The 71940-nt window shown below is 39.5% G+C and overlaps 4 protein-coding genes across 6 annotated transcripts; 1 reads left to right on the forward strand and 3 right to left on the reverse strand.

The window, feature by feature from the left end:
- Positions 1 to 15278: 15278 nt before the first annotated feature.
- LOC307170966 (uncharacterized protein) lies at positions 15279 to 21492 on the reverse strand. The gene is made up of 9 exons (XM_079892300.1): positions 21376 to 21492; positions 20841 to 20954; positions 18340 to 20016; positions 17366 to 17465; positions 17136 to 17284; positions 16939 to 17051; positions 16773 to 16862; positions 16567 to 16689; positions 15279 to 16468 (listed from the first exon to the last, which is right to left on the reverse strand). Exons 1-9 carry the CDS (start codon positions 21428 to 21430, stop codon positions 16226 to 16228), a joined length of 2664 nt encoding a protein of 887 aa, XP_079748426.1. The 5' UTR covers positions 21431 to 21492; the 3' UTR covers positions 15279 to 16225.
- A 13-nt stretch (positions 21493 to 21505) lies between these two features.
- Positions 21506 to 26707, forward strand: LOC307170986 (glutamine amidotransferase-like class 1 domain-containing protein 3, mitochondrial). 2 transcript variants are annotated; one of them, XM_079892327.1, is made up of 6 exons: positions 21506 to 21541; positions 22358 to 22512; positions 22960 to 23080; positions 23187 to 23358; positions 25135 to 25336; positions 25950 to 26707. In XM_079892327.1, exons 3-6 carry the CDS (start codon positions 22973 to 22975, stop codon positions 26140 to 26142), a joined length of 675 nt encoding a protein of 224 aa, XP_079748453.1. In that variant the 5' UTR covers positions 21506 to 21541; positions 22358 to 22512; positions 22960 to 22972; the 3' UTR covers positions 26143 to 26707. The 2 variants fall into 2 exon arrangements, with proteins under 2 accessions (XP_079748453.1, XP_079748452.1); XM_079892326.1 differs by lacking the exon at positions 21506 to 21541 and adding an exon at positions 22232 to 22275.
- Positions 26708 to 38684: 11977 nt separating this feature from the next.
- Positions 38685 to 41569, reverse strand: LOC307170574 (L-threonyl-[L-threonyl-carrier protein] 4-chlorinase). The gene is made up of 8 exons (XM_079891717.1): positions 41520 to 41569; positions 41344 to 41389; positions 40775 to 40997; positions 40156 to 40399; positions 39972 to 40063; positions 39755 to 39894; positions 39189 to 39293; positions 38685 to 39104 (listed from the first exon to the last, which is right to left on the reverse strand). Exons 3-8 carry the CDS (start codon positions 40902 to 40904, stop codon positions 39021 to 39023), a joined length of 795 nt encoding a protein of 264 aa, XP_079747843.1. The 5' UTR covers positions 40905 to 40997; positions 41344 to 41389; positions 41520 to 41569; the 3' UTR covers positions 38685 to 39020.
- An 812-nt stretch (positions 41570 to 42381) lies between these two features.
- Positions 42382 to 54166, reverse strand: LOC307171656 (uncharacterized protein). 2 transcript variants are annotated; one of them, XM_079893412.1, is made up of 7 exons: positions 53710 to 54166; positions 49533 to 49683; positions 48127 to 48270; positions 46255 to 46386; positions 45981 to 46175; positions 45241 to 45366; positions 42382 to 43435 (listed from the first exon to the last, which is right to left on the reverse strand). In XM_079893412.1, exons 1-7 carry the CDS (start codon positions 53799 to 53801, stop codon positions 43208 to 43210), a joined length of 1068 nt encoding a protein of 355 aa, XP_079749538.1. In that variant the 5' UTR covers positions 53802 to 54166; the 3' UTR covers positions 42382 to 43207. The 2 variants fall into 2 exon arrangements, with proteins under 2 accessions (XP_079749538.1, XP_079749537.1); XM_079893411.1 differs by having other exon boundaries at positions 45981 to 46178; positions 53710 to 53966.
- Positions 54167 to 71940: the final 17774 nt, after the last annotated feature.

Below are 71940 nucleotides of genomic sequence, written 5' to 3' on the forward strand. Positions count from 1 at the left end.
ACACACATAGAGCCTCAATGTGTGAGCGCGCGCGCTGCCAGTGTGGTGAGTGCAGGTCACGTGTCTGCCTCTCAGTGCACACACTTTGTGAACAGCTCGCAGCGCCGCGCTGTCTCTGTATCTGTATCAAAGAGCAGAGCTGTATCTGAGCTGTATCTCACAGAGCTGTATCTGTATCAAAGCAGCTGCCCGCGCTCACGACCGGGCCGCCAGTTACAGAGATACTGCGCGAAGCACTGTATGCCCCACTCGAAATGAACATGATGAACGAAGTACGTCATCATGGCTGGGTCTCCGGGTCCCCGAATATGAGCGACCACAACCCAGATTTCATTCTACCCCAGATTCATTCTAATATAGTGAAACGGGGATACTCGCTACAGTTCGCTCGCAGACCACCGCGCTTCATAGCCCAGGTCGAAACCTCGGTGAATCAGGAAGTAGCACACCTACTTCGCACCGAAATAGCGAATTTACTGAGAAAAGGGGCTGTGGAAACAGTCCCCTCGGCAGGAAGCGAGTCGGGGTTTTACAGCCGTTACTTCTTAGTACCAAAGAAGGATGGCGGGCTCCGCCCTATACTAGATCTCAGACACCTGAACAAAGCGCTGGTGAAGCGCTCGTTCAAAATGATTACAACCAGACAAATTCTCGCTCGAATTCGACCCGGGGACTGGTTTATATCAGTGGATCTGAAGGATGCTTATTTTCAGATCCAAATAGCAGCCCGTTACGCGCGGCAGTGATACAGCGCCTGGCAGCGACATTCACTGTGGGGAAATATCTCCCCCTCAGAGTGTTCCAGAGGATGATGGGTCTCATGGCCTCAGCCTCGTCAGTACTACAGCTGGGCTTGATGAATATGCGCCCTTTTCAACTATGGTTGAGACGGCGAGTACCAGCGCGAGCATGGACCTCAGGTCTGCTCCGTCTCACGGTGAATCAGACATGCGTTTCCGCCCTGAAACCGTGGACGAGACCCGGCTGGTACCAGTCAGGCGTGAACCTCGGCATCGCTTCACGAATCAAAGTGGTCTCGACAGATGCGTCCAACACGGGTTGGGGCGCCCTATACGAGGGGAGACCTTCTATGGGCCTGTGGTCAAACGCAGAAAAGCGTCTCCACATAAACTGTCTAGAGATGAAAGCGGTCGAGAATGCCCTTCAGTTCTTCCTCCCTGCACTGAGGAACCACCACGTTCTAGTCAGAACAGACAACACGTCAGTGGTGTCCTACATAAATCGCCAGGGCGGCCTCAAATCCCGGAGCCTCTTTGCAATAGCAAAGCGCCTCCTCATATGGAGCCAGCACAATCTGCGCTCGCTGAGAGCGGCGCACGTGCCGGGCGTCCTGAACGTGGGCCCAGATATGCTATCCAGGGCAAAGCTCTCCCCAGGAGAGTGGTCCCTGCACCCCCTCACGGTGCAAAATATCTGGGACGTTTTCGGCAGAGCAGAGGTAGACCTGTTCGCGTCGCAAGCCAACGCTCACTGCCCAATGTACTTCTCGAAAGAGATGGACGCGCTGGCCCAAAACTGGCCCAGACGCCCGCTGTATGCTTTTCCCCCGGTCGCTCTCTTACCACAGGTAATCAAACGACTCAGGGAGAGCAAGTGCTCGATACTTCTCATAGCTCCGCTATGGGAAAATCAAGTCTGGTTCCCAGAACTGGTAGAACTAGAGAGCGCGGCTCCATGGCCGATTCCGCTGAGGAAAGACCTGTTGTCTCAGGCCCAGGGAGCGATTTGGTACCCATACCCCGAGCTGTGTGCTCTGCATGTGTGGGCGATCAACTACCACCACTGCACCTCCCAGAGGGAGTGCTGAACACGATCACAGAGGCAAGAGCTCCGTCTACTAGACGGCTTTACAACTCTAAATGGTCAGTGTTTGCTGAGTGGTGCTCAGCTCATGATTTAAACCCGCTAAAAGGTGAGGTAACGGTGGTTCTTTCTTTCCTACAAGAGCTGGACAGCGGGAGAACCCCTTCCACGCTCAAAGTGTACGTGGCGGCTATAGCAGCGTTCACAAACCCTGCAAATGGCCAGTCGCTAGGGAAGAACGACCTCATAATTCGTTTCCTAAGGGGTGCTAGGAGGATGAATCCTCCTCGGCCACCCTCGGTTCCGGTTTGGGACCTTTCCACGGTCCTCGAGGCCATGAAGGGCAAACCGTTTGAACCACTGCACACGGTAGAGTTAAAATACCTATCATTTAAAACCGCTTTTCTGCTGGCGCTAGCCTCAGTAAAACGGGTGGGCGACCTGCATGCGCTTTCAGTAAGCGCTACGTGCTTGGAATTTGGGCCTAATGACTCTAAGGGCATCCTCAAACCAAGACACGGTTATGTCCCTAAAGTGCTTACGACTCCCTTCAGAGCGCAAGTTATCTCCCTCTCGGCCCTCCCTATGTCTGATAGTGAAGCAGGGGTTAACCTTCTCTGCCCGGTGAGGGCATTAAGGATTTATGTGGAGCGCTCCGCCGTTTTCAGGCAATCGGAGCAGCTTTTCGTTTCGTTCGGTGGCCGCATTAAAGGGCTAGCCATCTCGAAACAGATGGATAGTGGACGCTATCGCGTCAGCTTATGCATCCAAAGGTCTAAACTGCCCTTTAGGGGTCAGGGCCCACTCGACTAGAGTCATGGCCTCGTCGTGGGCATGGTCAAGTGGGGTTTCTATCCATGACATTTGTATGGCAGCAGGCTGGGCCTCGCTGTCTACATTTGTAAGGTTTTATAACCTGGAAGTACCCGCATTACAGGCCAGACTGCTCTCAGTCTGATAATGCTATATTAACGTTGTCTACCCAACTCGGTTTGACTAGACTGTTGATATACTGCAAGTCCTGTGGCCTACGCAGTTTAAGGTGGTCATACTGCCTTAACTGTATGGATACACGCTAATGCACCTATCTCATAACACCGAGTCGTCCCGCCCTGTTATGCCGCTGTGATTGCTTCACTTTACATGAGCCCCGGGCACTGCCCTTGGGACATAAGTGTTTGAAATTCAGCACGCAAGGCGTTTTACATAGGGTTCCCGTAGCGTAAGCTAAACTTACGCAACACGAGAGTACTCTCGTAAGAGAACGACACTCGGTTACTAACGTAACCTCGGTTCTCTCTAGAGAGGGAACGAGTGTTGCGTAGCCTGCCGTGCTTGTGCTGCACTTTGGTTTCGCTTCTAGTCGACTGAAATCACTTGTGCAACCCTGGGTGCAGGGGGGTTTAAGACGCACTGATAGGTTGCAGCAGTTGCCGCAGAGCAGCCAATAGGCGCGCAAGCTGTCTCGCCTATGTCTGCCTGCTGCAGCAAATGCGTTTTACATTCTAAAAATTAAAGGATAATTTTTTGCTTCAGTATTCTCGAGAAAAGGAGTTTTCCCGTAGCGTAAGCTAAACTTACGCAACACTCGTTCCCTCTCTAGAGAGAACCGAGGTTACGTTAGTAACCGAGTGTCGTTTTGTGGGAAGACTAGTTTCAGAGGATGGTGTCCGCATCGAGTTGTAACGATTGTTGATGTTCCTCAGCAACTACCGCACCTTCATTCAGGACTTTTTGTGGATTGCTGAGTCACTCTACGAGCTCCACCAGTCTCTGGGATCAGAAGCCACTAGGGAGCAGAATAAGTCTGGTAAAGCTGAAAAAACAGGGACCCAGTTACCATCCTGTGCGAAAGTAGAGTGGACTAGTGTGCACAAGGTGTGTTGGAGAGACTCATTGGGGTTCTAACCACCCCCCGGTACTAGCTAACATGAACTTTGAAGGACTCAGAATGACATTAACAACATCAAGGACTGTCTAAAGGTGCTTAATGAGTGCAGTATAAACATTCCCAGGTTTGTATTGCACTACCTGGATGAACTTCCACCTGCTGCTTTTGGCAACATGGACTACTCAGCAGTGGAACAGCTGACCTGGAAAGTTTCTTCAACATTTTTAGTTTGTTTCATGTCACTGCTGAGTGAAATGAAGTAGCAGCCATTTATGACCCACAACTTTGACCAGCAGGGATCTATGTCCACCGTTATTTTGAGGCTCACAAGACCTAGAGTTAACAGTGACAGCGCGGCAGTTAATAGTGACAGTGATTTATCGAAGCTGCTAAATGGCTGTGTAACAGTTTGTATGGTTGGTAACACTGTCGTCCACTTCATGTACGTGACAATTTGGTGATTTTTTTGTCCATATAGTGCTGGCCTTCAAGAGTTACTGAGGATTTGCTCACAATATGGCTCAGACTTTGACCTTAAATACAATGCAAAGAAGAGTAATATTATGATTTTTAGTTGTAGGGAGGACAGGAAACTTTCACTTCCTGACTTCTCTCTGTGTGGTATTGTGTGGTATAGTATGTGATGAGGCTAAATAATTAGAACATTATATAACTGATGACCTGTCTGATGATAGGGACATTTACAGACAGTGTTGGATGATGTATGCACAAGATAATATGTTGATTTTCAAATTTAGTATGCGCTCAGGATCTGTGAAGACTACACTTTTTAGAATGTAAATATGCGATATTATGGACTCTTCTGTTCTTAAAAAAAAAAAAAAAAACATGGTCTGTTCTATTGCATGTGTTTTTGGATTGTGTGTGTCCGTAATAAAGCTTTAATTGATTGACAGGTGCTTGGGAGAATTGGCAGACTTCAGAGAACATTCTAGGCCGCGCTCTCATTGACAAATTCCATCGGCATCATGGTGAGTCCTCAGAGGACGCCAGGAGGGTTCTGTCACGGGTCAGGGTGTGTCACCGGTTCTTCTCTGTTGTTTTTTATGGTCCTGTCATTTTCTGCAGCTCATGATTTGAGCAATCAGAGCTGCCTTGTAGCAATATGTGCACAATCACAAGCTGATCTCCTCCATCTGTTGCTTGTTTCCCTTACCCTTTGTATTCTCAGCTATGTCTACCTCTTGTTGTCAGTTGATCACTATTCATGTCGCTTGGATGTTTCATGTTCTGTACCCTCATTCATGTGTGTTTGTGTCTGTTAGTTACCTGCTTCTGATTATGCTAAGGAACCAAAGGCAAGAAGTTTGTAGCAAGACTGTTCTCACTTGCTGGACTCGGGCTCATCTTGTGTTTGTTTCCTTTCGGTGGTCTCTTCTACTTGTGTTCGCTGATGAGTGTGCAGAGCACACGGGAACTACCACACAGAGAGTCAACTACTTTCACTGTGTCACATGAACTGTTTCCATTGTTTCCACAGTTTTCTAATAAATCTTACTTACGTTTGTCACCAAATTGAGTCCTACATTTATCCGAGTTTATATAAATATAATAATAAACTGTATATAAACTCGGATAAATGGAGGACTCAATTTCGGTGACAAACGTGAGTCACGTGAGTATATATTAATATATAAAACTTGGAATTACAAACTGCATAAGTGTACACACTCTTGAACTAATACTCTGTTTTTTTTTTTTTTTTTTTATCACCCTTTGATTTTTTGTTTTACAGCACTCAGCCTGTTTTGGAAAGGAGTGTATCTGCTTGGCACATCTTGACTTGTTTTCTCACTCTTCTTTGCAAAAAAGTTCCAGTCAGAAAAGGCTTGCGTCTCAAAGCCCAGACCGATGAATAACACAGGAGATAGTTGTCACATGTAGGGAGCAACCAATACTTGCTGGAAGGAGATGCTAATGTTTATTAATGTTGCTGTAGGCCTCTTGACAGCCTCCGAATCGCGAATAATTAGAATAAACTAATCGCGAAACTCATGTGAAATGTTACACACTTGTCTTGACCTGAAGTGACTCTGATTAACTCCAAATAAATCTCAGCTGATTTTGTACGATTTTTCATACATCTTTTTGGTTGGATGCTACCAGTGGTTAAATTGGGCCGGGGCTCTCCGGGGCTCAGCCCCGGCACATAAGCCTGCTCGTTTGCAGTCAGTTGCCTACTGGAAATTATGTCACATAAAATTTGATGAAAGTGATGCTTTTGAAAACATATTTCTGATTATAAATGAAAGATTTTGAAATGGCATGTCTATTTTGTCTCGGCGGAGCTGAGATGAGAACAATCGGGACACGGCCGTATTCTGGTTCAGCTGCTTAATCTCGTTGTCAGTCGACCATGATCGCGCACTGCTCGTGCTGCCATGCGCATCTAGGCTATTACTCAGAACTCCGACACGGATAAATGTACGCAGCAATAATGAATGTTCCTGGGAGATCCGTAGTTGCGCGGGATGTGGAAGCGTGCAAAAGTTCCAGAACCTTCGATCTACTGCCTTGAAAAAAAAAAAAAAAACCCGAGCTGCTGGCCGCCGCTGCAGCAACAGATCAATTTAGTCAAGTTTGTTGGTTGTACAAAAAGTGCCCTGGCCTTGAATGACATTTAAGGTAAGGAAAAAATGCTTGGCACATTGTATGGGTCACTATCATAACAAGGTAATACAATGTGTAATCAAGCGTTTTATATTTAATATGAGGGAAATAGGCTACACATGCCGTGGACGTGACACAAAAAAATCTTTAACTTTTAGGTGGCAAAATATTTTTTTGTAATTCTATGAATTACACTGCAAACCAAAGTAATACTACCCACCGGATGAAGAAGGGTTGGCTCTCCACAGAACATAACATATTCATTTTATTTTATTTTTCATGTTCGCATTTATGAGGAAAAAACAATGTTACGGACGGGACCGCTCTGAAAGCGGCACTAAACGACTGTTTAAAACTTTCACTGAGACCTCAAACAGAAAGCACAAAGCCTTTCTTTAAAATGAATTTCGTTTTGTATTAATTGTATCTTAATTTTAATCAATGTTTCATCAACCAATTGCCTGGATGATTTAATAAATAAGAAGTAAATATAGTAGGCCTATATAGACAATAGATAATCACGACACGGACGCGCCGGCGAGTGAACTGGACTCTCGTCTCATAAATGAACCGAAACTCAGCGTATAAGGAAGCCTACTTGCCTGACAGACCTGATAAATATATCTATAAGCTTGGAAGGTCTTCTTTTAAACAGAACAATTCAAAACGATAGAAAACAGACCGCTGCTTGAGTAGCCTAATCCGTATGAAATGTGCATTTCTCTCTGGCGCGTTCACTACTGCGAAAATTGCGAGGATAGCATCGTCAACTTCATCTATGCAGGGCACTGACACAGAAAACACTTGTTTATTAATAAACAATTAAATTGTCTCCTTGCTATATTTTACATATTCATAATCATTACTTTTGCCGGTTCTTTGTGACAGCTTTTAGGTGCTTTATTGGCAGCGCCACCCTTACATGAACGCGTCACCACCGCATCAGCACCGAAAACAGGACATTTTTTTCAATCCCTGTTTTGGCAGGGGAAAAACTGATCAGAAAATGTAACGAAACGTTGTAGAAATGTAGTGGAGTAGAAAGTATAATAATTGCTGCAAAATGTAACGAAGTAAAAGTCAAAAGTATGCACTATTGATTCTACTTAAGTAAAGTAGGCCTACAGAAACGAAGTATTTGTACTTCGTTACATTCCACCACTGCTGATTAACAGTAGGCTAATGTCCTAATACCTGTTGATACTACAACAATGCAAATATGCTCTTAACCTTGCAGTTTTTCACATATCATGTAAGACTCAATTTCTCCATTTCTTTGCACAAAACTCTCCAGAAAATGTCATTTGATAGTTTATTTTTCAAAAAAAATTCACGGGGGGGCATACCCCCGGACCCCCCTAGGGAGAGCACCCCCACAAAATAAATCACAATTTAACCCCTGGATGCTACTACAAGAGCCATGGGCCACAAATAACTTAGGAAGTATCAACTGGATCATTGTTAAAAGGTTTCACACAGATAAGCACTACAAAACCATTTCCAAGGTATTAGATGTTCACGGAACACAGTCAAGATAGTCATCAACAAGTAGAGAAAGTATCGCACGTACTGATATTATCAAGAACACAATGAAATCTTGACCTTAAATACACAAGGGCACAATCAAGCAAAAACAGAACAGATGTGGTACTAATTGACAACCAGGGGAACAAACAAGAACCTTGAACACAGACTACAGCTGACATTATGCCAACCCCTACCTTTGTACGTGGTTTTGGGAAACTATATATATATGTATATATATAGTTTCCCAAAACCATGTAAAAAAAACAAAAAACGTGTTATGGTCTGGGCTGGGTTTCCCGAAACCTTCTTAACGCTACGTTGTTATTAAGTTACACCTTAAGCTGTACCTTATCGTTAATACGTGTTTCCCGAAACGTTCTTAGTTAAGTATATCTTCTGTAAGTCATACTTTCGGAAGGTTGGTCTGGACCACTCTTAGCGTTACCTTATCACTGTTGCAGGTCTATATGAATATAATTCTGAAGTTTTAATACACCCAGACAGTGTTCAGTTAGGCTAATTCAAGTGTTTTCATGCAAAGAATAAAATTGTCATTACACTGATTGTTAATAGAATTTTAATTATATTATTATATATAATAAAATTTTATACATTTATTTTAATTAAAGAGCGCTTTCAAAGGCCAGTGAAAGCATACATGTAGGCTACTGTCAGTTAAGTCCTATTCGGACGCTAATATTGTTTCTCATGGGCTCGTACAGTAAGTCGGTTATTTTATTGCCGTCCGAATCCATAATATCAGTGTTTTTTCTCACCCAACCCGCGTAAAAATCCCTGGCCAAATTAGTACCTACTGTTTTTTGACAAACAGGTTGTACGTTAATTTAATTGCCGTCTGAATCCACATCTCTGAGTTTACAAGAAGAGATTCAAAATCCACTGTTTAAATCCTTTTTGATCACTGCCGAGCACCGTACATGATGTACACTTTTATTACTGAAATGCTGGAAAGTATTTACAAGAACAATATTTCATCACAGCTCCACCTCAGTGAACAAAAATGGGAAAGAGAAGAAAGCACATAAATAATTGAAATGGTTATTATGGCAGCAATATGATACAATTTTAAAATATGTAGGCAAGGCTATTATAGGCTATTATAGTTTGGGTTATTTTTTATAATATCCCATGAGTCCTAATAAATGCAATTTCAACTATTTCTGAAGTGCTTCTTTTATAAAGAACACCGCTTTCTCACATAAACAGCCCCTGCACGAGAGAATAATTGATTCTTGAGCCATCGATATCAACCAATTCAGCAGCATCGCCACGGACAGCGCCGGGTAACGTCGCACGTAAGAAGGTTTATCTTAAGCAGCTTCCTAAGGTATAGTTCGGGGAACACGCCTAGAAATGGTATGGTATGGAAATGGTAAGTTATACCTTAAGAGTCTTCGTAGCGCGCTAAGAGACAACGTTATCGGGAAACTCAGCCCAGATCAATTGAATTTTCTGACCAAATCTGTATATATATATATATATATATATATATATATATATATATATATATATATATATATATATATATATATACAGTATATATATATGAAGAGTTCAGATGCAAAAGCCTCTAAGTGCCATCTGAAATTTTCTTCTAATGATCATTTTTATCAAGCCTGTATATTTAAGTTCAGTAATTTCACTTAAATGACAATTCATAGGTAATTTTCATTGTCATTTAAGTGAAATTCATGAAATTAAATATATGAGCTTGATAAAAATGATCATTCTATAAGAAAATTTCAGATGGCACTTAGAGGCTTTTGCATCTGAACTCTTCATATATATTTGCTAAGATTAGTCAGGCCTGGTTTTTTTTTTTAGTCAGGAAAGGCTTTTGTCTCAAAGCCCAGACAGATGACAGCCTAGACAACCTCCCTGACCAGTTTTCTCTTTGTCTTCTCATCAATTTCAGAAGGACACACTGTTCTTGATAATGTTTCCAAATTTCCTCCTCTTGTTGATTACTATCTTTACTGGGTTCCATGTACATCTAATGCCTGGGAAATATTTTTGTAGCACTTCTCTGAGTGAAACATTTGAACAATGAGATCCCATTGATAAGTCATAAGCTCTTAGTGGCCATGGCTCTTATAGTATCATCCAACCAAAAAGATGTCAGAAAAATCTATTTTCTTTTTCCTCACTAAATCACTCCAAAACTCACAGTATAAAACAGAACAATCCTGCTATTGTGTTGTGAAATGTGAAATATGCCCCATATACATCATTCATCCTCACTGTTTAAAAAACAACAACAACAAAACATTACACTTTCATGGTAGTCTTATTTGAAAATGAGTCAGAATTTAGCAATGTCATGATATGTAGGGTTACTATAATTGCTAGTTTAGAACTGTATTGTTGTGCAACATAATTGATTGTCATAGCTTTTGAGCTTTTTCCTGTAACTTCCGTCATTGTGGTGCAGTTTGCAGATGTTTAATTGTGAATAATTTATAGGGCTGGAAAAAAATTATTTCTGTGATTAATATATGTTGTTTAATGTGTTTTTTTTTTTTTTTTAAATTAACACACATAAAACAACATAGCTTTTTTCACTTCCTGCAGTAGCTTTGGTGATCCTTTAGTTGATATGGTCACGCTATCTGTGTGCGGTGCGACACTGTATTGAGAGAATCAATGCTGCCATAAAAAAAAAAAAATATTGCATTACACTTGATTTTAAGGTATCCCTGTTACACAGTGTAATTAAAAGTTGTTAGAATATTTGGTTTCACTTTATTTTAAGGTGTCACTGTTACAGATTAATTATATATTTAAGTACTGAGTAATATTAATTGACTACATGTAATTACTATAGGGTTTGGGAAGGATTAGGATTTGGTTGAGGGTTAGTTGCATGTAATTATGCATAATTTACTGCTATTACTATGGTAAGTGCATGTAACAAATGTAACAAGGACACTGTAAAATAAAGTGTTACTGAATATTTTTAATGTTCAGTAATTGTTAAAGAAAGATAAAAACAAATACAAAATTATACCCTGGCTTTTGATCATAATGTAATGTGGAATGGCTATAATTACTAATTGTATCCCCAGAAAAAAAGAAAAATAAATAATTTAATCAGATGCCACTAAACATATATTTCAACATTTTTTTTTTACATTTGGAGAGTCGATGTGAAAATAATTTTAAGATTACAAATTGTAATGTTATGTGCTATTAATCACAATCAGTTACAGAAATTGATTAGATTAATTGATTAGCTTTATTATTATTATTATTATTATTTATCAACAGCCCTAATCATTTATGCTAGTTTATGTTGACTGTTTGTCATTTTTAGGATTATATTAATGCTGTAGAACACAGCTTTCAAAAGCTAATACTCAAATAGACTGATTAGGGAGGACTGGTACAATTCACAAACAAATACCAATGAGATCATATTGAAGTTTCCCATTTAGATTTTTCCATTTCATTTGACCTTACTAACAATGAAGTCACTCCTAAACTCTCAGTCATCAGACAAGACAGTATCTCCTATAATTTGAAAGAATGATGCATCAGGCTACGTGAAGTGTTAGGTATTTTCCACAGAGGAGTGTGTGAGTGTTTTATCTTTATACTCAAAGAAAACCATGATACTAAGGTACAATGTCCAAAACCTGTCTTGCTGAAACTTTGCATGGCTTTTTGTACCATTTCCTCCTCCCAGAAAGTATTCTTCATTCAGTAATTTTAATAGAAACTTTACTTATTGTTAAAAATATAAAGGATTTCCCTCAATCCATTCAGACTGAATAAAAGCAAAGTTTCAATTTACATGCCGCTTTTGATGCCTCCTGGTACTATAAACACACACTGTGCTTGTGTGGTGCTGGTTCACTCAGAACGCGTTTTTGCTGTGAAAAACACAAGATCCAGAGATGCTTTTTTAAAAAGTTGAACTTAATTTTAACTTGAGCGCCCCCATTTTAGAATGCGGTTCAAGACGTCCGTCTAGCGTGTGTTTACATAGAAAACCATTGGAAAAGTGGCGCATTGGAATGGAAGTGTTCTGTGTGAACACACCGGCCTCAGCGACTGTCAGACAGTGAAGCTTGGGTTATGTGTGCCTGCTTCTCTCAACCTTTACAACAAAAGTCATGAAGGAAATTTGTCAACTGAGAAAATGGCCATACTGTACAGCACACAATACTGAACTACAAGAATGTACCATCCGAACTGCACTACGAAAACACTCTCAGATTCATGCGACTTTAAACATGATGCTCTGGGATGTTTTTCCAGCTGCATCAGACATCATGACATGGTCTGAGAATTCAAGGAGCCATTATAGAATGGAGGCCATTCATAGGCAGGCAGGCTGGCAAATAAACTGACAGGGCAGGGTCATTGGCTCAGCTATCCACCCAAAAACAAACTCATCTGGCTCTGATATGCATCAGCGTCTTATTTTCGTTTCGATTTCCTGGAAAGAAACCTCTTCTTGTAAGAGATGCTGTTGGAGGTCATGCCCATGATGACTAGTTCATGTATTAGTCCATTAGGAAACAATAAGTCTTTTAGTGGTCTTTTTAAATCCTTTTAATGTTTTACTTGAAAAAAATCCCCCTTACTGTACTTCCTTTAGGTGAAATCTGACCCAGGTTAATTTGTTCTTCCTGACAGAAAACCTTTAAATCAGAGATAAACAAATCCAAAACTAAAAGTCGACGAGGAAACTATTTGTTGTTACCGTTGTCTATAATTAAATTCAATGTTACTTCCTCGTCTTTACTAAGCTGTTTGAGAATTATAAAAAAAGAACTTAAAAAAAAAAAACCTCATAATAGTAAGTAAAAAAATAAAATAAAAAATAAAAAACTTTACATTTTTATGTAGTTTTTCTCTGATTGCCCATTGCGTGAGCTTAGAATTATAAGGTTCTACTGTATCTCCGTTTAGGGTAGTTCCGAGATATTGAGCATCAAAGTTTTTACATCCCAGCTGGCAAAACTGAGATGGAACCTTTTTATTTTATTAATAACTACTAACAAAATATTTTTTTTACAAAAATAACACCACACAGGCATTAATAAACACCTAACGGATCAGATTATGTCAAAAACTCAATTTCGACCAAAAGTGGAGATAGAACCTTATAATTCTAAGCTCACGATTGGTTCTTTGAAATCTACTTGCTCTTATTTAGTAACAAGGAAGTAATTACTCAGCTCACCCAGGAAGACAATTCATGCATTCTTTCCATTGTGTGGCATGACCACATTCTTCTACAATCAAATTCATTTCTATCATATTTCTAACAGGGAAGAAAAAACAAAAAACAAAAAACAAAAATAAAGGAAGAAATCCCAAGGTGCGGAAATAAACTACCTGCTTTCTATAACTTTAACATTATATAATGTGAAAGTAAGACGTGTCTAATGAAGCAAACCTGATCAAATATTCACTGGATTTACTTCAGTCATTACTGCCAAATTATTTCAGAGCACAGACAGACTCTCATGATGCTCAGATATATTTAAAGTAAAAACAATGTAAACTGACAAACTGCAGATGATGACTGTTTATATATATATATATATATATGTATGTATCTACACTGTAAAAAAAGTATTACTGTGATTATTTATCACAACTTAAAATTTAACATTAGAATAAGAAATAATGTGTTGTTTCATCTTACATCATACAATGGAAAAGTATGTGTTTGTGCTTGACTTAAAATATTAAGTGCAGTTAACTTCAGTCTAGTTGGTAACACTTTACTTGAAGGGGTGCATAAGACTGACATGACACCTTCATAATCATGACATGACACATTTCATGAATATGAAGGAGGTTTTATGCATGTTTATGACAACTGTCATGAAGTGTTGTTCGCTCAATTATGACATTTGTTATGCAAATATGACATTGTTTGAGATATCTTTGTTATGACATATTGACATAAACCAATACATCATAACCTGTCAGTGTCTATCAACTTGACATTACCAAGAAATATGTCATAAACATGACATGCAGATTAGTCATTAAACTTAAGAAACTTGGCTTTATGGGTTAACATTACATTATATTTCTGACCACTTTTTTTTCCAGTGGTACACAGTTAATTTGTCATTAAAATGTCATTAAGTGTTAATACTGTCAAATCATTTTATAACAGTGTCATGGATATTTTTGTTGACATCAACTACAGTGGTATGAATTAAAATGTTATCATTAAAATGGTACTGTCAAATTATTTTATAACTAATACTGGAATACTGAAAAAAAAAGTGGTCAGAAATATATTCATGACACAGTTATAATGGCCTCATGACAGCCAATGTCAAAACCAACCACATGACAGTTTAATGTAATGAACGTTTGATAATTTATCTGCTATGTCATGAAAAAGACACTGACAGTTTATGATGTATTGGTTTATGTCAAGTTGACTTTGTATGTCAACAAAGACATCTCAAACAATGTCATATTTGCATAAAAATGTCACAATTGAGCGAATGACAGTTGTCATAAACATGCATAAAACCTCCTTCATATTCATGACGTGTCATGTCATGATTATGAAGGTGTCATGTTGGTCTTATGCACACCCCTTCAAGTAAAGTGTTACCGTTTAGGGTAATTAAAATGAATATCTCAGTTATCTCAACAAATTTTAAGTTGATATAAGTAATTGCAGCAACATTTTTTTTACAGTATCAATCACTTGTTGGGCAATTCTCAATTATTCTCAGACACACATGGTCACGATATTATTCTTCTGTTTAAGGCACTTATAAAATCCAGAATCATTTCAGATGCTGGAATACATTCATCAGAATAAAAGAATAACATATATGCTCTAACATTCCACTTTATTCCGATAGTCCATTCTACTAACTACAAGTAACTTTGCAACTACATGTCAACTAACTCTCATTAGAGTATTAGTAGACTGTCAGTAGACTGTTAGGTTATGGTTAGGGTTTGGGTTCGGGTTAGTAGAATAAGTTGACTTGTAGTTGTCAAGTTACTTATGGTCTGTTGGGGGAGCATCAAAATAAAATGGTTGACATGTAGTTGCAAAGTTACTTATAGTTAGTAGAATGTCTAAAGTGGACTATCGAAATAAAGTGTTATCGAATTAGATGCACTTTCAGACATCTACACTATTCATTAAAACTTGAGTGCTTAAAACTTAAAACTTGGCTAATTTGAGTGAAATCATAACATTTGAATGCATAGGGTTGCTATTATGAACAAACTTTAACCAAAATATGAGCAATTAAATATGTAAATATTCAAAATATATAAATATAATTTAGAAATATATGTCTGTACTGTATATAAATTTACAGTAAGGAAGTGTTGTATTCGGGCGTAATGTGTGCGAGAAAAGTGATGAGTAAACAAAATGGATGAAGTTCGCTACTTCTGTTTTATGTGCTTCATTGCTTACTAACTCCGGACAGATACCACATTTACCTTTCAGACGAATCTCTTTTTCTGGTACAGTATATGCTTGGTCTGTCATCAGTTATTCAATTATTAAACCAAACTGTCAAAAAAACTTGGTCACACTATATTAGGTGGCCTTACAAGACTGTTACTGTGTAACTACGGTTTTCTGAAAAATTCCCACATTTATTGCTAATGAGTTTGAGGCATGGTTGGGTTTAGGAGTAAGGGTGGGGTTCATTTCATATTTGTGACCTAAATGTTAAACAGATTAGCCAGATTAATCTTTGCCAAATTTCTCCACATTTTACTATGCATTCTGCGGCTGATATTGACTCATTGCCTCCAGTGCTTGACCCTAATGCTGTATTTACAACAAGTTTTCAGAAGAATCCCACCTCATGCCTGCACTGCTCAAACACAGCCTAATACATTTACATGTAGTATATATCAACTGGTCCTCATTAGTCTTTTACTGTTCTCTGCATTATTGTGAATGTTTTTAGTCAGTTAGGACTCCATATTTACTCATGAAAATATGCGGTAAGATTATTTTTTTATACAATATATTGCAGAAATAAAACATCACATTGACAATGAATAAAATATACAATTTTACATTTTGGTATTTAGTTACAAATAATAAATAAGTAGAAAAGGGTTTCAAATTAATACCTCACAGAAATTAACAATACATTCAAGTTATCTACTTACAATAATGAGGCCTATTACTATCTATTTTATTAATTCATATAATTACCATAATTCTAAATATAATCCTAATGTAATGTCCTTGTTTCCTGACCCATTTGTCCGAAGCATCTGATGTCATCACACTAAAAGGTTGTACTGTACAACAATTCACACATTCAGCAATTAAAATGCAGCACATTCAGTGTTTGGCAGTATCTATAGAGACTCGTCCTCTTCCTCCTCCTCCTCCTCCTCCTGATGGTCATGTTGGCTGAGGTCCAGAGAGCTCTGTGAGTTGGCAGGGGTCACATGACCAAACCCAGAGTCTGTTTTAGTCTCTGACAAGTCTGTCTGAGAGACTGTGAGATCTCCGTGGAGGTCTGCGATATCCGTCTCGAAAGCTGCATTCAGTTCACCACGCACATGCTTCTTCTGTATCCCCTCAAAGATCTGAAGAACCTTCAGAAAATCACAACATACAGATTTTCTGTTAACTCCACACAGCTGCATAAGTCTGTGAATAGTAGGACATGCGTGCTGGAATGATCACTAGTTACCTTAGATTTAGGAATAAGACCGACACGGAAAAATCCAATCTGGCCACTCTCGATTTTGGTGCAGTCTACCACTGTGGAGGCGATATTCTCTGGTGACGGCCCATCACACAGCACCCCATCTACCTGCAGGATTTGGGCCAATTACATTTTAGTCTTCTGATGGGTATATTTATGAATCTTAAAAAAAAAGAAAACCACCTTTGTACCTTGTCACCAAGTTTTGCATAAACTTGGTTATGATGTGTAGTATCTGCCTCACCAGTAGGATTAGCAGATGTGACCGCAATGGGACCCACCTAGTCAAATAGGAATGCACGGTTTATACTATGATAAAGTCCAACATTTCCATGAGAAAACAATTACAACACATACCGCATTTATGAGGTGTGTAGCGACAGCACAGTCTGGGTTTCTAATGGCTATGCTCTGTGGTGTGCCAATATATTTTGATGATTCGCCCAATCCAAAGAACTCCATCCATGGAGCTAAGATTAAATAAGGAAGTTTGGATTTAATGTTACATCATTTGGTACACATGTCAGGTCCATTGCTAATATCACATCACCCACCTCTAGCTATAACCAGGCTAATGGAAGATGGCCAAGCAGCTTCCATAAAGTCCCAGAGAAGAGGGCTGATCTGTTGTTTGACTGGCTCCAGCTGCTTTATGGATGAAATCCATAAGGACATGGGACGTTCTTTAGCCTGTTTCTTTACACTATAGAGGTGTGATTGCATGGTTAGAGACACTAATGGAGCAACAGATACCATAAGTGGTTATTCTTACATTTAGGCTTACCTATATGCCTTTTCAACAGCCTGTGGGCGATTGCAAGCTGCCACAAGTACATAGACAGTGTCTGTGGGCATTCCACATATGCCCCCGTTCTTCATGATCTCTGTCATAAAAGAAAGGAAAGTCTATAGACACATACAAACTCATGTAAATGCAAACAGATTGGCCAATAGACTTTAGTCAGGGTAGTGCCATATTTAATTTTTGACAGGAATGAAAACGAGGCTGTGAGGGATAGAAGTAGAGTGTGTTCAATGGAGTGTACTGTTGTCAAACAACATACTGATTGTTAAGCTGATGAAACATCTTTCCCAAATACTTTCTACAAACAAAAACTCCATAAAAGAGTTTTGAAAATTAAATGTGATCTATATATGACGTGAAGAACAAGTATGGTAACCCACACTCATAATTTTTCCTCTGCATTTAGCCCATCCAGGTTAGTGAACACACCTTAGGAGCAGTGAGCAGTGAACATACGTGTAGCAAACCGTGGACACACACACCCGGAGCAGTGGGGCGCCCGGGGAGCGATTGGGGGTTCGGTGCCTTACTCAAGGGCACCTCAGTCATTCCCTGCCGGTATTGAAAATCGAACCCACAACCTTCGGGTTACCAGTCTGACTCTCTAACCCAGGGTTCACCAATCTCGGTCCTGGAGGGCCGCTGTCCTGCAGAGTTTAGCTCCAACCAGCTCCAACACACCTGTTTGAAAGTTTCTAGAATGCCTAATGAGACCTTGATTAGCTGGTTCAGGTATGTTTAATTGGGGTTGGAGCTAAACTCTGCAGGACAGCGGCCCTCCAGGACCGAGATTGGTGAACCCTGCTCTAACCATTAGGCCACAACTGCTTGATTAGAGGGCATGCCATTGTAAAGAGTCTATCCATCACAGCTTTTCATTTGTGTACAATATGACATCTTCCCTGACTAAGGATATACATAGAAATGTTCTCACTTTTTCGATAGTGGCTCACCTGCAATCTGCTGAACAGATGTGGACCTCCTGGCTGTAAGATGAGGGCAACTGTCTTTGCCTCCTCCAAAGCCACTCAACTTGATGAACGGATCACCGAATGGCAGTTGTGGACTTTTAAAGGTGGAGTTGAAAATGCTGGCCAGGAAAATGTAGAAGCTGACCAGCCCAACAATGATGGTCACACCGATATCGTAGCCGTAGGGAAGCACACCAACTGCATCCAATAAGAAGCTAATGAGGATGAGTTGGAAGGTGAAGGTATAGACGAACCAAGCCTTGTTGAGAAACAGAGCCCCAGCAGTCACTAATACATTGAAGATCATGAAACTGATGATTCCCACAGCTAGGTGTAGGCCACGCACATCTCCATAGAGGCCGCCGAAGCGTGTCAGACCCCACACGGTCCACATGATGCCGTAAAGGATGAAAGTCGTACTCTCTAGAGTCTTTCCTCGAGAAAAGGCAACGGAACCACATATTAGGTGTAGCACACCACCTGAAACCACTGCCCAAGGTAGGATGAGAATGGCCAAGGGGTTTCCACTTGAAAGTGAGGCTGTAATTGAAAAGGCAGCCAGGACACTGCAACCATGGCCTAACACCTCAGCGTCTGCATACTTAGAGTAGCCCAGATAGGGAGCATGTAGATCTTTGTCATGGGTTTGTAAAACAAATGTATTACTGCGGCTCAACAGGTTCTTAAGGAACCTGGCACCTGTGGGTATCTTGCTTAAGGAAACCATGTTATAAAGGGTTATAAAGAGCACAAAAGCAGACGTAACAAAGATGGCAGCCTGTACACCTTGTGTTCCTCTCTGAAAGAAGCTCTGGGGTTCGGCTGCAATTGCTATACAGTATGCCACAAAAAACAGTTGGTAGATAGTGTTCACAAATCCTCCCTGCAAGCTAAACAAAGCCAGGATGAAAAACAACACAGAGAATACAGCTGGAAAAGGCACTGGGGAATAGGGCACCTGGTTTGTTAAGTGCACAACTAGTGCAGTGTACCCTTCAGTGAAGCGTAGAATCGATGTGAAGCCATAGAAAGTGGCCGCCAGGGTGTCCATAGATCTATAGCTCTTAACACACACACCCAGCTGAAAGACACCAGCGGTCCACAGCCATGGCACATGGCCAGAGAAAAGCTTAGGCACAACACCAAGCAGAGGACAAGCTAGCACGCTAGCTGACAGCAGGTTCATGATTATACCAATGGTCACGACATCATTAGCTTCTTGATTCTGTAACGGTTTCAAGCTCTCTTTCTTAAATGTTCCGGGTAGCTGAATCTTTCTTTGTGTAATGTAAGACAACAAACGGCCACTGCCAAAGTAAGCGCCCACTACACAGACCATGAGGTAGCAGACAGCGGTGGCTGTCTGTCCGAAAGCTAAATCTGCCAAACCAGCAATCTGGTGGGCACATGCTAAACATATGGTCAGGGCAATGAATGAGAGGACAACCTCATGACATATAACAGCCACAATGCAAATAACAAGCAGTGCCAGAGTGAAAGCTGCAAGACCTGGCACCATAGCATCTCTCAGCTCATTTCTGCCATTTATTATCTTTTCACCTGAAAGTATGTGCACTAAACCTGAACCACTCCATAGGGCGGACACTGTCAAGCACAAACTACCAAAAATTGCATTGTGGGACCGGTTGCGCCGTACACCTATATAAAAGGACAGTGAGATGGAGAATGATAGAGAGAGAGAAAGAGAGAGAGAGAGAGAGAGAGAGAGAGAGAGAGAGAGAGAGAGAGAGAGAGAGAGAGAGAGAGAGAGATTTACATGGGCTGATGAAAAAATTTGATTTCCACAAAATGTATGTACATTCAAGATAAGACTTTAATATTTATGAATTTCAGTTGTATAGTAACATTTCATCAATTTGAACGGAATACTCCTTACTTATTCTTATTACAAATCAACAACTTTAAAATGAGTAAAATAAATAAATAATTAGAGCTCAATAAAACATTTTGTATAAATTTTAATGGAACAAGGGAATGGGCAATTTAGTTTATGTAATTATGTTTAGTTTATATTGTTCTTGATTCTGCTTTGTCACCGGTTATTCAATTATTCAACTAAATTGCCAACCTAAAATGTTAGGTTGACAAGGCATCTAATATGATAAGATGTCATATGGCCATCTTACCCCTCTTGTTATATTTTACATTTTGTATATTTTGTGCTATTACAACTAAATTAGCAAATGTATTAATTTCCTATAATAACACATTGGTTGATACATCATCATCCTGCACATGTTAAACATCCTAATATGTCACACACACACACATATATATATATATATATATATATATATATATATATGTTGCTTATGTTTTAAGTAACAAAAGTTAAGAACTGCATAGCAAATGTCTCCATTTGACAAAATAAAAGACAATAAACTTACTTGTGATTAACTTGTAGCTTGTAAGTAATTAGCTAAAAAAAGTCAATGCGATTTACATTTCTGTGAACAATATACCTGAATAAGCCAGCAGAGCCGCAATAATGAGGAGCAGAACTCCTAAAGCTGTGTCTGTGATCAGAGGTCTCTCTAGAGAGCTCGCATAGTTGTTCACCAGAAGCAACAAAGAACCTGTTAATAAGACACTATTATTATTATTGGCATCACTATCATTTCAAGTCTAAAAAAAAAAAAAGATTACCGTCAAGTGTTTCCATCAGCGTGTAGTTAACTTATTGAACAATACACACGTTAGTTTTGCCCTCTACTGGCGTTTTTTTAAACATAATAAAACAGCCTACAAATCATGAGGATATTATATATTGCTTATCATAAAACATTTACAAAGATTAAAAATGCAATTACATCGCAAATAAATGTTTAAATTCGAAATACATTTCTTTATCAGTTTTGTTTGATTAATAAAAAAATAATAATAAAAAAATACCGTTCGAGATTAAAAAAAGCGATATAAATCATTTAAATTCCTCGCTAATAAATCATTTGTAAGATCTAAAAGCTCACAAAACGTTTTTCTATTTTCTGCACATACCTCCAGATACTCCCAGAACTCCGATGGATAAGTGCAGCGATTCAGACTCCGCCATCCTTCTTCACAGCTCACTCACACACACACACCCTCTCACACTCACTGAGCTTTATATACACACACCCGCGACGACGTACACGATGATGTCAGAAAAGCACTCGCACAAAAGGTTTATTTCCTTCTTTCCTGGAGTTTCCTCAACCTCATATAACACTGATGGGAATACAATCCGATAATGCAAAACAAAAGTATGCCGTTTCAATTGTTTAACTTAGGCTTAGGCTTTCAATTGTGTAGCCTGGGCTACTAATTATAAACTATAGCTTATTACTTTTTCGTTTAATACACTTGAATGTAGGCTACGTTTTTTGTCAAATGTGGATGTAGATAGAAAATATGCATTTATTTTAAAGACAAATAGCACAAACACACTTTTTTAGATTTCAAATTAATCATTAATTTCAAATTATTAGATATAGAGCTAATAATGAAGAAAAGCATTACGAAAAGGTAATGGAACATATTTGCATAATTAATGTGAAATACTACACATTACTCTGCTAGGACACCTGTGTGAATCTGAGGAGATCTGACTTCATACATCCAGGGAAAATGTCTGTTTGTCTGTCCGGAAAAATCATTTCTAGTCATTGCGGAAATAAATAAATAAATAAATATATATATATATCACAAGCGTCTATAGGCTATATAATATATATGTAATAAACAAATTTATAATAAACAAAATATTTATACAATATTTATTTTAAAAAAATTATATACAGGCTATTAGTAATGTTTTATATCCTTATACTGTACAATTCTCCAAATCACATCCTGTCAATTACATGAAACTTTCTTTGGCTTTGTTGCGCAGTTAATATGGCACCAATGTAAATACAGGTGAGCTCAGACAGAAAGGTCGGCATGACTAAGCATTGTCTGTATGGGCAAACAAACAAAAGCTTTCTTTTCTTCCTTCCAGGAAGCTCTGGCAGTGTGTGACCGTTTAACACGCCTCCGTGGGAGGGACCGCAACCTTCAGTAATATAAGCAGTCAGCCTGTCTGTTCATCTGTGCGTTCAGCGAAACATTCAGAGAGACTACACACTTCACTGAAAAGACAACTCCTTTAACAAGGTAGGTTAAAGCAATGGATTTACTGTAACAACTGCAATTCTGGATTTACTGAAACCTTTAAGTTTAACTTTGAAACACCATTATTTCCATATCAATTTTCGGATATTTTTTAAGGCTGTTGTTTAATGGCACTATTAATATTATTCTCACTATGACTCTTACTGTAACCAACATTTTGTATAGAGTATGTGTATAATAAAACCAACAAGAAATTGTTTTCAGCACTTGTTTACTTTAACTCCTTGGAAACTGACGCGTGTTACCTTGGCAAAACTCTCTAGGGGTGTTAGCCATATAAATAATTAATTCTGCAAGTGTGTGTGTAACTGGCATTTGTTGTGTACTTCTGATATCTCTTTTCACTGTTATGAACCTTCACATTGTGTTCAAATGAGTACTTACAGTAAAAGAGCAGCATTAAAAGTTGATTTACTTGCTTGTGTTTAGTGTAACAGGCAAGATGGTAAAGCGTGTGGCGGTGATTTTGTCAGGATGTGGTGTGTATGATGGCACAGAAGTTCATGAGGCGTCTGCTGTAATGGTACACCTCAGTCGAGCAGGTGCCAAGGTAATGACACACACACACACATAAGACAAGTTCTAGCGTGAAAATAAAACTTGTCGTTTGCATCTCAGTTGGACTTGGCTTTAATGCAGCTCACTTTGCGGTGTAGGTTCAGATGTTTGCCCCTGATATTGAGATGATGCATGTGGTGAATCACTGTGAAGGACAGCCTGGGACAGACACGAGGAACGTGCTGCAGGAGAGCGCCCGCATCGCCCGAGGGGACATCACTGACCTGGCCAAGCTCGACGTCAGCGCCTTTGATGCTCTCGTCATCCCAGGTAATCGAAACGTCTGCACAAATTCACTACTATATAGATTACATATTACTATATACAAAAAAGGGGCTTTCGCACTGGAGGAACCTTTTCATAGTTCCTAGAGCTATTGGCGGAAGTACCCGGATTTTGGCACATTCGCACCGCAGGAACTAGAAATGATATTAGTTCTAGGAACTCTTTTGAAGGAACTAATTTATCTCTTACTTCAGAGTCGGTCTAAACCAGCACTATAGGAACTATCTGTGATGTTAGTGTTCGCTGATTGGCCGAACGCACGCGAAACACCAGCACCCGCCATTTAAAAAAAAAAAGGTGTGTGCACACAGATTATAGCCAATATATTTACTCCACAAACTAACTCTACGAACATGGAAAACAGTAATAGATGGGCCTCTTAACCTCTACGCTGAGGAGAAAATCCAACGTGACTTTGAAGGGACCAAGCCAAACATGATTATGTATTTCTGCTCAGAAACACTGGACATCAACCACACGGCAAATGCTAATACTTTTTCATATACTGTCTACTTTCTATGTATAACAGGACTGTTAAACAGATCATAATCTAATGAAGACGGAGAGTGCTAGCACTGTTTGTTTGCTCAGGATCTGGCGTTCTCAGCGCCGTCAAAATAAAAGTCACAACAACAAGCGCAGCTTACGTCACTTCAGAGTTCATACTGGCAACCAGGAAAATTTTCCTAAGGGAACTATTAGTTATCTGGGAAACACCCTGGTGGCTATTACCTAGAACTACCCGGTTCAAAAGCCCTTAAAGTGATAACACCCTGGTTAAGCAACTTCACAAAAAACAAGCACAAAAAGGTGTTTTAAATGCAGGCCAATGTTCTTAATGAAAGCCAAACCTCCAAATGAAACCATTGACTGCATTTTTTAAATTTTGTTTCCTAAGGTGCAATTAAAACCTTAGTAGATTTATTTATTCATTTGGTAACAATAAATAAAGAGACTTTTTTTACTCTGAACATGTTTGTCACTTTAAAATAATGGTCCAAACTTGAGTGATTATTAATGCATTTTATGACCATATTCAGAGTAAAAAAACAACAACTGATCACATCTCAGACACACGTTAATGTTGTGATTGGTAATTAATTGGTAATTCTTTATAATTTGTCATAGTTAGTTGATAGTTCTTAATGATGCTAATCTCATTCAGTAATTATTGATTACTTAAGAAACTATCTTAGTCCTAGACTAGTTAAGCTTTTTTTTCTACATTAGTTAAAGCTGAAGTGTTAATGTAGTACTACTCATTTGTGCTGCATTAATTTCTGCATAGTTAATGATGGACCATTACTCTAAAATTACCTTTTTATTTATATATTTTAAATAAAATGATAATTTAGAAATTAAATTATATGTTCTACCCCGATTTTAGCCCTCTGATTCAAAGGCTTTGTTTAAATGTATCACAAGACTTCAATATAAACGCCCACTACTATTAACAAGAACTGAACAAACAAATAATGCTCTACTGAGAATTGTGCATAGTAAACAGACAATTTCCTGTTAGGATCCTTTGAAAGGTAAAGCTATTTATACTATAGATCTTTTATCTGGCCATATAATGTGTGTGAGTATGGATCTGTGTCTGGCAGGCAGTCTTGTGCTGATGTATTAATCTCCATTGTCTAACAAAACTTGCTTCAATAAAAGCTTACAGTATAACTTACATTGACCTCCTATATTTCAAAGATCAAGGAAATTTGATTTCTCAATTCATGGTGACTGAACTCTTGATGTGCCATGCAGGTGGTTTTGGAGTGGCTAAAAACCTGAGCGACTGGGCCACCAAAGGCAAGGACTACTCAATCACTCCTGAGATTGAGAAGGTCATTAAAGGTTTCCATAAGGCGAAGAAACCCATGGGCATGTGCTGCATCTCCCCTGTGCTGGCAGCCAAAGCTATCCCAGGATGTGAGATCACCGTCGGACACGACTGCGAGTGTGAGAAGTGAGTTTGGGCAATATTTTCAAGCAGGGTTCATAGAGATGATGGTTTAAAGGTGCAGTGTGTACATTTTAGCGGCATCTATTGGTGAGGTTGCGAATTGCAACCAACAGAAGTTACGGTGGCCGACAGGAAGTCATGTCGTCGTCTGAGACAGCAGAGATTCTTTACAAAGATAAATTAATAAATTAGGTTTACTTAATTATTCAGTAAAACGATATGTTATTGCGAATATTATTGTTACTTGTTCATCATTGTTATTCACAGACTTTAGCTAGCTTCTTAACATGAAGAACAACACAGTGACGAAACGCGTTCTGTAGTAGTTTGTCCGTTTAGGGCCACTGTAGAAACATGGTGGCGCAAAATGGCTATTTCAGTGTAAGGAGACCTGTGGTGTGTGTAGAAAGAAATGGCCCATTCTAAGGTAATAAAAACATAACGGTTCTTTATGTAAAGTCTTTATACACCACTGAAAACACAGTTATGTATATGATATTGCATTTCTGTAAACAGATCCTCCTAAATATTACACAATGCACCTTTAAGCAGTAGAGCTCTTAAAAGTGGGTTCTGGTGATACAACTGGTTGATATTGTCTTTCTTGCAACCGCAGGTGGCCGTACGCTCAGGTGGCCGTAACCATGGCAGAACTGGGAAGCAAACACTTGAATAAAAATGTCGGTGAGGTGCATGTGGATTCCAAGAACAAACTGGTGACTACAAGTGCGTTCATGTGCAACGCTCCCATCCATGAGATCTTCGATGGTCTGGGTGTCATGATTAAAGAAGTTCTCAAACTAGCCTAACTTTTAACAGAAGTCTATTTATTTATAAACAAATTCATCACAAAACCGTTTTTTTTTTTTTTGTAGAAAAGGAGAAACAGAACAAACCATCTGTCAATGTTTTTGTTGTTGTGGTAACCCTTTATCAATAAAACTGAATTGAATTTAAACATTTCCTTGTTCGTATTGATATTTTACACTTAGTCAGTCTTTCATGAATGTGGAATATATTATATTGTACCAATGATAAAACTGTGGAAGATGTTATGTTTTGTGAAGGAGGGCCACTGGTATGAAGCCTTTGAGCTGTGTTCATGATCACAAAAATATAGTGGTTTTCAATTTGCATAACAGTGCAGTCACAACACATACAGTATACATATTTATTTTAGGTATGGGAATGGCTTATTTAAAGAATTTGATGCCTAGATTTTGGGCTGTTTTTGATTGGCTATTGGGGTAGTTTTGTTACGCAGACCTGGCAACCTCATACTGAACGATACAAGACGTATCATGATACACAGGCTACTCACAATACAGTATGTAGCAATAATTATTAAAGCATTCCTTTCATTAAAAAATGTCAAAATGTTCCTGTTTCCTGTTTATATATATTTGATTTCATTGACATTACAGTTTTTCTCGATTGCTTAAACACATTTCTTGAAACTATGCCTCGTATTCTCAAAACTATAAACACAAATCCATAACGTCTCACCCAATTCCCCAAACATCCTATTTTCAGGTCAAAATGAAGCTCTACATTCAAAACCGTTCGCTCTTGCTGAAAAACCAAACTTTGCCCTCAAACAGGACACACAAGCCCTCAAAATCACACACACTACAACATAGTCTAACACACTGGTGCAATAAATTCAAAACAACATTTCCAAAACTAGTGGTAAGTTATGTTGCTTGTGGTTCCCACATCACAAACCTTTTCACATGATGAACACAAAATACACAACCAGTGGATACATTGGCACATTTTTGTTCATACACAGAAAACATTTTTTTTTTTTTCTGTTTTACTCTTTTTTTTTTTACTCTTTTTTTTTACTCTCTCCTCTACATTTTTTTTTATATTTACTTACAGTAAGATGTGTGTGACCAACATATGACAGTAAAAGAGCACACACAAACCATATTCTAATATGGAATTCGAATTGCATTGGAATGGTAAAGAGTGTTGGGATGTGACAGGAGGGCCTCCACTCAAGGATACAATATGATGGACACGTCTAAGAATGTTCCACATATGGTTGAAATACCTAGAAAGATAACATTCTGGGAGTCAAGACTATAAAGGAGAAAGGATGCCCTCCCTTCACTGTCACACTCTGCAGCCACACTGTACGACTGCTAGCCTTTTCTTGCAAGAAAATAAACCTCATCAAAGACTATTGGAAATGTTTGTCTCTTATTCAGTGATAGAATTGTGTTTGCCACCACTCCTCCCTGAAGGTTCTCGAGGCGACGGTAAAGCGACTCAAATTTGGCCTTACTCGTAGCCGAGCCTCCCTCATAGTCATACCATTGATAAAGACATGGGCAACTAGAGTGGCTTGAATTTCATCTGAGACTGCATGTCTTCTTGTCCTTGCCCTTCCTCCTCCTCATTCTTATCCCTCTTCCTTCATGTCTTTCTGGATCCATTGTTCCAAAACGCAATAAACTGATTTGGGTCCTTTTATCTATCTATTGAAGGTTCTGATTGATGTGTGTTAAATTTTGACTCTTAGTGTTTCCACTTGGGTAATTGTGTGCTAACTGAGCTGAAGCTGTGCTGACTTGAGTGAACAATTTTGAATGCTAGTGCTTTCTAAATGACAACATGGTGTAGTCAATGAGAAATGAAGGGATTTGTGTGTAGAGTTTTGCAGTGACAGTTCAACAAATCTGACTCATGTGTCAAAACAGGGAATAGTGTTTATAGTTTAGTGAAATGTGTGTGCTTTTTGATAAATGGCGTTATGGTTTTGAAATTGTAGTTCAAAAGCCTGGTTATATAGTGTTTAAGCAATCGAAAAAAACTGTAAACAGAATAAATACGTTGTAATTCCAAATATAATCAATTACATGATAACATTAAATATTGCACAGAGAAAATCTAATTTATCCAGTAGAGCTAACAACAAAACAGTTGTCACGCTAAACTGTGGCTGTAATGAATTGCACACCGATCAGAGATAACAGTCTATAATATAATAATCCAAAAACAGGAATACAAGCATCCAGTGATGCTTTTTAAGATCTCATTACAGTACAGAATCATTGTCAGGTTTCTATATGTACACTTTACTCTTGTATTTAGACCTGGGCTATACAGATATTAGATATACTAATTTCCAGTGTTGCTAACTGTGACAGCAAGTCTCATACTCATATTTTATCTTATTTCCTCATGTTGAAATGTCATATTCTTATCACAGATGATGACTTTATTATTCAAATTTCTAAAGTATTTTTAGATCACTGTGGAAATATGATCCAATACACTAGTAAACTAGTCAACACTTTGCCACGTTCTCTCTTCTCATTGCCATAATCCATCTCTCTCTCCTTTTCCCTTTTGGACAGTTGTTGATGTGATGTGATGATGAATTTTTCAACCTAAAGGGAAACACTGAAATTAAATTGGCTCTGCTCTTCCATTTATGTCTATAAGCCAGAGGTGCGGCTTTCCCCGCTATCATTTACTTCCATGGCCAAACCCTGAAATGTGAAAAGGGTTCATTCTTTAAATCCTCATATATGACATGAAAAACATAAAAAAAGGGAACATTTTAAATTTGATCAACCTGATAGGAAATCAGACACATTCTAAAGATTTTGGGCTATCCCAGACGAAAGATGACCAATCGTGGTGATTTCTGAGGTTGTGACTCCTTCATCGTACAGTGAGAGAGGTTTAAAGAAGGTCGTTGTCACCGTCTTGTGACCAAAGATAGCCTGCGATAATTATCTGACAGTGTCATAAATTAAGCATGATCGTCTCACAGTGTGTGACCTACGTCTGACTAGCCAAAAAAAAAAAAGCAACATGAAATGGCGTATTGATCAACACGACTTGCCGCTAAAACTTAAACCTACTTTCCTCAAACTCATCGTCATGCCATGACCGCATCCATATTCTCCTCGTTCCTTCTCTTTTTTCAGCGCACATAAAAACCACAATTGCTGAAGTGTGATTGATCTTGCTCTATTTGTTCACCACTAGCGCACATTGATGACGTTTTATTCTTCTATACTAACTTGCGTCATATGTAGCCTGCGATTCAATAGGTGTCATCATCATACAGTCTACATACATGTCGTACCCAAGCTTATTAGATCCATGTCGTACAGTGTGATCTGTAATGTTCTTATAGGACTGTTGAAATCTCAGCCTGTAGCAGGAAGAGGAAATAGGTAAGAGACCCACAATCTAGGACATTAGAATTGTTTGTACCTTGAAGGTTTTTTTTTATTTTTTTATAAGTAATGATTGACTTTTTTGTGCTTTTCACAGTGATAATGACTAAATCAATAAATAGGGGAGACCGGGGATGGAAGTAACACTTTTTGTTTGAGCATCAGTAACTCAGTGGTAAACACGATAACCACATTTGTGGCAAAACTCACTTGGACGTGTACTACACGTGTCAAACACTACTGTTGTAACACTAGCTGGGCATAGATGTAACAATGAGAGCTAATTTGCTGAAATAAGATCCATGCTATCTAATTTACACAATAACTTTATTGTAAAACAAAGAATAATCAATTTTGAATAAAGTGAATTTAAAGTAACAAAGCAACCTGGCTACTTTAGGTTATGTAAGTCAAATAATTGTATCTATAACGTCTCGGGTTACGTATGTAACCCTCGTTCCCTGAGTAGGGAACGAGACGCTGCATCGATACTCGATACTTTGGGGAATGCCTTCGGCATGAAGCGTCTGAAGTCTACTATACAACTATTCCAATCTGGATTGGTGCAACGTCATTACGTCAGCCGTGACGTCGCATGTGACGGTGATCCGGAAGCTATAAAACGGTCACAGGAACCAGGAAATGTTAGCTTCTAATTGGTCAAAGCAAGTCGTTCCCAGGGGCGCGAAAAGTGTGGCCGAGGGATGCAGCGTCTCGTTCCCTACTCAGGGAACGAGGGTTACATACGTAACCCGAGACGTTCCCTTTCGTAAAGGGAACTCCCGCTGCATCGATACTCGATACTTTGGGGAACAAATACCCACGCCGCCACACTGAGAGAAAAATGCCCTGGTACAAAGATCTGGTACACTCAAGGACAATAAAATGAGTAGAGGGTAGATCCAAACTAGTTTGTCGTAAGATTTGGTGTAAGAAGGGGAGGTGAGGAGCCGGAGACTCAACTGACCTCGTGCAAAGGGAAAAAACCCCGGACAGTAGAAAGTATAAGATAAAAGGTGAAGGCAAAAGCGCACCTTATATTTCAATTATAAGTGGTTTCTGCAGATAACCCACTGTCTACTTGATAGAGGGGAATATCTCCTAACCCTTGATACATTACTAGATGGATTAACTCCTCCCAGCCCGAGGCCTAGCATAGGAACCTCCAAGGCTAGCCTTGACCACCCGACACATGCGATGGAGGATGGAATACCTGAAGAATCATGATATCGCCTACCGGCACCTCGGTACCGGGGCAACAATAATGTAGAGTGGCTCCCACACTCGCAAGTAAGAGGGGGCAGCACCACCACTCTTCCAGGGAGTAAGACGAGCAGGAAGCAGACTCAATAGATTCTCCTATATATACTTATATATTCTCAAATATATAATCGTATACTTCATCCACAGGACATGATGGGTGCCAGGGATACCCCATCAGCCTGAAGCCAATAGGCTGGATGAAAAGGATCCATTCTCCAATCTACAGGAACATGGAGTTTCAGTGGGAACGTCCCTTCAAGAACACCCTTAAAGGCCTGCGGAGGGCACTGAAGGCCGCCACAGAGGCCCTAAGCATGAACAGGAGATCCCGTTAGAGAGCGGGATGGAACACCAGAACTGAAGCCAGTGGGCAGTAATACACTGGGTTCGATGCCCTCCCTAACTTAATTGTTTAGTTCCTAGTAGAGTGGGGTTCTAGTATGGATGTCCTGACCACCTCGGTGGAAAGGGCAACCTAATTATGGGTGGGACCCCCTCAGGGGCCAGACCCATAGTCTCCATAACTCTGGTCGGGGATGAAATAGTGTACCATCAGCCTGAGACAGAAGATCTCTCCTAATAGGAATTTTCCATGGAGGACTCTCCAGGAGACTAATAAGGTCCGAAAACCAAATTCGGGCCGGCCAGTACGGAGCTACAAGGAGTAGTCTCACTCCGTACTTCCTGACCCTTTCTAGAACCCCAGGGAGCAGAGCGATCGGGGGAAAAGCGTACAGACGTGACCTCGGCCACATCTGTACCATGGCATCCAAGCCTAAAGGAGCTGGATGTGAGAGAGAATACCAGAGCGGGCAATGAGAGTTCTCGTGAGAGGCGAACAGGTCAACCTCCGCCCGGCCAAACTCCCTCCATATAAGCTCAACCACTTCAGGGTGGAGCCGCCATTCCCCGGGCCTCAGCCCCTGCCTCGACAGAATGTCTGCTCCCCTATTCTCAACCCCAGGAATATAAATGGATCTGACAGAGAGAAATTTGTCCTGGGACCAAAGAAGAATTTGATGCGCCAGTCTACAAAGAGGGCGAGATCTCAAACCTCCTTGGCGGTTGATATAAGAGACCACCGACATATTGTCTGTCCTAACAAGAACATGATGGCCTCTGAGGTCCACAAGGAAGTGCCTCAGGGCAAAAAACACAGCCAACATCTCCAAGCGATTAATATGCCATGAGAGATGATGGTCCTTCCAAGTACCTCGGGTGTAACGGCCCTCCATAACCGCACCCCAGCCCGTGAGGGACGCATCCGTAGTCAGAGTTCTTCTCTGACATGGTGCCCCCAACACCGGGCCCTGAGACAGGAACCATGGTTTCTTCCACATAATCAGAGAACGAAGGCATCTGCTCGTAACTCTGATTGTACGAAAAGGGTTCCCCAGAGGAGAAAACCCCTTGTTCCTGAGCCACCACTGCAAGGCCCTCATATGGAGCAGACCAAAGGGAATTACCGTGGAAGCTGCAGCCATAAGTCCCAAAACTCTTTGAAAGTGTTTGACAGTGATAGCCTGGCCTAGCCTAATACTCTTCATTGTGTTCAAAGTAGTATTAATACGAGCAGGAGACAATTGTGCCCGCATCGTAATTGAGTCCCACTCTACTCCCAGGAACGTAGTCCTCTGAAGAGGAGTTAAGGAACTTTTCTTCACATTGAGTCTCAACCCCAAGCACCTCAAATGGCTCAAAACAACCTCTCGATGTTGAATCGCCAACTCTCTTGATTGGGCTAAAATAAGCCAGTCATCTATATAATTCAAGATACGAATCCCCTGAAGTCTCAGTGGAGCAAGGGAAGCGTCCATACATTTAGTAAAGGTGCGAGGTGATAAAGCTAGGCCGAAAGGAAGAACTCTATATTGATAAGCTTTTCCCCCAAAAGCAAATCTCAGAAACTTCCTATGATGTGGAATGATGGAAATATGAAAATATGCATCCTTAAGATCTATCGTCACAAACCAGTCCTCGGATCTGATTTGATGAACGATCATAGGTATCGTCAACATTTTGAAGGTAGTGAGAGGTAGCGAACGCTTCAGAATAAAAGATCTCATAGGAACATTCTGTGAAAAACATTCGCTAGAATTCGATGCGTCCCGAAGCGCACTTGACGGCGGGAAGCAACATCGATTTCCTGAGGGCTCCGCGGAGCGAAGTTTTAAAAAGCCCTCGCGGAGGGGGATGCCCTCAGAGGCCTGGACGCCCCGTCAAGGCCTCTTAGCCGAAGCCTTCCTCGCCTGAATAACAGTCCTCAGATCTGTTTTCGGTTTAGAAGGCTTCGGCTGAGAGTGTTGCCCCTGCCTCCAAGCCCCTTGGGGGGGAGCACGAGAGGCCACACTCTCCTTCTGCCTCAGCAGGTGTGAGGAGCTGGCGGCGGCCCCGTGGGACTGCCCCCTGGCAGCAGACCCACGAGACCTGGAACGACGGCGGGGGATAAGCTCTTTGAATGCGGCTGACTGTCGTTTCGCCTCCTGAAACCTGTCGACAACATTGTTGACACCGTCGCCGAACAGGCCAGAAGGCGAAACCGGGGCATCGAGGAGACAAGCCCTGTCCTTGTCCCCGATGCCCGACAGATTCAGCCACAAGTGTCTCTCCGTGGCTACCAGTGCTGCCATGGAGCGGCCGATGGCGCGGGCCGTCTCCTTGGTAGCACGGAGAGACAAGTCGACCACACGACGCATTTCCCTAATGTCGTCGTAGGCGACCTCCCCACCGTCATCCACCTCCTTGAGGAGGTCGGCCTGGTATGCCTGCAACAGCCCCATCGTATGCAGACAACTACCAGCCCGACCTGCCGCCATATATGCCTTCCCAACCAAAGCCGATGTTGTACGGCAGGGTTTAGTGGGAAGCGCCGGAGCCCGCAGGGATGACGCAACGTCAGGGGAGAGGTGCGAAGCAAACGACTCTTCAACCCTGGGCATCATCCCATAGCCCTCCTCCCTAGCACCCATTATGTTTGAATATAAATGTACATTGGGGCTAGATATTCTCGAGGAGAAGGGCTTATTCCACGATCTCGACACCTCGGTGTGGAGATCGGGAAAAAATGGCAGACTCCGGCGTAGAGGTTGTGATCGAGACTGCAGGAAGCGCTCATCGAGTTTACTTTTTACCGTCGCTTCCTGCGTCTCAGATGGCCAGTCGATCTTTAATTTATTAACTGCTCTGGTCACAACCTCTAGCAGCTCCTCAAAGGCAGGGGAATGAGGTAGACTTTCACTTTCCCCTGCCTCGATGCCCAAAATATCTAGCTCCTCGGAACCAGATAATTCGAGCATCGGTTCCTCTGCTGGGGCGGAAGAAGCCGCAGGGCGGGCTTCCGCACCCTGAGCGGAACTATGAGAACTAGCTTCAGAATGCCGAGAAAGGGCCGAAGCCGTCTCGGCATCATCCACTAGATCTCTCTGCGATCCCCATGAATGCAGACGCCGCGCTGCCTCGGCAAACGCGGGACCTGATCCACGGGGATCGCGGGGCTGGCCACTCTCATTAAATAATGCTTGCCGGGAGCGGAGCGTTCTCAGGGGCATGATTTCACAGTTAGCACAGACAGCACCCTCGAGCGCTGCCTGTGCATGCTCCGCTCCCAAACAAATCACACACAGCGAGTGTGTGTCACCCTCGGCGAGAAAGCGCGGGCAAGGGGACGCACACTGCCTAAACTGTTTCTCGGCCATTGTATTTTAATATATATATATATATTTTCACGGACAGACAACACCAAATAAGACAAACAGTTGTACACAGAACGCTTGCTGAAGACCAGAAGCTGACATTTCCTGGTTCCTGTGACCGTTTTATAGCTTCCGGATCACCGTCACATGCGACGTCACGGCTGACGTAATGACGTTGCACCAATCCAGATTGGAATAGTTGTATAGTAGACTTCAGACGCTTCATGCCGAAGGCATTCCCCAAAGTATCGAGTATCGATGCAGCGGGAGTTCCCTTTACGAAAGGGAACTACATTTCAATGATTGCTATAGGCAAAAAAATTATCTTTATAATTTTTTTTTTACTATCTTTCCTGAAAATCAGTGGTAACACTTTATTTTACAGTGTCGTTGTTACATATGTATGTTACATACTTACCATAGTATTAACAGTAAATTATACATAATTACATGCAACTAACCCTCAACCAAATCCTAATCCTACCCTAACCCTATAGTAAGTACATGTAGTTGCTTAATATTAGTAATTAATAAAGTCAGTACTTAAATATATAATTACACGGTAACAATGACACCTCAAAATAAAGTGTAACCAAAGTGAAAGGTGATGGGAGTGTATGATATTGATGGCATTGCCACAGCTACTTTCTGACTGCTCCGTGTTACAACACTCAGGAAATATTGACTGCTTCACGTGATCATGAAGCAATAGAACACAATGAAACTGCTGTTTCCGTTTCTTGCTCATGCAAAATCACAATTCCATATGTATAAAGCATGTATAAAGCCTCTCAGAGTAAAAATTGTGTCTTAAGTGTGTCAAAATTATAAGAATGACAAGTTAAGACTAGGTCTCAGCTCCTAAATTATTTAATAGTGCTGGAGAGGTATCCTAACCTTGTTAGGAGTAACAAGATGGCAGCAGAGAGGAGGAGGACATTCTTTCCATCAAAGATAATGTATTGGAGTTAAATAATGAGAGGGCGTTGATGAAACGATAACATTTTGATCATAAAGGTCTTGTTTTTGTAACTGACCTTGAAAGAAATGTAATAACTTCTCCCACTCTACAAATCAAATCAACTGTAGTAATGAAAGTAATAAGGACATTTTTTGTCGACTGGAAGAATGCAGCAGTGCACCGGTGATGACTTGAGCTCATCAGTCCACTGTGAGCAGGGTTTTAATAGCACTATTGTGGCACTGGCCACACCAAACATACAGTTGTCAGTGTTCAGCTTTGTCTGTGTTGTCTTTGTTTCATGTCTCTATGTTTGTGTTGTGCTTAAACACATGGTTTTGTCTTTGTTTGTGTTGGCCATGTGCTCCTCTGTTCCTGCCTCCTTGTTTCCCGGTACCACGCCCCCTTGTCTAGTTGAATCCTCATTTGTCTGAGTGTTGTCACCTGTTCCTCATGTTCTCTGCTCCCTTGTTTGAGTCCTCGTTTATCTGAGTGTGCTCACCTGTGCCTCTTGTTCTTAGCTCCCTTTATACAGTATGTGTGCTCTTTCCCTCATGTGTGGCCAGTTCGTTAGATGTTGTGCTACTGTGTACTTCTGTGTTACATTGTTTGGTGTCGATTCGTCACTCTTGTCTGTGCTCTCTCACCCAGCTCCTGTACCTGAGTTTCCTTGTAGAGTTATTTCCTCAATCTCGTCTGTGTATCTAGGCTTTTGAAGGTCGTTTGGAATTTCGGCATCCAGTTTCAGTTTGCACACGCGCTGGGTTTATCCATGTCACCCTTCCTCTCCTGAGATTGTTTATCCTGGTTGCCCACCTGCTATACGTGGTGTTTTGAGTATAACTCCTGTTTCTGCTTGTCTACAATAAACTGCTTGCTTGCTTGCGTTTGGATCTGCGACTCTCGTTCTGACAGAACGAATCGACCACACCTTGTCATCTGTCAACTGTTTGTCAATAAATCTGTTAACACTCGTTCTGCATTTGAGTCCTCCTTCATAGATCCGTGACAACAGTAGTGGCCAAAAGAGGTTTTTGTTTTGCTTTGTTTTTTTGTTTTTAATGACCTTACAAGTTTGCTTAAACCATCAAAATATGAGGAAAATATTTTAGATGTTTTAATTATGTTGATTATGATAATTATTTTAAAATATGAAGGAAAAACAACACACTAAACTTAGTGAAGGTATTTATCTGACAAAATGATTGGGCAAAAAATGTAAACTACAGCTATAGGTAAAAAAAAAAAACTCACAGGAAAAAGAAAACATTGACAACAACATACTCGGTTATATTAATATTTCTCTGGTTCTATCTTGTTTTTGCATTGTTAATTTCTTTGCATGATTTGTCATGTTTCATTGCATTATCACAAATACAATAATTAACTCCATGCACAACTACACAATACGCGCACAAAATCTTTAACACATTTTTAATACTATTTGAATAAAGGGTGAATCTGTAAATTTTCCTTTGTCTCACTTTTGGCCACTACTATATGGCAGTTCATTGACTTTCCAACTGATCTTCAAACCATGTGGCAAAAGCAAGCCACTTTTATGAGGACTGCAAGCTTCCTCAAGTTGTTGGAGTTGTTGATGGAACTCATGTTTGCATCATTGCTCCAACTGCAAATGAGGAGAGGATTCCACAGTATAAATACTAATCCATGATAATTGTGCACAATATAAAGAATTTAAATTAAATTAAATAAATTTAAATATTAAAGTTTCAGTGTCTCAATTAAATGATTGGTGTCATGCTGCTGTAACCTCACTATTGGATCACTATTGGCTGATTCAGTGGTTGAGGGCGGCCATTTTGGGATGACATTTTTGTAGGCCTTAGTTCACAACACTTAAGTGCCACTTCAGTCAGCACTTAAGAATCAGTCTTAGACTTTGATGAAAGTTGCTTTTAGCTTCTTTATAAAAGTCTCATACTTTTTTAACATTTAAGTCAAAGCTTAAGACTATTCTTAAGAGCAGATATGAAGAAGTAATTATGCATTAAGTTATACGGGCATAGGCGGAAATTGTGGGGGGTTGGGGGTCAGGACCTACCCCATTTGAGTCCCCCACTAAAAATATCATTAAAAATCATGCTGTATATTGTAAATAATATATACTTAAAAAATTGTGTACGTAGTAAAACAATACAAAAGATTTATGTTCAGAAACATTTTGAGTCCCGTGGAAGACAGAAACAAGTTCTTCAGTAGTTGTGTAACTCCAGTAAGTCGGCTGTCAAGGCTATCTTATTCACTTTAATCATCGGATTAAGTGTCTCTTTTCTCTTTAATACAGATGATGCTGTGTTATTAATAAATTAGTCATGACAAAAAAAAAAGAAGATGATGAAATCCCATCTATTTTTCCATGAGTCCGCTCTGTCAGCGATTATAATGTTACCTAGCTTGATTGGTAGCTTGTTTAATACAATAGCTTGTTGGATAGTAAGTCACCCAGGCTTAAACACAGCGATAAGCCTATGTGTGAACTGATATTAGGTTAATATTGTAGATCTACCATTGTGTTGGGATTTGCTCAATATGATGTTAAGTGGCAGATCAGTGGGCTTGTCTGTCCCAGACGAAACCCAAAAATACTATGTGGAGGACACAAGATAATTTAATAATTATAATGTGACTGCGTGGTGAACCTATGAATCTAACTCATATTTAAGCATCTTGATGAGCCTTTGTGTTAGTAGTACAATTTTGGCTGTATTATTATTAGTGTCCCCTTAGTGTTTTTTGTTTATTGTCCCCCCTACTGTTAGATGATATGTACGCCCATGCAGGCCCATATCTCGATGTGTCTATAGAGGTTTCAAGACCAAGACTATAACAAGATCATGACTGCATATATGTTATATTGTTGCTGCTCTTTCCTTTCTCTTCTTTATTTGATATATTCTGTAGTCTTTATTTGGTATCGGACTTACTAAACCCAGACCAAGGTTCAACATATTGGATCAACAGCCAAAGCAACACTGCCACTGGACACAGACCATCTGTATATACAGCCTGAACCAACATTATCATGCCAGATTCCACTTTCTATGTGGTTAGTATTGGTAAAAACCTTAGACATTACACTGTATGATTTTAATCTTATTTTACTGAGCGAGGTATCTGCTGGTCTGATGTGGAATACTTAAGTTAATGTGTTGTGATTTTTGACAAAGATTTGTTGAATATGTTGCAAATGACTTAAAACATCCAAAGGTAATATTGAACAGTTTATTGAGCATTTCAGATCAGGTCAATGTTCAGAATTTGACAGTTCAGTTACAGGACACATAAAATCATAGTTTAAAAAAAGTCCGGAAAAGCCTGAAAGATACCAAAGTTTGAATAATTGTAGTGCTATAACAAAGTAATTATTGCATAGAAAAATATTTAACTTTATACTTTGATTGTCAACTGTAGTGAATATAATAAATAATAATAAATAAGAGCTAAAAATTCTATGTTTCATTCGAGGGGACACACACTGTTAGAGATTAATTAGTTCCTATAGCCAAAGCACCCATGCCTTAAACAAAGAGTTCAGTATAAGCCGGTCACAGTTTGGAGGCGAAATGGTTGTATTTGTCAAATCCGCTGACCAGCACTGTGTCAGGAAAACTCCTGGGCCGCTCAGGGTCCTGTCAGGAAAGCACACATATTTATGATCTTTACTGCTAAATATCTATGACTGCATGATTTTGTAAACTGAGAGAGATTTTTACCTGGATTGGATAAGCACATGTAGGGACATATCGGATGACATAGCCACAGCGCCTCCTATTAGATGTGTTGGGATCGCTGGCATGAACCAGAAGTCCATCATGGACCTGTGTGGGAACAGAATTCAGACAATGAATGCTTGGAAAATGCTTAAATTAAACTCAGACATATTGACTGTGTCTGGGTTCTGGTCTCATCTGCTTATATATATATTTATTTTGCTGTTCAAAACAGCTCATTTTTCTGCTTGATGTTGCAAACTGGTATTTCTTACCATGTTATTTTCAAAGTATTGTTGTAATTATAAACACACTGGTTTGGAGCGCAAACAGTTTTACCATTTACTGCATTGCTGCTATTCTTCTAGTTATTTACTTACAGCGGCTAATGAATCAGAAGGCTCACATATTTGCAGAAAATAACAGTCTACTACTAATACTCTGGTAGTTGACATGACAATAAAGTGTAACCTTGACGGGTAGTGCACCTGCATTCTGTCACTTGCATATTGTTTTTTCAGACATTAAAGAAATGCCAGGGAAACATAGAAATACATATTCACACTCACAGACATCTGACCAGCTTGAAGTGGGCATAAGAGGGCATTCTCTGACTGCACCAGCTCCTCTGGGATCTCCTGATTGACACTCAGCATGTTCCCAGCTCGTTTTGATTGGTGATGGGGCAGAAGACCGGAGTGGTGACTACCTGTTGGACAAATAAGGACAATTTAGACACTTCCCATTACAAACCAGACATAGAGGCACATAGAGCAGTGTTTGTACCTGGAATAACTTGCAGTGCTCCATTGTCCTCAAGCGAGTCATCAAGGGCAAGCCACACAGACAGAACGGGACCTCCATCAAAACCCCAGTACCTAAAGACCAAAACATGATGAAACCTGAGCCAATAGAACCCCCCCCCCCCCCCCCAAAAAAACACCATTAGATTATGTGGAATGGTGCTTACGTCATGTCCTGGTGCCAGGCCACAAACGGCAATCCTTCCATCTTATCACTGCTCAGTTGGATGACACCATTGCTTTCTGGCTTTCGCACTGGATATTTACAAATGAATCTGGAGTCAAGCAGGATGACGTCGGTCCCCAGAACTGCAATGACCACCTCAAGAAGCCGAGGGTGCTTGGCGAGCGCCATCACCCAGTCATGATCCTTGTGGATGTTATGAAGGCTGTAAGCAGTGTAATCTTCACCTGTAAAATAATACCTGGGTTATTTCAATTCCAAACCTCGAGTCCAAGCCAACAACAGGAATGCAGCAGATGCACTGAAGTCAAGTCAAGTCAAGTCACCTTTATTTATATAGCGCTTTATACAATACAGATTGTTTCAAAGCTGCTTTACAGTGATAACAGGAAAATAATGCAGCAAAGTTTGTTTCTAGAAGAAAATAGCTTCACAGTCCAGCTTAAGTAAGTTCAGTGATGGTTCATTTTTGTTGTAAAAAGGTTATTAATTTAGTTCATTTATATATATCCGCTCTGGAGAAAACCGATATCATCGTCCAGCTCAGTTCATTTCTCATATAATGTTGTCAATGCAGGCAGATCAATAATACCGAACCTCACCATGCTTTCTCTCCAGCTCAGCGAAGGCATCCCGGGCCTGCTGGAGCTCTTCTGGACTCAGGATGGGAAGAGCCGACAGATACCCCTGCTTCTCGTACTGGGCCCGAATCTCAGCCGCGTCTCTGTTCATGTCTGAAACTTCCGCTTGTCTGCTTCGTCTCAAGAGCTTGGCTTAATCTCAGCTGTGCAAACTCCACGGGGAGAGAGAACCTGTTTTTATAACCTGTGGTACAGAGAGAGAAAGATGGAAATTAAAATTTGGGTCCATGCTCAGTCTGGCATTTCCTTTTTTGACCTCTGAAAACCTCCTTGTCTTGGCCTCACACCACCTCATTTATTCATGGCAAATTTATTCAGGGTTATTTACGCAGGGACAGAGAGTCCTATGGTGCCTGGAAGCAATGGTCCATGAGCAATTAAATGGGGAGAACAACTTACTCTTAAGCATATAAGGGTGGAGGTGAGTCACAGTTCGCAGTTAAATGCTGCCATTTATTTAGCCATCAGTCTAGTGCGCTCATTTTCAGTGCTAAAGTTTACTGAGTTTGGCAACAACAAGAAACACGCACCTGAGTCTGAAAGCTGTTGGTTCTTTCTGCTGAGTCTTGGTGCAAGCTGGAAAGATGAAAATAATAATAAAAATGACAAAAAACAAACAAACAAACACACACTCAAACGTACTAAACAACTGAAAAAGTACAGAAAATCTAATAACAGCCATGCATGAAATAAAGATCAGCAATACCTGCTGCTTCTCTGCTGTTCAGGCTGTTTCTTCCTGAGGTGTTTGTGCTCTTTACCTTAAAACTGTGAATATTTATAATCAGTTGAGAATTAGGCTCCTCCTCCATTACAACATCATACATACCTGTTAAGATTCCAGGGAAGATAAGAGAGGATATTTTTAACATACTTTTTTTTTTTTTTTTTTTTAAATATCATAGGGTGTGTATACATTGAATACAATATATGTTGCAATTGTGTTCTACTGATGATGCTGGGAATTTCAAGGCACTCCAAAAAGAGCATTTCCTTTTGTGAGTAATTCTTTGTGTATATCTGTCACTGGATATTAATTACTCACCAAAACACAATGGGAAACTGTCATCTCTCAGCGCGTGCTGAACGTGAGCTTGTCACCTATTGGTCGACATTGTGGTAAAGTGAAACCATTTATTCAAAAACTCTTAGAGGCTGTACATCCCATACCCATAGTTATTTACTAAATATTGTACTATGTATGAAACTATTTACATAGGTTTTATCCATTCAATTCATCCTTACATCCTCTGACTTTGTTGAACAAAATAATGGCTTAATTTTTATTAAAATAAAAAATATTTCTACTTCTAAAGATTTATAATAAAACAATGTCCATTTTATTACATGTGTGACATTTATAGTATTTTTTTTGTTTTTTTCTCTCTAAAAAATGATTTTTAGTTTTTAAATAAATTGCTGTTTACAGAGGAAACTAGAACAAACTATCTAGCAATAATGACATATTATATCATTATTATTTTAATATTCCTTATATATATATATATACATATATATATATATATATATATAGTGTTGTCTTAAGAATTTGGGGAGTACAATCATCTATATTGTTAATGTGTATTTTATTGAAACAATGTAGTTGAACATTTCAAAGCAATTCTAAGGGACACATTTAATTGGTTATAATCTTAAAAAACACACACAAACAAACAACAACAATGCCTGACCTATATAACAGGTGCAAGAGCAGGGATGGGCATTATTGAGAGACAACCACATTTAAATTAAATAAACCATCATTCATTTTCTTTTTCATTATAGATTTACTATTCTACACTTTTAACGTTTTTCATTTTCATCGTTATAATCTATTTGATTTGCTATTTTTATCCTAGTGTCAATTGCTCTTGAACTGCATTGATTTGTTTGGGAAACATGCTCTCTAAATAAAGTTTTATTGATTGACACAACTGAGCAAATATCCTGGAAAAATCTGTTGTCATTAAGAATGAGGTCATTACTCGAGAAATTCCAATGGCCTCGGGTTTCCGTAATGTCAAAGTTCAAAAACATCTGAAGTTGTTTCCTGTTAGTGATGTATTAAGAAAAGGTCCATTTGCTGACATATTAACTGAAAACAAAACAAAACCAAATATGCTTATAAAGATTACGATGTTTACTGTCTGACATGGATTGTTTGAGTTTCATGTGTTCAGCCATTGAACTGGTTCAGATTGTCTCATATTAAAACTATAACTATTTCCATACAGTCATTGTACAAACACAATCCTTTCAAGAATATAAAAGAATAATACAATACAGAATAATCATAAAAAACTCAAATATATATAGCATTTAAAAGGGACCTAAAAGATAGAAAATAGCTTGTTTTCCCTTTCTTTAATCTGATGAATGAAAGCGTGTCAGCGTTCAGGGGAAGTCCAGCTGGCCGTGATGTTCACAGTGTTTGGGACAAACGTATCCCCCCCGCTGATCTTCTCGGTTCTTCCTCCTGTCGGTCCTGGGCCGGTCCTGCTCGTTGTTGCAGCGATGCACCAGAACCGGATCTTTCTCGGCTGGAGATTTCTTCATCAGCAGTCTCTGGAGAATCTGTTTGTCTGAGCGTTCCTTGTGGAAATCATCCTCATACACCTTTAGCTAAGGAAAAAGAACAAATTAAGATAAAAAAAAACAAAAAAACATTAGATTGTGCCTTTCATACATTGTAAATGTGCAGTTGTTAGTTACCGTTTCTGTAATTGCATCACAGACTATAATGGCAGTATTGTAGTTCACATGCAGAAATGAAATGGTAAACAATGGTTCAACTCATATTAATGTTCACATCAATCCATTAAAACCTGATAAGATTATTATCATCATTCATGGTAAGTAAAACTCTCATGTTTTATGACATATTCAACATCAGGACACCATGACGTGAGAATTAGTTTCACTGGAAACTACTGATCGTTTCCTTTTGCATAAGATTCTTTGTTCATGTGACAGGTACTTCAAAATCACAATGGAAATCTGACGGAAGTCTGAGGAACTTGATCTACAGGTGACAACATCTTGATAAAGGTTCATTGTCTAATAGAATCTGTCCTTACTGTGTAACAAAAACGGCTTAAATAGAAAATATTCATTTATATTTTTGTGATCGCGTGGATCCTGGATCCTGGAACAACATTCCAATCAACCAATCAGATTTGAGAGATGGGTTTACAGTTAATGTCAAGTTTAGTCTTACAACCAGGGTTAGGTGCTTCTACAGGAGTGTTACTCACCTATCATTTCCCTCTGCTTTATGGTATAGGTTATGGTTAGGGTTAGGTTTAGGGCTAGGCACAGGTTTAGGACTTGTAACGCTGAGTCAGGATCAGCAGAAGATGTCTTACTTGGCAAAATAATAAATGTAATAATCTATTGTATAAGGCAACAGACGCAGGCAAGTGTAACACAAGCAAATTGCTATCTGCCATTGGTCAGTCAAACATTCTACAATAAGGTCTCATTAGTTAATGTGAACTAACAATGAGCAAAACATTTGATACAGTATTTATTAGGGGTGTAACAATTTATTGTGTCACAATATATCGTAATACAAAAATTCAACAATATGTATTGTGTATAGTTCACCCAAAATGTTTACAGAGTTTTAGTGTCAGCACTACATTATACTATATATAATGTTGAATATAATATATAATAATGCAATGGGGGAATATTTGTGGGTCCTGATAATGCCAAATGTCTGATGTTTCCAGTAAAAGTGGCCTACATTATTTTAAATATTTCCACTATATTCAGAGTGAAAGCTTGTTCGTTTTAAAACAATTCTGTATTTTCAGCTTCAGAATAAATATTCTAGTGTCTCTATTGTCCTGTGCATTGGGTTTCCAGCACAAAGATCAAGCCTATTCATTTACACCCACAATGTAATGTAAAAAAATAAAAATAAAAATTCTTGGAGTATCGCAATAATATCATATTGTCAGTTCAGAATCGAGATATGTATCGAATCGTGACATGAGGGGATCGTTACAGCCCTAGTATTTAGTAATCTTTGTCAATGTTAGTCATGTTCATTGTTAGTTCACGTTAGCCTAGGATCATTAAATAATATTAACAGACGTGATTTTTGATTTTAATAATGTATTAGTAAATGCTGAAATGAACAGGAACTAAGATTAATAAATGCTATAGAAGTTGTTTCATTGTTAGGTAAACTCACTAATGTAGTTGGTTAATAAATGAAACTTTACTGTAAAATGATTCAGTAGCTGACGTGTCAGACTGCTAAAACTGTTTGTAGGCTGGAGGAATCAGCCAACAAACAGAGGAAGATCAGTGTGTGCCACAGGAGATCGTGATTAGCTGGTAACATCTGCCCCCCAGTGGTGGACATCTGCATGACAGACGGTTGAACTGGCGGGGTTGATGTCCAGTCCTGTGCTCACCTGCTCCTGCAACAGCGCCATCTGCTGACGCATGTCCCCTTCTCTGCGCCGCAGTCTCTTGTTCTCCTGCAGCATGCGCTCATGGTCCTTCTGCTCCGTCTTATATTCAGCCTCATAGATTTTAGTCTGTGGATGGGAAACATTATTGAGATTTGACCGTGCTTGTAACACTTTAATCTCCACCTGTTTGTTTAAAATGTAAAAACATCTAAGAAAGAAACATTTTAAATAACGATAAGCAGTTCATATTTCACCCCAAATTTAAAGGTTTATTTTTTTTAAATTGTATTTTTAATTTTAAGACCATTAGAGGTTCTTTTTTTCATCATTTGCTTTACTGTAATGCAAAAAAAAAAAAAAAAAAAAAAAAAAAGAATAATAAAATGAAACCAACTATATTTAAATATTCAGCATTGTTTGAAGAACATTTTTTGTGCATGTCTCATTTATCATTTTATTGGACAGCATTATATGTTTTGCACACCAGAATTAAATACATATTATTGAGAGATTTTTGTAAGTATACTGCTATACTGTTATGAAGATGAGAATTTCATCTTTCTTTTCGAAAATATAAAGATCAGCAACTGCACCAAATTGCATATTTTCGCTCAGTTTGGGCATCTGAATACAACTGAGATGTCCATATTCTCCTACATCATACAGTAAGTCATAAAACTACAGGCCTATTTAAAACTGTGTTGGTTGTTTTTGGATGTAATGGTCACATGTGAACTCACCTGACACCGCAGCGCCTCCAGCTGTTCTTTCAGATCCTGAACCTCTCTCACCGGGTCAGACCGGATCTCCATTCCCATAGCAGCCAGTCTGAGGCTCGACTTTGTGCCTGGTGACACAGTAGACCGTACATCCAGCGACGGTTTAGAGGACCGCTGGAGTAGCTGAGAGTCTGAGGTGCCACTCATATCTGAGGTCTTCTAACAGAGGAAAAAGTCAATCAAAATGTATTATAGCTACTGTAAATCTCTGATCTGACTGATTCTGGAAGCTGACCTGTGTCCCTCTAGTCCACTGATGAAGATCTGTTTGGTGCAGTCGGCTCTCCAGCAGTCGGATATATTCTTGGAGATGCTGGTTTTTCTTCAGTTCCTGCATCAGTGTTTGTTCATAATATTCCCCCTTATTCTACACGCACATAACAGAAAAAAGTGTCAGTGTCTGCTCATGTATCTACTTCTGAATTACAGCAAAACATCAATCACACCATAGCATTCCATGAAAATGTAAAACGAAATAAATAAATAAATGTTCAATGTTCTCAGCTAAGAGGATGAGCTGCAAAAATTAATGAACCTTTTTTTTTTTCTTTTTTGGGATTATGTGATATGTAATCACCCCTCAGGCAGCCAAGATCTCAGGTATTAAGTTACTTGTAAATGACAAGTCTTCCCAATATGGCTTACAATTACCAACACTTGGCTGACCACCAAACAACCCTCTTCAGATTACAGCTGTTCACTGGTAGACCACGGGGAGCTCGAGTTCATCCAGCTGTTCATAAATCTACACTTGAATGTCTTCATCAGTGTGTTATAGGGCATTAGTGTGCTGGAGTATGGGAGATTCATACGGGATCAGAGTGAGTCTGCAAGATCCTCATATTCCTGGCTCTAATTACTCCAAACAACATATTATGACCTGAAGCCATCCTCTGGCTTTCTTCAAATATAAAGCGGTCCAGATGTAATAAATCGGGTGAGAGATGACTTGCTTTTCCAATCACTCAAAGAAGCAGGGTTTGTGCAGCAGGTTATGGACTTGCATAGGTGTGCTCCAGACTCAACATCAACTGTGAAATCTGATTGGCTAATAGGAATGTTGTTCAGGGACAAAGGATGCTGATCCAAGAACACATGGCAAAAACGTCACAGTGCTGAATTTCTCACAGTTCCTTCTTTTCGTGTTATTTTGCTTTATCTGTGTTTCTCTTTGACGATTCGGTTTGATCCTGTTTAGCACGTCACTACTTTATTTGTTCCTCTTTCATTTTACAATTACAATGTGTTTTTTGAGACAGATGCACAAAATGTGTTAGCAGCCTAATTTTATTTTTTTAAATTTCGCATATGAAAGTGCTCACTAGGAATCGTACTAGAACTGATGCAAGTGCTCATTGACATCCTGAATGATTCAGTTTTGCAGCTCAATATATAATTGTGATTTGAGATGTCCAAAAAATTCTACAATGTTATCACAGTGTAAACATGTTAAAAATCTTTTTGAAGAAAAACAATTCAAATTGTAATATGACTGAATCAACCCGACTAGCTAAGAGTAATTTTTATTGGCAGTCACCATGAAATCGAAAGTGTGAAATATTGCAGTATTTATTATAAATGATTTATCCGTGCACATATATATATTTTTTAATTCATGTGCCTCATGATCTTTAATTAAAATAACCCCCTCTAATTCTTGCAGAGACATCTATTCTCTTCTCTTCTCTGATAACGTGTTTGCTGGCGTGAGGGCGGGGCAACCTGTCACTCACATGAGATCCACCAATAGCAATCCACCACCATCCAATCAGTTCCCATTGGACAAAATCGATTCCTATCCTACAATCTTTGAGAAGATGACTGCAACTTCTGTTTCATGCTGACTTTGAGAGTCAGGAAATGTAAAAATAGCTTCACAAGATAACATACTCACTGGTGATGTGGTATGAAGGACTTGTCCAACCAGTGGTGTGAGTTCAGGGCAGGATTGCCTGTTTGCCCAACCACTGGCAAACGGGATGTTACTAGGTAAACTCTAACAATATTTACTTTTCTGTTTAGTGACAACAATGATGCTAAAATTACACACTTAGCTTTAAACACACCTCTGCTATAAGAATTTGTGAGTGTGTGTCTGCCCACGTACCTGTTCATGTTCTACTTTGAACAGCAGTCTGCGGTTGACCTGTTTGAGGGCAGTGTTTTCCTCCCCGAGAGTCGCCACACGCTGCTGGAGGTCCACACTTGTTCTGTGGTAGATATGATCCCACTCCTCGTTCAGTTTCATCAGCTGACACACACACACACACACACACACACACACACATTGACTTTCATATCATTGTGGGGAGTTTATGTTGACTTCTATTGTTAATTTGCTTTGTAATTGTATTTGCTGTATCCTAACCCTATGCTAACCCTAAACCCCTGCAGAAACCATAGGAGCCATTGTCTACCTGTTTTTACTATCATTGTAATGACATTTGATCCCCTCAAACACAGCACAATCTGACTCACCTACACCCAAAACACTTGTATAGAGCTAAAATTATGAGTCCCATTAAGTGTCTTCACTATGTACTAAAATCTTAATGAATCATTTGATACAATGCACTTATTGCGTAAATGCATGTTTTTTACTTATATTTCAATATACCTGCATGTAATTACAGCTGTATTTAATTTCTGTAATTACATCTATAATTACACTGTTGCCTTTCCCTTAGACCTTAACCCACCCTTAAACCTACCCATACCACAAAACCTGTCCTAACCTTCCCCGTATCCCGCCTTAATAGCACAATTGTTTTACAATACAATATCAACACAATAAAAACATTGCACCAAACATTCATTCGTTTATTAATTTAGTTATTTGCTTGTTTCCACCACAGAATAAAACAAATTGAAAGATAATTCAGACTTTTTATCTCACAGTTCTGGCTTTTTTTTTACTCACAATTGTGAGTCACAAAGTCAGAATTGCTTGATATAAACTCGCAATTCTAAAATAAAAAAGGAAATTGCGACTTTTCCTCACAATTATGACTTTTTTTCTCACAATTGCGAGTTTTTTTCTAGCAATTATGACTTTATAACATGCAATTGCCAGTTCATGTCTTGCAATTCTGAAAAAAAATCTGAATTTTGAATAAAAAAGTCACAATTAACATTTTTTTATTCTGTGGCTGAAACAAGCTTCATATATTTTTATGTAAGTACCTAGTAGTTAAAGACACCTAATATAAAGTGGGACCACACTGGATCCGCAAAAATGAAAGGCACCTTACTTCTTGACATAAAAATAGTTTAAAAATAATATCATAATAGGAATTCAATATATTGGACACTTAATAAAAAATAAAAAGTTTAACATGCAAATGAAAAAGAAGTATCTAAATGAAAGTCAAATTCATGGTCTGAGCTTTCGTAATTGAAAAAAAATATTTTTCTTTTCTTTTTATGGTGAATTTCAGATAATTATACATCAGGTACACTATATACTAGTGGATTATGAAAACTGAGTTTTAGGGTCATGGTGTTTAATTCTACCTCTTTGTTGAGTCTCCGCAGTTCAGTGTTTTTGTTGAGGAGCTGAAGCTTCTCTTCATCAGAGGAGGTGATTGACATGCTCTCTGTGATGAGGGTTACCTGCTCCTCCCCGGAGAGAAGAGACTCTTCCTGTGCCACATCCTCCACCTGCCTACAACGCATGCAAACACCCACACATTAGTTTTTTAAAATATTTTAAGATCTCTCACATTATTATTATTATTATTATAAATAATATATTATCATGGCGAGCAAACAGCAATTTAGATCTTGTGTTCTTCCCTGCCCACGCAACATCACAGGTAGGGATACACATGATTTATGTGTTGTTTGTCTAGGAGGGGATGTTGTTTGTCATGGGGATCGCAAATGGATCTAACAAAGGGGTTAGAGACGGACCTGGCCTTTTCTCTGCCCTCATCTAGATCCAGTGCCTTTTCTCAGGGTTCAGAAGCACGCGCTGTGTTTTTTTCCGCCCTGAGTGAGGCAGCGTGCTGCAACTATCCAGCTCTGAGGAGTTGGATGTTGTAAGCATTGAGGCAGGAGATGTTGAGGACCCGCCACCTCACTCTCCAGCCTATGAGGAGTTCCAGAAGCTCCTCCCCCGCCGCTCTCAGGGCCTGCTGAGAGGGAGCAGCCCCAAACATCTAAATCCAGCTCCTCACACCGTGCCGCACAAAAGCAGAGCGATGCTACCCAAACTCCCCCTCCAGACAGAAGGGGGATTGGTGAGGCGCTGTAAACCCCAGCCTTCGCAGGGTAAGACGGATCTGAGGACCGTCATCATCACCAAGAAGGGTGCGGGAAAGAGGTCTTGACACCAGACCTCTGAGGGTAGTCACCTCTGGGGAGAAGGGGTCAATGCCTCATTATAGTTTAGTTTAGTTTAGTTATTTATATAGCACAATAAAACAATAGTCAGTCTCTCAAATGAGGTTGTTGAGACCATTCTTCACTCCAAAGCTCCTTCCACAAGGGAACTGTATGCCCTAAAGTGGAGAGTGTTCACTTCTTGGTGCAGTGGTCGACAGTTGGACCTAGTTAAGTCCCCGCTGTTGGTACAAGCGCTGGAGTTCCTGCAAGAGCAATTTACTGCAGAGTTATCTCTGTCCACTTCAAATGTTTATGTGGGGGCCATAGCTGTTTACCACATTCCTTTGTGTGGACTGTCTTTAGGGAGAGACTCTTTGGAAACACGTTTCCTCCGTGGCACATTGAGGCTGAGGCCTGCAGTACTCACTGGGGAACTGGCTGGGGATCTGGCCATGGTGCTCCAAGGCCGGTCCCTTGCTCCCTTCGAGCCTATTGAAGAGGTTCCAGTCAAGTTCCTGACTCTTAAAGCATTGATCCTCCTTGCCATTACATCTCTTAAAAGAATAGGAGATCTGCAAGCCCTGTGGTTTGCCCCTTCGTGCTTGGAATTTACATCTGGCATGATGAAGGCTTTTCTTCACCCTCAGAGCTGGCCTTTCGCGACTTTTCGCCTGCTTTGGGACTCCTAGCAAGGGGTCCCTAGTATCTAAGCAGAGGATGAGCAAGTGGATAGTTGAGGCTATCTCTCTTGCATATGAGTCGGCCAGACCACCTTCCCCTACGGCAGTCCCAGCTCACTCGACCAGGAGTATGGCTGCTTTACTTCAAGATGTTTGTGATGTGGCAGGCTGGTCCTCACCACACACATTCGTGAGGTTTTACAACCTGGACATGAGCTCTACACCAGGGGCCCAGGTGCTCTCCTCTTAGTGCTTTTCTTCAACGATTTCACACTTGACAGATACTTGTCATTATTGCAGTGTGGGTATAAATGTTCCCACAGCGTCAACTGACGCAGCACAAGTTCCCTTGAAAGGGAACACCTTGGTTACGACCGTAAACTTGGTTCCCCGAAGAGGGAACGAGACGCTGCGTAGCCCTACCATACCTCCTGCGTGCCTATCAGCGACTTACTTCAGCCTCTTAGAAGCTAGCTTTGCACTGTTTGGGCATGCTTTATAGTTGCCTGGTTCATGACGTTACCTGCCTCTGAAGTCACGTCACACCATTGGACTGATTTCAATCAGAGCATTCCCACAGCGTCAATCGATGCAGCGTCTCATTCCCTCTTCAGGGAACCAAGGTTACAGACGTAACTGAGGCGTTTTCTCTACAAGATTCCTGTAATGTAGTTTTTTTTTCTAGACTAACTCTAACCTTGCTGTTGATATGTTTATTCTAAGAAATAAAACATTATTTAAATTCTTTATGAAGTTAATTTCCTCATGGGGATATTTGTACATCGAAAGCTTGTCAGATTTTTCTATTCTCCACAATTTATTTATAAATTAAAATGCATTTTAATAGATAATGAGAAGTTAAATAGACAACGTATTAAAGCTACTTTTTTTCTTGAAATATTTATCTTTATATATATATATATATATATATATATATATATATATATATATATATATATATATATATATATATTTTTTTTTTTTTTTTACAGCCTTAGGGATTAACACTGCTGTTATTGCTGCTGTGGTGAAACAGTAATGGGCAGATGGACTCTGAGAATCTGAACCAGCTCAAATAAAGTCATGGGTGTTATGCAAATGTCCCCATATTTCATTTCAGTCTCATGATGTATGACTCATGCTAAACTTTGACAAAGTATGAACTAATAAAAGTTAGACAAACACATCACCAATACCCATAAAAAGAAAATGACTAAAAGCTTTGGGAAATTTGAGCTAGGATGTGTTTCTGTTTCTATTCTCCCTTTGTGTGAGACTGGGTTTTTATTTTCTCTCAGGACATCAAACAAATATATCAAAATTAAAGTTAACACTTACGCTAATGCTAAGTCAGTTCATTATATTAACATTCATGTGCGGTGTGGCCCTTGTCATGTAAAGTGACTATTTAAACTAAAGGTCAACATGTCCACCCTTGTGATGCTGTATTGGTGAAACTGTCACTAAAACCCTATTTGGACGAGATTAGTTTAACATGGAGAGATGGGTAAAGTAACTATTATCAGAGCTTCTCAGTGATTTTAGTCTCGTCCGAATGTGCCATCTCAGTAATCATTACGGGCAATGTCAGTAAAGATTACGGTGATCACTTTTACCTTCTGTAAAAATGTCCAGAAAAATTACCTCAGGTAATACTAATCACGTGAGAATAGACCCGCTGTAAATATGTATCTTTTCAGTTTAAAAGTAGTTTTCCGTGTTTTTTCAAGTATGTAGGCGCTTGAAAAAGCATTCAGTGCTATGTAAGTGTAAGTGCCTATTACTAACATAATCCAATCTGAATTTAATTGATACATCGTTTGACGGGACTTATTTATATATATATATAAACATAGGTTATATGTGTTTCCGCACATGATATCAGGAAGCAACGTAATACGCACATGACGATAGGAAGGCCATTATTATTATAGATGCCCTGTGGTAAAATTACATTACTCCATCTACACTTGTAAACTAATACTGTTCGAATAGGGCTTAAGACGTCATTTATATGTGATTACAGTGCAGACAATTATTGTGTCTTCTGAGAGATTGCAAAATCAGGGAGATTATCGCAGGAGGTTATGTACACTAACAAAAAAAGTACTTTTGAGGATCAAATACATGAATATCTCACCTAAACATATCATTCTTTATAATATTCCAAGGATCACATACCGTACTATCATACAAAATAACCCATTTTACACTCTTAAAATTATAGGTTCCAATAGGAAATTTTTCACAGCGATGCCATAGAAGAACCATTTTTACATACCCAAGGAACCATTCAGTGAACAGTTCTTGAAAAAAAAAAAAATCTTTCTTACTGTGAAGATAATCTATATTTGAAGAGTTCAGATGCAAAAGCCTCTAAGTGCCATCTGGAATTTTCTTCTAGAATGATCATTTTTATCAAGCTCGTATATTTAAGTTCAGTAATTTCACTTAAATGACATTTTTTGCCATTTAAGTGAAATTACTGAATTACTTTAGTGTAATGGCAAATTATTACAAAAAGAGTCCCAACTTCCTGTTTACAGTTTTCTTCTATGACAAACTGATTGCACTTTATCCGATTTCAGAGGCCTGTACACACACACATACACCTTATAACACCCCTGATGAAGTCCATTTAATCTGCAAATTTAGATGCTGAAAGTCAGTAAAATAATACCCACTCAGACTGAAGATCATTCTCCTCCTCAGGTAAAGAGCGCTCTTTGCTTGAAGAGTCCTCTTCTGACAGTGAAGACTGTGAACTTCCTTCCATGACCCTTTAAAATCTGAATCCAAATGATTAATAGCTGTAGTTCTAATCCTCTTGTCGTCTTTTACTCCTAAATCCAAGTGATGTAAAGTGTACAGCCTAAAGGCAGTGTGGTAGCGTAATGTTATTCACTGGAGGGGAAGTTCAAATTTAAACCCCCTCATTGACATGCAAGACATGACAGAATAGGAAGTAATGCTCAGCATGACACAATAATAAACAACCATATGTCAAAACTGAACGATCTTTACAAACTAATAACAATATAATGGTAATAATTAATTTAGCCAAATATGTAGCACTATTGTGTGATTTATTATTTGAAAGGGTGATTTTATGTCTTTGTAATGGTTACTTGATTGAGATACAAAATAAGGAAGTGATTTGCTGGTAGGCTGCAGGGAATTTCCACTTCAGTATCATCTGTTTTCTGTGGGCTTTCTGAAAAAAAGACAGCTAAAAGCAGCACGGTTAAAAGCCAAACCACAATGTCTCCCTGTTAACACATGAGTGAAAGGACATTGGGGGGTTATTTTCAACTCCCAGGATGTCTGTTTAATTGTAGCCTACTGTAAACAAATGTACCATGGTAACCATATTTTCAATCAAATTTCCAGTTACAAGAGTTGTTCTTACTACTGCAATAGATAGTTGTAAATTTATATGGATTTAATATTATTACTTTTCATGAAAGTACTGGGAAATATTAAGTTCAATGGTGGATGATGTTCCCTGTGACAATTTACAGTTTCATTGTACTAACCGAAACTGTAGTATAGTATTTAGTAGAAGAAAAAATTATTGTGAATATATAGTGACTGAAAACAAAACAAAAGAACAAAAAGAACAATATAGCACAACAATCAACTGAAATCAAATGATGAGTGTAAATCAGTAATTTTGCAGATCAGTGCAGACTTTTTACAGCTGGAACACCCCATTTACACTGACACCATGTTTACACGTTGAGTGATGCGACTACATTGTAAACTAAATGTGTGTTGTACTTTTGTTGTTTTTTTTTTGTTTTTTTTTTACAAATTGTAGGTACAGTATAAACAGTAGGAAGTATGCAGTGTTTCATTCTGAACATTGCAGGTGTGATACCAGAGATGGATTACCACAATGGCCACATTACCCTTCCAACGGTCATGATTACTCCATTCGTATATGACGACTTGCCAATCAGTGTATTGCTGAGTCTAGCATTAGTTAGAGCATTAACTGTAGTCAGCTATGGCTGAAGAGAGTGATTTAGCAATGGCTTTATTGACCCAACCCAATGCACTATCAGGATCAAGGACAAAATGTGCTCTGAAATGGAATGTCCTCCCTTCGCTTTGAAACAGAACATACGTAAAGGACAAGGATGATTAACTATGACCTGGTGCTACATCAGCATAAAAAAAAATAAAAAAAAAACTCATTCAGAAAAATCAGAAGGCACTATGGGTTTGATGATAAATGCAAAGAAATAGAACAAACAAATTTAAAATAATAAAATTCACAATCTTGGACAGCAAAACGTAGTGTCATCCATGTGGAAATAATGTCCTTGCATTTAATTTTTTATTAATTAATTTCAATTGGGTTCTTGGATATGTGGGTCAATTTGGTTGCTTCATAACTTTCATGAATAATAATATAGAAAGTAGATTTTTACATGTTCTAAACGGCATGTGAGTGTCACAGATCTGTAATGAGGACCCAAAAGCAGAAAGATACAGAATCCAATCAAGATGGTCCACAGCCACTCGGGCTGTGTCCTCAGCAGATGGGAGTTTGAGAAGGGGAACGAAGTGAACTGCCTTCACATTCAAGCGTAAGAAGACACAAAAGGGAACTCAATTCGTTACTTGAGTGCTGTGTGGGAAGTTTAGTGTGCGCACACAACCGAAGCGTGTGCCCAGAAATATGCGTCTCAGAGAGCGCACAAACACTGAAATGAGCTCTGTTTCACACCGCCTTGCACTTGAACGGGCATATTCAAACAAAATTATGTCCAAAAATGTCTCCGTGAGTATGCTAGTAGACAAACTCGGTTATGTCTTGAGTGAACGTAAAGAGTTGAAAAAGTAAACAATAATCCAGTGGTATTACTGGTCTTTAATAATGTTTTAAATTTATATCATTTAGGCTAGTAGTTTTAGCTGTTTTATAAAATTTGAAATAGAGCAGTGTGAATTTTCACTGGTCTCTAAAATGTTGGTGTCATAACTGGTTGCTTTTTTGCTAAAACAGTTTAATGGCCAGTAAATCATACGGCCAGTAGAGAGGAAGAGATGCAGCTCGGGACCGAATGAAGACTGTTCACAGATGATGTACATCACTGGAACCTGGGATCAATAGCCTCCTTCTGTGACAGAAACAGACACAAGAGAGGGCAACGACACAAAACAATGGGCATAACAGAACAAGCTCCAAGCTAAGTTATTACTTTCTACCCAGTTAATGCATGGACTGTCCAGTGATAACCAGAGAGGACCCCACACATGAGTAAAATAGGTAGAACACTAGCCCCTGATTTGCCTGATGTAATAAGACTCACCAGCTGTGTAATGCTCACCAGCTTTGTAATGCTGGATATGGTGGCCAACTGCAACTGTCCAAAGACCCTTCCAGAGACAATGTTATGGCTGGTGCCGTTTTGTGTTGTTTGTTTGTCAAAACAACTGGTGGGTGCAAGCGTTGATAGTGTCGGTTCATTGCAGACCAAAGAGATGATTGATTGTAGTTTTAAGCCCTTCTTAATGAAAGGCTTAATTTCGCTTATTGGTAAACCCGAAGATCAGAAAGAGATTCAAATATTACGAGATACGGGAACTGCTCAGTCCTTTATTGTTTCTGAAGTGTTGCCCTCAGGTGATCAGTCGTATTGTGGAACTAGCGTATTAGTACAAGGCATTGAAATGGGTGTTATACCAGTTCCACTACATCGGGTACATTTACAATGCGATTTAGTTAGTGGATGTGTGAAGGTAGGGATGCGCTCTAGCTTGCCTGTTCAGGGGGTTGACTTTATTTTTGGGAATGACCTTGCTGGACGAAAAGTTATGCCTATACTGGAGGTACTGGATGTGCCCGAAGTGTCTTGTAGCTCTGACAAGCTGAAAAAAAAATTCCCCGAAGTATTTTCAGGCATGCGCGGTTACGCGAGCCCAGGCACGTAAGTTTGGAGATGAAGTTGATTTGTCAGACTCTTTTATTGTTCCTGTTTTTACCAGGGAGACATCTCTTAGTCCATCGGAAGTATCTGATACTTTGCGGACTATATCTACAACATCTAATGAGGAAAAGGTTGTCACATTTACTCCTGAAAATTCATCAATAGCACTGAATAGAAAGCAAATGAGTGCTGCACAACAGTCTGACCCATTGCACCCGCGAAGGAAGAAAAGACGGCCTATTTTGTTGATGATGGTCTCCTGATGAGTAAGTGGTGTTCTAACGATGCTACTGTGGGAGATTGGAGTTCTGTGTTTCAGATTGTGGTTCCTGTTTTATACTGGGCCCAAGTTTTGTGACTAGCCCATGATCATGAATCATGAAGACATTATGATCACATATTGTGACATTTCTTTTGGCAGGGCTTAAAGAAAGCTATGGCTGAGTATTGTCGAACGTGTGCGGTGTGTCAACAAACTGGTAAACCGAATCAGGTTATTCCACCTGCACCTCTTGTGCCTATTTCTGCAATTGGGGAACCTTTTGAGCACGTAATTGTTGATTGCGTTGGGCCGTTACCAAAAACGAAAGCTGATAACCAGTTCTTGGTGACGATTATGTGCGTGGCTACGCGGTTTCCCGAGGCCATTCCCCTTCGTAAAAAATAACAGCTTCAGTTATAGTTAAACATCTTATTAAATTCTTCTCTACATTCGGACTCCCTAAAATCATTCAAACGGATCAAGGAACTAATTTTCTATCTAAGTTGTTCGTTAAGGTTTTGAAATCACTGTCTATAGTTCATCGACCCTCTAGCATTACCATCCTGAGAGCCAGGGAGCACTAGAGCGGTTTCATCAGACCTTAAAGTCGATGCTGAGGAAGTATTGTATGGACAGAGATAGAGACTAGGATGAAGGAATTCCACTCGTTTTATTTGCAGCTCGAGAAACGGTGCAAGAGTCGCTGGGTTTCAGTCCAGCTGAGCTGGTTTTTGGTCATACAGTCAGGGGTCCTCTGAAAGTATTAAAAGATGCGACAGCCGAGAGCTGTCGTTCCAACCTCACAACTTTGCGATAATGTTTGCGAATGCTCGTTGGAACGATGGATTCGGGATTACACAAACAAAATCTTTATTTTTTTTTTTACATCGTTACACTGTACAATGTAGTTCTATATTACCATGTGGCAATATTTATATCAAAAGTAGCACGGTATTGCCATCTCATACATCATGGGAAGATCTGGATGTACAGCTCATTATCTAACTCAATTAAACTTCTATATTTTTGTGCATTAAACAGTAGCTAGCAGAATAGCATTTATCTTCATATCAGCAGCACGAGCAGAAATGCATTGACACAGATGAATGACATTCAGTTATCATTTTTGCTGAACACAAGGCAGCCATCTCGTCTCCTCCCCGCTCTTCGAGGTTCATTTATCTCAATAGCTCACTGTCGTCCAGGCCTAATGCTTCTCTGTTAGGAAGATTCTAATGGGTCAGCCTTGATTCAATTTGATAGCGCCTTTATTAATTCTTGGAGTTAATCACAAAGTACTTACAATTCCCCATTAATTGGGCTTTTTAATGCCCCTATGACCAATTAATATGACTGTGTGTTATTATTCAACATGAAAAGATTTATTACAAGAAATGTGATTGTTGCAAACATCCTGTAATGACATAGAAACACAAATGGAAAAGTAAAGACCTTTCATTTTCATTGGGAAAAGGTTCATGGGTAAGATTATTTTATCACGTCCACAAAGCTCTGGGTAGTTGCTGGGTGTTCGGCCATTTTTATTTGCCGTTTTATTGTTTTATTGTCTGAAAGTACGGTTTCCCAAACTTTTTGTCAGCTGAACCACTTTTGCATGTTGGTGGTTCTCTGATGTTGATTGATGGTAATGCAAACAAATACAATATTTATGTTTTGCTTTGAATGTTTTTAAAATAATATATACTGCTGTGCTTGTCATTTTGACAGGGGTACATTAGGGGTGTGCAATTTAAAAAAACAAACAAAAAAAAAACAATATCTAGATATTTTCAAAGTTTGTTTATAACAATTCAGTCATATTTTGCTGAGTGTGTTTTTGTGCTGGTACCATGGCTGGTTTAGGCCTGTTGTTGACAGCTGACTCACACATATATTCATATTATTCATATTCTATGCAGTTGTCAGATCACAACAGTGACAGAAATTAACATTTTTATTAAGAGGCAATATTTGCCACCTTAAATTGATTTCCAGGGGCATTTTTTTCTGAACTTATTAGATGTATGCATCACCTTTTATGTCAAATTCTAACATTAAAATTAAATTATTTTAAAAACACGCTTCTGCGCAAGACTGAACAAGTGGCTATGTGCGTGTTCTGCCGGGAGGACGCGAGTGTTAGTGTCCCTCGAACTGTTGTTCTAAAGTTGTTTAGAAGTGAAGCGTCCTGGTACTCAGCTTTATCCCTTTATCTTTACTTTTGTTATGTTATTTTTGCTAGTGTTGTTACTATTGTGCTGGTATTAATGGGTAATCTGTAAATAGAGAAACGGTACTATTTTGGGTTAAAAATTATCCAAAATAAATTTTTGAGCAAGTACATAACCAGACGGAGATCAAAACTATCTGCTTGCCTGAGCTCGATTCAAAACGGTAAGCTTGTAATAATGTTTTTAATTCCAGTGGTACTGGTGGATTTCTGCGGGAAATTCGAGCATGTCTTTGCGTCATTACGTCACATCTGTACATATAAAGTAGGAGTCTCGGCGAGTAGGCTATATTGCATGTGAGGATGATGGAAGTGGAGATTTATAGCCTTTTCTCGCAGCACTTGATATAATTAAACTTATCAATTTGATGGCGGATCCAGAAAGGTTCAAACGACAATCACCAGTGACAACTGGAGATTCACTCGTTGTACAATGCAAAAGACTTTGGAGAGGCTACAGAAAAAAAGAGACCACAACCGGGCCCATGCGAAAACAAGGATACATATCGGAAGGGTATTAAATGTAGTCATGCAATGCTGATGTTGTTAACATTAACAATTTGAGAACAAAGTATAATTTGCACGGTTTAATGTGATAAGATAAGCGATTATTAGATTTAATCAGCGCGATTTACTGCAATGCTTTTTTTTACCTTAGTTGGTCAGAACAAAATTGGATGTTACTTACACTGACATGGGCTGGGCTGGTGTGGTTACACGTGGTCTGCGGTTGTGAGGTCGGTTGGATGTACTGCCAAATTCTCTGAAACGCCTTTGGAGATGGCTTATGGTAGAGAAATGAACATTCAATTCACGGGCAACAGCTCTGGTGGACATTCCTGCAGTCAGCATGCCAATTGCACGCTCCCTCAAAACTTGCAACATCTGTGGCATTGTGCTGTGTGATAAAACTGCACATTTTAGAGTGGCCTTTTATTGTGGCCAGCATAAGGCACACCTGTGCAATAATCATACTGTCTAATCAGCATCTTGATATGAGGTGGATGGATTATCTCGGCAAAGGAGAAGTGCTCACTTACACATATTTAGACAGATTTGTAGAGAAATAGGCCTTTTGTGTACATAGAAAAAGTCTTAGATCTTTGAGTTCAGCTCATTACAAATGGGGGCAAAAACAAAAGTGTTGCGTTTATAATTTTATTCAGTGTACTTGTTCAGATTAAATTTTCCGGTGAAAATTCTTATGTTGGTCATACTTCCAAAAAGTAGAATCTGTGATTCGGAATGACAGTATCCACACCGGCGTGGCGACTTACAGCCGCACATTCTTCACAAAACATTAATTCATCCGCGCTGTGCCGTGCCGAGGCACAACCCACTTAAAGTTGCTAATTCCGCGAATAACTGCAATTGCAGATTTCGAACAGAGATGGTGACAAAGAGGAAAAACTACGGTCTGCAGCTTTAAAGTAAAGTTTGTTTGTTTGTTTTGTCTGAAAGATTTAGCATATGAAGCTTAATGAAACATTTGGTGTGGCAATGCGGGGCATACAAATGAGATTTCAGTGACAATTGTTTCCCCTGCCCACAGGCTACTTTTTAGTCTCTTTATTTATTGTATTCATAAACATTGTAATATGTGACAGAGGAAGAGGACACAATTGGCAAGGTTTGATTTCAGACTCCCACAGTGGGCTGCTGGACTGCAGTGAGTCACGGCTCTGCCTTCGGCTACAGACAGCTCTTATAGATCAAGACTTTCAAATGAGCACTGCCACAGATTTCATTCATGGCCTTTAATTGGAAAAGTGGTTCTCAGCTCTCTCTTTTCCAAAGGAGCGGCTTTCCTCTGAGGGCTTGTAATATTAGAGTGCACTGCTTTTGGAAAAAAAAGTTTAATTTGCTTTATTCCCCTACTCTTGATTAGAAAGAAAACCACTTTAAAAGCATGCAGGGAGTCAGGTACAAGGCCACCTGTCAGATATTCAGAGATATTAACTACAGTACATGGTCAGTCTAACATACAGATAGCCAGATTTTTGACTAGCCAGCCAATGGTCCCTGGTTCAAGCTGGTCTCCATGACTGACCAGCTAAATAAGTGGTCAAAACCTCTCTAAAACCAGCCTGCATGACCAGGCAACCATCTTAGGCTGGTTTTAGCGGTTTTATCAGTGGGGAGTTAGATTTAAATCTGGTACAAATTAGTAGTTGCAGTTTATTGTCATTCCAAATCATGAGGTGAATGAAAGGTAAGAAATGTTGTACTCAGGTCCCAGGAATAACAATAGATAACAACATTCATAATAGTAGTAATAGAATAAAATCAGCTAAATAAAAGCATTACAAATAGCGATACAAATTAAATAGAAAAATAATATATAAGTTAATAAATAAATAATACCCTCCACTTAAACGCTAAACTAATCTATGAATCAATTCATTAGTGTAACAACGTGCAACATTTATAACATTTATTTGTAACATTTATCGCTAATACAGTCATCACACAATAGGGTACAGTTTAATGCAGCACTTTGATGTAGAGTTCATGTAGAGCCTATTTTTTAGGCTGGTGGTTCTGACCCTAATGCTGCGCAACACCCTTCCTGAAGGAAGAATGGAAAATAGATAATTTTCTAGGTGGGCAAGGTCCCTCAGTCATAATACAAGTCGCCTTCCTTCAGCATCTGGTGATGTAAATATCACTTACAGATAGCAAACTGTGCTTGATGGATTTTCTGGGCAGACTTAACTATCCGCTGTAGTGCCCTCCTGTCAGCAACGGAACAATATCCCCACCACACAGTGATACAGGAGGTGAGGACAATCTCCACCATACATCTGTAGAAGGATGTGAGGATTGAAATGCCAATGCCAGCATGCTTCAATTTCCTCAAGAAATATAGGCGTTGATGAGCTTTCTTTATCAGGCTATTGTTACTCCACATGAGCTCATTACTAATATGCACTCACAAGTGTTTGAACCTGGAGACCACCTCAACAGCCACTCCTCCAATGTCTAGAGAAGGATGGATGTTGCCACCTTTCCTAAAGTTCACAATCATATCTTGTTTTCTTCACATTAATGCTGAGGTTATTTTCTCTGCACCAATCCTCAATTAGATCCACCTCCTGTCTGTACTTTGACTCATCATTGTTGGAAATTAGACCTATCACTACAGTATTGTCTGCAGATTTAACAATACAAGTGCTCAAGCGCATGACTGTGCAATCATAGGTGTATAGAGTGTACAGAAGGGGGCTCAAGACACAGCCCTGTGGGGAGCCACTATAAGGATAATGGTGGAGGGTGAGAGGTTGTGAATTCTAACACAATGTGGCCTATTTGTTATAAAATCCAGTATCCAATTACTTAGAGATGGACTACCAAGATGGAAAACCAAGCATTGCCAGCTTATTCACCAGAGTTTGTGGAATAATAGTATTAAAAGCTGAGCTAAAATCCAATAATTAAAGTCTAACATATGAATATCTGTTCTTCAAATGAACATGGGCTAAATTAACCACACTGAGATAGCATCTGCAGTAGAGGGGTTTTCCCTATATGAACACTTGTAGGGGTCCACAATGGCCCCTATATTATCCTTTGGGCCAGATTTACTAACAGCTTGCACCAGTGCAAAACCTCTTTTGAAGTTAAAAAACTGGAACTCAGGATTCTAAAAAACTTTTGTCAGGATTTACTAAAGTCAAGTCATCCTCATTTATATAGCGCTTTTAACAATGTAGATTGTTTCAAAGCAGCTTTACAGAGACAAACGTATAATTTAAGGTAACAGAGATTGTTTTGGCTTTATAGCGGTTCTTTAATAAAGTTATTTTCCAGCTAAAGTTAGTTTTGATTAATTCGCTTCCGTCGCAACAATCATTTATTATTAAATTAGGGGCCGCTAAGACGACACCATTCTCTCTACATAAACTTTAAACGCGAACCTGTGATAAACGCTGATGGCGTTCACATGCGCATTAAGAATTGGTTCTATAGTTATGTACGTTTGAATATATGTGCGCAGGTTTGGAATTCCCTACAGACCAAGCCTAAACAAAGTACTGGTCTTTCCTTATAAATTTTGATACAGAATTTTTTTTTATTTTGTCACTTCGGGGTAGGTACGCGAAACGAATTTTCCCGACAACGCTTTATCTGTAGAGTGGTAAAGGGATCCTCCATAGGGAGAGACTAGTTGGCACTTCAGCACTGCGTTGTCATCGGGTCCAGACGAAGGTCCTTCGTCAGATCTGGATACGGCCTGGACCCGGCTGGCTGCGGGAAAACCTCGGGATAAACAAAGACACTAAAATTAGCGTAGATGCTATTCTTCTTATGATGTAACGAGTACATCAGGATTTATGGGAAGTGTTCCTGGTTCCGTCTGACCTAATCTATGCAGCCTAATATGGAATTATAGAAGTCTATAATGTGTTATGTGAATGCTAGGTCAAAGAGATGTGTTTTTAGTCTAGCTTTGAACTGACAGAGAGTGTCTACTTCCCGGACAATGGTAGGAAGACTGTTCCAAAGTTTTGGCAGACTTAAAACATGTTGGAACTATTGTCTTTGGAAAGCAAGATATTAAAAATATCCATCAGAACCTATAAATTACAAATTACAATTTAGTGTTCACTCAAATCTCCTGGAGACATTTCTATTTACATGTTCAGAATCATAATTATGTTGTGAAGTTATTTCAGTTGGAATAAAATGAAATGTGTCCATCCACCTATTTTACATCCACAAATTGTACAAATGCGCATAAAAAACGTATGCGCTCAATTAAAGTGGAAATATTTTTTATACGATTTGGAGACATCCACATACACTGCGCTGGAAACACATTAACTGGATAAATCCCTAGATGTGCAACAATAAACTCTTTTTCTGACTTTTCCTCAACAGTAGATGTGATTGGAAAACTGGACTAACCAGAAGAATAATTTCATCACACAGCACCTCAAATGTTGGCTGGATCATTCTGAAATGCCTGAGCCAAAGTCTGTCATCAGCATGATTTGGTTTAATTCCTGCCCAAAAGTGTCTCACATGATTGCATTCACCAGGCACCCTAGCCCAAGAGAACATGACAGCGTTTATTGCTTTTTGTCGGCACACCTGAGCTGTATGTCATTTATGATGGAGGAAAAAAGATCGACAGTGGCTTCCCCAATTGCAGCAACTTCCATTTTTATTACATTTATTTTGTGCCAATTTCCCATGAAGAGACAATTTTGTTCTCTTGAACACACGGCATGGAAACAGTGCTTTATTCACAAATGTTTTATGCAATATTCCAATTTTGCACACAAGTTGGCTTTCAGACTGAAGGTGCAATCACATTCACCTTTGCTTGGCTAAATTTGAAGCTCAAAATATAGTCATTTCAATAGGAATTGGCATGATCTGGAATTTCGCATGAGGGTGGAAAATTTCCCCACATGGGCTTCGCATCAGGTTTAAGATGGTCATTCAAAATCTCTGTGTTGACCATCAGAAAGCTGCTTGGTTTAAAAGTGACCTCTGTGTGAGCAGAACTCTGTGTGCATTGCTGTATTATTAATGAACCTTTTTTGTGCTTATTTAATTGCACATTTGCTTACTGAAAAAAACAAGAAGCTTTTAAGAAAGCAATATGGTCAGAAGTCAGACCCAGATCTGACTTTGAACAGAACATAGCAAACATTTGCAAACAGGACTCTAGTCAGATATGCATATCACAGTCCATGTTATAAAATCTGCAGTCTGTGGGTGTGCCGACTGGTGGACATCTTGTGAAGAGCAGGTAACACATTTCACTCATTCTACAACCTTATGTATATAAATATAGTGGTATACAATCCTGTGTTTGTGTGCTGTCTTTTATGAGGATGAATCTCTTCAACTTCTGGCACTAGAATGTTCTGCTGCTTCATGCATTGGGAGAATGAATATTGACATGTGTGGACAAATGATGAATCACACAGTCATGAGGTGTGATAAACACTAACACTCTGTGGCATCTGTGAGTTGCCATACTAAATTAAAATCTAGCTGAGTCAGTCATGGCATCTATCATGTATTTCATTTCTTTTATTCTTAATGGAAAAGGTTGCTTTCATTGAGCCATACAATTAGGAAGATGCTTCATGAAATCTTTCATTCATCCTCAACACTGCCAAAAGTGTGGAGAAAATTTAAAGGGTTTAAATCATCTCAAAATGAAAATAATTATTTAGTCACCATCATTAGATGATTGTCTAAAGAATGTTATATAATACAATAATAACGGTATAAATAATAATATATACCAAAATTGCAAATAAGCACCATAAAAGTATAAATATTGTCCATATGACTTTTGCTATTTTGTAAGTCTTCTAAAGCCATACAATGGCTTTGAGTAAGAAAAAGCCATAAGTCTTCAAATCATTTATTCCAACTAATCAGCAGGTTTATGAGAGTTCATGAGAGAGGCAAGGATTTGTTAAAGGGACTTTATGTATGAATTTTCATATATTAATTGTTTTTTTTTTATTGCCAATGTGTAAACAGATTGTAACAAAACTTAAAAAACAAGACCTTCCCCGACTTCCTAGGGTGTCTATGAAATCCTGTAGACTGATTTTTATGTGAAGGACTTTGGATGTTTTTCCAGGATAATCAAAAGGATGTGATGTTTACAAGCTCTCCTGGGAACCTCTCTTCCGTTCAATGACACACAGATAAAATGTTCAGGATAATCTCTTCAGATAGAGCTATTGTGTATAGTCTCACATAGCCAGATATTTAGTCTATATTCTTAAATATACTTTATCATCAAGGTATTGTAGTGGGACATATTTTTTTAAAGCTACACTGTGTGATTTTTACCCCCATCTAGCGGTGAAATTGTATATGACTACCCAGTGAATATTAGTTTCTGTTCCTCTCAATTCCGAGGGCGTTTTAACTCCTACGGTGGCCGTATTATTCCAAGATTAACATGTCTTCCAGTTATCGACTTCGTCCATGACAATAATAAACAATACGTCTAAAATGAATAAAACTACAGGACAGATGTCAGGAGGTAAACGTCACCCTTGGAATCGGCTATCCCAGCATAATCAGATTAGGCTAACGTTACAATGTGTACAAAGTAAAAGCAATTAAAAATAACTAAAATTTAAAGTGTCCTTTTTTTTTATATAGCTTAAAAAATTGCGCCTTTAAACCTATTCATCACCTTTGATCCGTCACAGCACAGATTTATGTTACAAGGTAAACAATACTTTTTTCACCATTGACGCAAGGATGAAGTTATACTAGAGGTCGTTCTGGCGTTATGCACAACCATGCTATGGTTAGACAAGCAACTATAAAACTTCGAATTTACACAAATGAATTACAACAAGCTGAATTACCTGTCGAGAAGAAAGCAGGCAACCTCGGCGTCCGTTTTAAAATCTTTTCTCCTCATGAGCTCTTTCCATCTGGGAAAAGTTACTCCAATATTGACTTTGGTCTTGCTGATTTGTCTGTCGCGTTGACGTTTTAATTCTCTCTTTCAAATGTGAGTACGCACGCACGCACACACACACACACCACACTATCTTTCAAATCTGCCGGCACTCGCGAGCTCGCGAGTAATCTCCCCCTCGCATTCGTCTCTGTGTCACTGAGTGAAAAACGCAAAAGGCGAAGCATGAATTTACAGGTATGTCCCTCTTTGGCTAATGTAGTTTCAAGATGGAGGGGCAACATGGCGACCGGCATTCGAACCCCTCACCCGTATGTACTTTCAATGGCAGATTATAAACTTAAGAGAATACTTTATTACTTGAAAGAAGTAAATATACATTAATGAGCACATATATTTTTGAAAGAACTAAGTGTTTTTTGCTAAGAATCAACTAAAAAAGTTACACAGTGTAGCTTTAATTACCTAATGCCTAATAAACCTAATGCCTAATGCGTATAAAAGGGAATTTGACGGCACTGCTTGTGTGTTTGAGCACCGTCTGTAAACCTCACTGCCAGGGACCACCCATTCTGGTTTTTGATCCCTTCTGCTTGGAGGTATGTGCTGTTTGGCTAACTAGTTAGCACAAAGTTGCGTGATTTTATGTAACAGTTAATTTGGTTTGTCCAGTCCATTTCTGTGGGTTGCTGTCGGCTGCCATCACCTCTCCACATTCTCTTCCCGCAGTCCTGTTGACATGTTGATGCCCTTCTGTATGCACGTGTTTTGGAGTTACAACTAGCTACGGAATAAAGGTATGTATAACTATCGCTATTGTTGCACAGCGTTCATTAATAGTTATGTTTTAAGTAATTTTATGTTTGAATTTTAGGAGGAATAGTCTGTGTTCTCGGACACCTTTCATTCAGTGAACCCTGCAGGGCAACACTCTCTGACGGTGCTGCTTTGTCTGCATTCGATTCTCTGCTACTAAACAGGTTCTGTGACGAACAGTGTTTGGAATAACGCCGTTTAAAAGAACGGCGTTAGGTAATGACGTTATTTTTTCAGTAACGGGGTAATCTAACTAATTACTTTTCTCGTCGTTACAACGCCGTTAACATTACTGGACGTTAAATGCGGTGCGTTACTATGCATTGATTGAATAACTGTGTAATGCGAACGCACCCCTGCCTCGCACAGTTAGTGAGGAGGTGGGTTAATAACGAGGTAAGCGATTATGATTGGCTAAGGCAGAGTCATGTGTTTCATGGTAGCCAATCAGAGCCAGTGTTTTTACACACATGCCAGCACACGCGCCCCACACACACACACCAGCTAAACAGAGATTCTTTTCTTTCAGAGGCATTTTCAAGGTGGAGATATAAGCACTACTTCAAATTCATAGAGGTCAAAGGCAAGAACTAGGGGTGGAACGGTACATGTATTCGTATTGACCCGAAACGGTGCGAGAGAGAGAGAGAGAGAGAGGCAGAGTGTTTACATTTGCGTGCGTGTGTGTGTGTGAGGCGCGGACGCGATCAAACAGTGGAAACATAAAAACATTCCGTATTTTTGTTTATACAGGACATTCAAACTGCAAAGTGTTTGCAAATTCTTTGACATATAGCAACTTTTTTTTTTTAACAGTAACGCAAATAGTTACTTTCCCTGGTAACGAGTTACTTTTATTATAGAGTAATTCAGTTACTAACTCAGTTACTTTTTGGAACAAGTAGTAATTAACTATAACTAATTACTTTTTTAAAGTAACGTTCCCAACACTGGTGACGAACAATGAGGACTGGATGCAAGATGCAAGTAAAAGGCTTTATTAGCTGATGTAGACAACAACAGGTCAGGCGAACACAAACACAGATGAAGACAGGTGACGCAGGGACTTCGACAGGCAACCCAGTGGTGATGAATGGTGATTGGTGATCTCAGTGAAGCAATGCAGGAATCCAGGAAGACGACGAGGAACAAGAAGAATCCACAACAAGGAAGCCAGGAAACGAGCATGGAACAGAGAACACACACCGGGGAAGCCACAACGATCTGACAACATGAGACACCAGTTACTGAACATATAAAGGGACAAACAAGTGGTAACAGCTGGCGCTGCTAATCAGTGGTGATCAGCGGCCACGCCCACACACAAACACTCACGAGACGAGAGAGAGACAGTGAATTCATGAACCGTGACAGGTTTTCCGCTTTGTTTCAGTTTGTCTTATTTGCTTAACTTGGACTTGCTTTGCTTAGCTTGTATTTTTTTCTGCTTAGTTTGTAATTGTCTTGCTCAAATGATGTGGTGTGAATAATCACCTCATTTTAGTGTCTTATTTTAACCCCCTGGGGTTGGCGGTATCGGCTCGCTTTTTTTCTTATCAGTTCAAAAGAGACTCAAAATACTCTGTTGACTTTGATCTTACAAAAAAGTTTCATACATCAATCGATCCTGTTAAGTGTGTATTATTTTTGTGTATACTCACAATAAAAACAAAGTGTTGTGCTTTTTGCCAAATAAAGAAAAATAAACATGATGCGAGTTCTGCTTACTCTCTGTCAGTAAATTCCATTCTGAAATGCGTCCGAAAATGAACCATAACTCAGCGAATACTCAGTCAAACAAGCACACAGACACACAGGCATGAAGCTTGAATTCTCTTCTTTTAAATGAAGTAATTTATATAACAAAACAAATATTCTCAGTTTATGTAATATGTATGAAAAGAGAGAGATGTCAGTCGTTCTCATCTCATCTCACTATGTTTTAATGTGACTCAGGTGGTGGTAGAGCACACGCTATTCAAACGCAAATGATCTGAGGCAATCCAGGCAAACCTGTGACCACCTCTTAGTAGGTGTTTGTGTTCAACTTTCTTTTTTCTTTTTTTTTTAATTGTAAGCATTACAATAATAATAATTATTATTGTTATTATTATTATTATTTTGTATCTGTATTTTATTAATTGTATCTTCTGTTGCAGGAGCCGAGGCTTCAGGGCAGGCAGCTAGTCATCCCTAGTGTGTGGTGGTGGGTTTCCTCTCACTAAGTACAGTGTATTCATGCGTGACTTCAATGGTGAGCTTGTGCACTGGGTGGTAAGACTTTGAAAAATATGAGCTTTTTGCTCATTAAGCTAGCTTACATGCCACTGGCAAACCTTGGCCTCCTTCCAGCAGTGGTTGTCTTTTGTGTGCATACTCTGGCCCACTTTAAAGTCTTTGCTTGATTATTGCTGAATGAAGTTTTGTGAAACTATGAACCTGTGTGCCCTTGTTTGGGCAATAAATTGAGTATAACATTTCCCTGTATACAGGGTGGTGTAGTCAGCTATATTGTTAGTTTGCTTTCCCTTTCGATGTCCCGCGACACTGTAATAGCGTAATTTTAATTACCTCCTGTCAACATGATGCTGGTGAATTCCAGAGCTTGTGCAAATATATCCACATCACTTTCTCAAATGCTTTCTCAACTGCTTCTTTCTCACCTCTGTTATTTTGTTATTGAGAGGAAAGCACATCTCAGCAGCATGGACGGCATCTGGATGTTCGCTAACTGTAAATGGCTGCAAAGGAATATCTGATTACTTTTAAGCAAAGAACGAAAAAGAACTGCTCCCCCAGTGGTCTAAGGTGAATATTTAGATCGGCGCTGTCGAGTTATTTCTTGGATTACACACATCAGTCCTGCCTCTAACTAAAAAAATAAAGCTTAGTCAACCATGGACAAAAAGATCATCTCAAAAATGGCCTTTACTTTCAATCTTCAATAAAGTTGTTACAATCTTAGTTGGTTTGCAGTCTGTTGATTTCCATTCACATCACAATTGAGCAGTTTCCCAACAGATGAACTTAGTCTGCAGTTAGATAAGAGACTTGAAACAGTAATTCTTTTAGTAGAACAAGTTGGTTTAAGCTCAAGCTCAAATTAGGTTGATAACCTTTACAGAAAAAATAATAAAATACCCAATTACAAATAAACATTTGACACCCTATGCATTAACACAATTTGCACATTTTTAACAGACTTTTAAATACACATATGAACCATATGCATTTTAATGCAACCTTATACACAGGAGGAAGCCACACTCCTAGTGTAGTGTGCCTTCATGTCTAGGGGGCATGGTCGACCCTGCATCAAGACAATGGTGTCCACTATCCAGTGAGACAACCTTTGCTTGAAGAGAGCCTTTCCCTTCAGCTTCCCACCATAACAGACAAAGAGCTGGTCTGAGGTCCTGAAACACTGTGTTCTGTCTACGTAAGCAAGGAGGACGCGTACTGGACAGAGCAGTGCCAAGGCTGGGTCTGCCTCCTCTGAGGGCAGCGTTTGCAGGTTCACCACCTGATCTCTGAAAGGAGTGGTGGGAACCTTGGGCACATATCCAGGCCTGGGTCTCAAGATCACGTGAGAGTTAGCCGGGCCGAATTCTAGGCACGCTTTGTCAACCGAAAATGCCTGCAGGTCCACTACCCTCTTGATGGAGGCCAAAGCGACCAGGAGCACTATCTTCATTGACAGGAACTTAAGCTCCACTGATTGCAATGGCTCAAAGAGAGCTCTCTGCAGGGCTGATAAGACCACTGCAAGGTCCCTAGACTGTATAAGAGGAGAGTGAGGAGGATTTAGTCTCCTCACCCCCCTCAGGAACCTGACGACCAGGTCATGCTGTCCCACTGTTTTCGACTCCAAAAGGTCGTGGTGTGCAGAGATGGCAGCTACTGTCATGTTGTCTGAACAGACTAGTACGTGTTGGTCCTTGAGCAACGCCCGGAAGCGTAGCAGAGCCAAGCGTACTGCCAGCAACTCGAGGCAATTGACATGCAAAATGCAGCTGCAGATGCCATATGCCTCATGAGCCTCTGAAATAACTTCAGTGTAACCGCATTCTTGCCCTCGAATTGACTCAGACAGTTCAGCAGTGACTGCGCGTGCTCGCTCGTAAGCTGCACATACATGGCGACCGAGTCGATTTCCATACCAAGAAACCAGATCCTCTGCACGGGGGAGAGTTTGCTTTTTTCCCAGTTGACCCGAAGGCCCAAACTGGCGAGGTGTCGGAGCACCATGTCCCT

The sequence above is a fragment of the Squalius cephalus genome (assembly GCF_949319135.1).
Source record: "Squalius cephalus genome assembly, chromosome: 14".
Taxonomy (NCBI): domain Eukaryota; kingdom Metazoa; phylum Chordata; class Actinopteri; order Cypriniformes; family Leuciscidae; genus Squalius; species Squalius cephalus.

Excerpts from the sequence above, each read along its gene's own strand:
- LOC307170966 (XM_079892300.1), bottom strand. The coding sequence starts at position 21,430 with ATGGCGGAGTCTGAATCGCTGCACTTATCCATCGGAGTTCTGGGAGTA. Across the intron at positions 20,017-20,840 it reads GGCTCTGCTGGCTTATTCAG|GTGTACGGCGCAACCGGTCC; the intron begins GTATATTGTTCA and ends CCTTTTATATAG. Across the intron at positions 16,469-16,566 it reads GTCTTATTCCTAAATCTAAG|GTTCTTCAGATCTTTGAGGG; the intron begins GTAACTAGTGAT and ends GATTTTCTGAAG.
- LOC307170986 (XM_079892327.1), top strand. The coding sequence starts at position 22,973 with ATGGTAAAGCGTGTGGCGGTGATTTTGTCAGGATGTGGTGTGTATGAT. Across the intron at positions 23,359-25,134 it reads TGATGCTCTCGTCATCCCAG|GTGGTTTTGGAGTGGCTAAA; the intron begins GTAATCGAAACG and ends TGTGCCATGCAG. Across the intron at positions 25,337-25,949 it reads CACGACTGCGAGTGTGAGAA|GTGGCCGTACGCTCAGGTGG; the intron begins GTGAGTTTGGGC and ends TTGCAACCGCAG.
- LOC307170574 (XM_079891717.1), bottom strand. The coding sequence starts at position 40,904 with ATGAACAGAGACGCGGCTGAGATTCGGGCCCAGTACGAGAAGCAGGGG. Across the intron at positions 40,064-40,155 it reads GCCTGGCACCAGGACATGAC|GTACTGGGGTTTTGATGGAG; the intron begins GTAAGCACCATT and ends TTTGGTCTTTAG. Across the intron at positions 39,895-39,971 it reads AGCACTGCAAGTTATTCCAG|GTAGTCACCACTCCGGTCTT; the intron begins GTACAAACACTG and ends TTTGTCCAACAG.
- LOC307171656 (XM_079893411.1), bottom strand. The coding sequence starts at position 53,801 with ATGGAAGGAAGTTCACAGTCTTCACTGTCAGAAGAGGACTCTTCAAGC. Across the intron at positions 46,387-48,126 it reads TCAAAGTAGAACATGAACAG|AATAAGGGGGAATATTATGA; the intron begins GTACGTGGGCAG and ends ATGTGCGTGTAG. Across the intron at positions 43,436-45,240 it reads TGGCGCTGTTGCAGGAGCAG|CTAAAGGTGTATGAGGATGA; the intron begins GTGAGCACAGGA and ends CTTTTTCCTTAG.